Source organism: Ranitomeya imitator, chromosome 4 (assembly GCF_032444005.1).
Source record: "Ranitomeya imitator isolate aRanImi1 chromosome 4, aRanImi1.pri, whole genome shotgun sequence".
NCBI classification, from domain to species: Eukaryota; Metazoa; Chordata; class Amphibia; order Anura; family Dendrobatidae; genus Ranitomeya; species Ranitomeya imitator.
In genome coordinates this window covers 223,861,598-223,933,686 of record NC_091285.1, presented here as the reverse complement: position 1 = coordinate 223,933,686, position 72,089 = coordinate 223,861,598, and the positions used below count along the sequence as shown (strand labels likewise).

The 72,089-nt window shown below is 47.6% G+C and overlaps 1 long non-coding RNA gene across 1 annotated transcript; it reads left to right on the top strand.

The window, feature by feature from the left end:
* The first annotated feature begins 33,722 nt into the window (after positions 1 to 33,722).
* On the top strand, positions 33,723 to 35,228 carry LOC138675829 (uncharacterized). Its single transcript, XR_011320720.1, has 3 exons — positions 33,723 to 34,280; positions 34,627 to 34,707; positions 34,915 to 35,228. It is a non-coding gene; the product is annotated as an uncharacterized lncRNA (long non-coding RNA).
* The last annotated feature ends 36,861 nt before the right edge of the window (positions 35,229 to 72,089 follow it).

The window sequence follows — 72,089 nt, the reverse complement described above, 5'->3', positions numbered from 1 at the left end:
TCTGTTAACACAGCTATTAACCCTGTGTGACCAACTTTTTACTATTGATGCTGCGTATGCAGCATCAATAGTAAAACGATCTAATGTTACAAATAATAATAATAATAATAATAAAAAAAAGGTTATTCTCACCCTCCGATGTCGCGTTGTCCTCGGCAGTGCAAGCGGCAGGTTCCGGTGCCAAGGATGCTGTGCGAGAAGGACCTGTGGTGACATCACGGTCATGTGACTGCGACGTCATCACAGGTCCTGCGCTCATACCAACCCTGGGACAGGAAGCTGCCGTGTGCAACGCACACAGGCGCCAGGACTTCAAGGGGCCTTCGGAGGGTGAGTATATGTTTATTTTTTATTTTATGTCTTTTTTAACCACGCATATAGTGCCCACATTGCTATACTGTATACTACGTGGGCTGTGTTACATACTGCATGGGCTCTATTATATGCTACATCTCTGCTATATACTATGTAGCTGGGCAATATACAGCATGACTGTGCAATATACAATGTGGCTGTGCAATATACTATGTGCTCTGTGTTATATACTTTGTAGCTGTGCAATATATTATGTGGCTGTGTCAGTTCTGTTATATACTACGTTGACTGTGCAATATACTACGTGGCTCTGTTATATACTACGTGGCTGTGCAATATACTACGTAGCTATGCAATATGCTACGTGCCTCTACAATATACTATGTGGCTATGTTATATACTACATGGCTCTGCTATATACTATGTCGCTGACCAATATACTACATAGCTGTGCAATACACTATGTAGCTGTGCAATACACTACGTGACTGTGTTATATGCTACGTGGCTGTGCAATATACTACATGCCTGTGCAATATACTATGTGACTCTGCAATATACTACGTGGCTATGTTATATACTACGTGGCTCTGCTATATACTACGTGGCTGACCAATATACTACATACCTGTGCAATACACTATGTGTCTATGTTATATACTACGTGACTGTTACATACTACGTAGCTCTGTTATATACTACGTAGCTATGTTAGATACTACGTCAGTTGTGTTATATACTACGTCACTGTGCAATATAGTACGTAGCCTGTGCTGTATACTACCTACATATTCTAGAATACTCAATTCCTGTGGGAAGGTATAACTGCCATAACATCACCCCAGCGGACCCCTAAGCAGTGTCGGTCATCCTGACCAAATACCACAGATGGCGTCACGAACATTTCCACTTTAAAGACCTTTCCCTTTTACAACGGACCTCCCGAGGGCCACGGACCGGGTCAGCCACCGTGACATCCCCCTTGAGAACCAAAGGACCCGGTACCGAGTACCCCACTGCCCTACAGGGGTGATCCATATCTTTGTACTCTTTTGTTAATCACTGTGTGGAGCATCTCAATGCTAACCTTGGCATTGTTACTGTTTTTAATTATTACCAATAAGAGTTTATAATTTTTATCTACAACCTTCTTACTTTGGTCATTCACATCTTTCCTATATGATCTAAATTAAAACATTAACGTTTTCCAACCAATCAGTGTTAACACCATATGGTCTGGTCCACCTGCCATTCAACTTGTACATCTAAGTATCAGCAGGCATGGAGGGAATACCTGTGTAATCAAAGTTCCAAAAAAAGAAAAAATTCCGCACCGCTGCTATACTGACCCTGTTGTACCTCTGTCTCTATTACCATCCACCGGTGCTGGTGCTTATATGCTTCCAAAAATACGGGATATAGGGTGCAACACCTGCAGTAACATGCAAAGTTCAAACAATAGAAAAAATGGTGTGCACTCACCTTCCCAATAAAAAATTCCTTTATTGAAACATTAGCAGTTCAGACAGGGAGAACGTGAAGTGAAGTAGGATGACAGCTGTTTCGCGCAAGCAGCGCTTCCACAGATCCTGATCAAATCAAAGGAATTTTTTATCGGAAGGTGAGTGCACACCATTTTTTCTATTGTTTGAACATACCTGTGTAATGACTGTTCCTCATGGCATGATGCCTTTCCACAGGAAACAAACATTTCACTGGTATTCCTTGCCTTATACTACGTGACTATTATTTCCATAGTTGCACTTATTTTTTATTTGGTATCTTTTTAAATGTAAATATGTTTTATTTGTTTGCCTTAAAGAGAGTCTGTAAGTAGAATTTTTCCTCCTATGTGTCACACTGTGACAGAACTTAGTAAGGGTGAAGGCCTCTAACTGTCCCTGGAACTGGGAACCTAATGTGAAAAAAGTGGTTAATTTATATTCTGAATAAAATAAAAGAAAATAGTATTATGCAATAATGGCTTATGTTCCAGTTATTATCTGTCTACATGCCGACATTCTTATGGCCAATAGTCAGTTCCTACAAGTCCCAGAAATTGTCAAAGACATGTTGTTGTTTTCAATATGGTCTGTAACCACCCAGAAAATCTATTTGTTCAGCCAAATTTTCTTGAGAACTTTAACTTTTTAACCAGAACACATTGACATGCTGGAAGTACCCCCACATTTTCTCATGTAATTTATCTCATATCCCAGGATGTGTTGGAAAACCCATTGTATAACTCATATTTCTGCCAGATTATTGTGTAATGCCTCATTTTCCTTTGATCTTGTACTATAAGAGAACACCCTAACCCCCCCCCCCCCCCCCCCAATAAACAGAGACTATTTGGAAAGACACCACGAGCAGTGTGTCTCTTTGATTAATGCTTCATCGCTTAGGTACCTAAGACAGAGCGTTAGGACTGGCGGAAAGCACCAAATAATAATTAGAGCGGATATGAGATGCATTAGCAGTCCGGGGTCCACCGTGCAGAAAGGACACCTGCTGCTCGGTAATGGCGGACTAGATGGCAGTATAAGGTGAATACACACACGGGTTAGCTTCACCCAGTATGAAGAAATCGAACCCTGTTGTGTCACAGGGCCGTGATACTGCACAGAGAGTGCAAGTAAAGAGTCACAGAACTCTGTCCCAAGACACGGGGAAAGAGTTCCTCTAGACCTCTTACGCTCGACACAGCTTCTGTGGTGTCAGGGATAGAACTGAACTAATAATTTATAGCACAAAAGTGCATACAACACCGCTCTGGCGGACGCCACTAACCACCCTAACCAGGGCCAGGAAAGCGCAGTAAGCGCCTGGCGCCGCACTGGTGGTTGCTGCTGAGAGACGCTGACTTGTATGCTGGATGTGCAGAGTAGCACTGTCTGGCACTAGGTAGCTTCCACCATTCACGAGCAGGCAACAACACTAGGGATGGGAATGATTCAGAGCTTTCATCCATCGACAGGCATACATCCACACACACATTAGCAAGTTTACACTAGTGCATGGCCGAGCGGCCATGCAAACCTTTTATAGCAGTAGCGCTCCGGGACCTTACTGATGGTCCAGTAGGAGCCGCAACAGGACCTGAGCATGTGAACCCTGACCTCCAAAGGGAGGTTGTCCCTTGGGCATGCTCGGAATGGGAAAAGCAGGACTTAGTCCCAGAAAAGCCTGCTCGCTGCTCATCAGTGCTGGCTACAAAGGAAGAGCCTGAAAAGGCAGCAGTAACTATTATGATCTGGTGGTTTAGGAGCAACATGGGACGAGCTCTGAAGGAAGTGGTACCTGTACTGACCGCAGTCCCTAAGCTCAACACAACACTAGAAGTAGCCGTGGGATGCTCCTGACACTCCCTAGGCACCTCGTCACAGCCTGATAACTAACTACCCTTAAAGATAGAAACAGGAAAACTATCTTGCCTCAGAGAAAATCCCCAAAGGATAGATAGCCCCCCACAAGTAATGACTGTGAGTGGAGAGGGAAAAGACATACACAGAATGAAACCAGGATGAGCACAGGAGGCCAGTCTAGCTAGATAGATAGGACAGGATTAGTGTTGAGCGATACCGTCCGATACTTGAAAGTATCGGTATCGGATAGTATCGGCCGATACCCGAAAAATATCGGATATCGCCGATACCGATATCCGATACCAATACAAGTCAATGGGACATCAAGTATCGGAAGGTATTCTCATGGTTCCCAGGGTCTGAAGGAGAGGAAACTCTCCTTCAGGCCCTGGGATCCATAGGGATGTGTAAAATAAAGAATTAAAATAAAAAATATTGATATGCTCACCTCTCCGGCGGCCCCTGGACATCACGCTGCTAACCGGGAGGCTTCTTTGTTTAAAATGCGCGCCTTTAGGACCTGCGAATGACGTTGCGGCTTCTGATTGGTCGCGTGCCGCCCATGTGACCGGCACGCGACCAATCAGAAGCCGCAACGTCATTCGCAGGTCCTTAATTCCTAGAATTAGGAGTTTTTGTGAATGAGAATGACGTCGCGGCTTCTGATTGGTCGCGTGTCGGTCACATGGGCGGCACGCGACCAATCAGAAGCCGCGACGTCATTCTCATTCACTAAACTCCTAATTCTAGGAATTGAGGACCTGCGAATGACGTCACGGCTTCTGATTGGTCGCGTGCCGGTCACATGGGCGGCACGCGACCAATCAGAAGCCGGGACGTCATTCGCAGGTCCTAAAGGCACGCATTTTAAACAAAGAAGCCTCCCGGTTAGCAGCGTGATGTCCAGGGGCCGCCGGTGAGGTGAGCATATCAATATTTTTTATTTTAATTCTTTATTTTACACATCCCTATTGATCCGATACCGATACCCGATATCACAAAAGTATCGGATCTTGGTATCGGAATTCCGATACCGCCAGTATCGGCCGATACCCGATACTTGCGGTATCGGAATGCTCAACACTAGACAGGATGGAATACTGTGCGGTCAGTATAAAACACTACAAAAAATCCACACAGAGTTTACAAAAATCTCCACACCTGACTAAAGGTGTGGAGGGTAAATCTGCTTCCCAGAGATTCCAGCTACACAGAATTAATTCATACTGACAAGCTGGACAAACATAGAAAGCACAGAACGGATAAGTCCACAACCTGTGGACAGAAAAGAGCAAGCAAGGACTTAGCTTTGCTGAACTGGTCAGGATAACAGGGAAATCCAAAGAGATGTAAATCCAACCAGGAACCATTGAACAGTGGAACAAGCAGAAGGAAAGAGCCAGGCTAAATAGCCGAGCAGAATAGACAATCAGTGGAAGCAGCTGCTGACTGCTAAATCCAAGGAGCAGCCATTCCACTTAAAACCACCGGAGGGAGCCCAAGAGCAGAACTCACAAAAGTGCCACTTACAACCACCGGAGGGAGCCCAAGAGCGGAATTCACAACAAGTAACCGTTCACACAGTATCAGCTTGAGCCAGACGCTGGGACCGACATCTCTGCTGAGCAGGTTTCACTGCGGCTGGAGGAGAATGGGAGACCGCAGTGGACATGGTTCAAGATCCCCCCTGTGCATCGGTAGGAACTCGACACCTAACACAGAGAACACCTGAGCAGGTTAGAAATCCCTCCTCTAGCACGAACTATCCCTGTCACTGGGGACTGGGGTACTCTTGAAGTTAATGAGGCTCGGGTACCCAACCTTATTGTACTCCTGCTAAACCCTGATCTGTCCTCTCCCACACCACCACGAGGAATGAAACAGAAATGTAAGATAAACAAGACACAAAGACAAAACAGGGATAACAGAAAACCACTATCATGCAAAAGCACTCACCAACAATAGGAACGAGGAAAGGGATAAGAAGGAATAAACTAAATAGGAATATGGACCAGGAGATAAACTCTCAGTACAACAGCAAACAAGAGATCGCTGCTACTACAAATCCACTCCAACTACTCTGCTTTAGCACTTAGCTCAGGAAGACAAATCTTTCACCAGCAAGGACTAAATGCCCAGTGCCAGTATATATATAGGGAGTAAATGATAAGCAGCCGCAGCTGGGAACAACCAGGCTATATTGTCTCAGCCAGCATGTAAAGATGCCATTTGTCCCCTTCTGTAATAATGTTCCCATCCCAGTCCCCATCTTAAAGTAATGTCACCATCCTGGTTGCCATCACATAGTAATGTCCCCATCCTGGTTGCCATCAAATAGTAATGTTCCTATCCTTGTCACCTTCTTGTTGTAATGTTCTCATCCTGGTCCATCTTATTGTAATGTCCCCATCCTGGTTGTCATCACATGGTAAAGTCTCCATCCTTGTCCCCTTCTTGTACTAATGTTCCCATCTTGTACTTTTAATAAGGCCATACATTCTGTCACTCTTTACACACACAAAAAAATCTTTCTCACCTGACCTATCTCCCTAAGCAAAAAGTATCTTCTTACTCCTCCACTGCTGGGGCGGTGCATGGTGGTGACATCATGCGCGGCCACGACAAAGATTCTGATGTCAGTTGCGGGCCTCTAATTGGCCGGTGGCTGGTACTGGTATTGCAGTGCAGAGAGCCAGTCTCTGCACCACAATGCATTTCAATTGAATGGGAGTCCATGGATGCACGTTCGCTTGAAAAGAATTGCTGTCATTGGCGCCCCAAGATTGTCTCATGGGCCCCAGGGACCCACAATGGAGCCTTGGGGCCGCATGTGGCCCATGGGCCGCTTGTTTGAGACCTTTGTCCTAGTTTATATGAAAACAATATGAATAAATCTATTTGGCTATATATATAAAAAGTTTTCACAATTGTTTTGGGAAGAAAAGTAACGTGGAAGTTTGTGGAAAAAACTTAATAGATACATCATTTACTCCATATAAATTATTTTATGAATTGTGATACTTGTCATGTGATTTATTGTTTTGATTTCACTACTTGAAAACTGAAGGATGTCAGCTGCACCAGTAGAAAAGTGAAAAAAGTATAGCGGAATATCTTTATAATATTAATATTAGGAAAAGAAGTGTGTTAGGTGCCAGGATTCTCCCACTGCAAGGGGTAGACCCCAAGCCTTGTCTGCCTCTGCAGTCTCCCATTCTGCATTGGCCACAGTGGGAGCTGATCAGCAAAGATATCGGTCTCAGTGTCTTGCCCAGACTCGTGCTTTTCGATTGGTTACTGCAAGCTCTCCAGCCAAAGCTATAGTAACTAGCAATAGGCAGTGGCAAACAGGCGTTCCTGAGCCTAAGTCCAGAAATCACCCTACTGAGCATGCTCGTGAGGTGGTGACCTCTCATTGGTGGTCGGTCATCAGTTGCTCGGGTGATGTGGTAGTTCCTGATTGGTCCACGAGCAAGGTCCTGTCTGACTGGACTTGAACATGAACACATAAAAGGTTTCCTGGAGCACGCTAAGATCATTTATATTATATGGGTGTGGAACATAACCGTAGTGTGGACTTGTCTGTGTGTGCTCAGGGCAGGCATATAGCCTTTAGAATTCCAGCACCTCCAGAGAGGAGTTTGGGTGAATTCAGGGCAGGAGTATAGCCTTTAGAATTCCGGCACCTCTGGAGAGGAGTTCATGTGCGTGCACACACTGTGTATGTGTCCACTACTTGTTCCCTTGCCCCTGTGAGGGTTGCATTTTCCTGTGAGGTTAGCAGGGATCGTGTTTAGCGCCATACCTGCTTTGTTACTGTGTGCGAGTGACACAGCTCTACTGCAGAGCTTTTTTTCCGATGCTGAGTGTGCTGTGTGTTCCTCCATTGTTCACATTAGCTGCAGTTTTCCATCTCTGCACGGTGGACCCTGGTTTGCGATCGCACTTAATCTTAATTTATATTTAGTGCAATTCGCCAACCCTAACACAGTGATTCTGGAGCTGCTAAACATTTTTTAGAAATACACAATGATGATACTATTAATCTAGTCTTTTTTGGAATGGAGAGGATTATTTCGCCAGACCGTGGAGGTAGTTGGCAGAAAAAACTTCTAATGAGAGAGGCTTTCTGGATCGTTAAATAAGATACAAAATTAACTAATTGTATGAACAACAGAAATGGTACATTGTGTATTTATTGATAGTTTGAATCAAATTTTCATATTTGCTTCCCCCATTTTTTTTCCTAATTGTGATAGTTTTTGTATGTCTGATTGCATATTTGAATAAATCTGTTTCTGCTATTTTCATAGTTAAGTAGTGGGTTTCACATCTTCGGGCAATGTTTTGTTTTATAAAGTTGTGTCCACATTCTACTAGCTCAACTCTGTGACTAAGGTGGCATGGTGATCCAGAAATGCATCAAACTGATCATGTCATCACCAGTTTGTTGTTTTTATACTATGAAATCTTGAAGATTTTTTTACTTACAATTGTATGTGATATCCTTTTCATTTTTCCTTTGAAGCATCTGTGTAAGCCAGCAGATGGCCCTGAGCAATTTAATATGGATGTTACTTATCTGACAGTTCGGTGTGTGATACAACCTTCCTTTTTTGATAGGCTCTAACTAATTCACTATCAGGAAGTTGTCTTCTGACTTCCCACATAGCCCCTCCCATTCTGTCAACTCTATCTATTCCCCAACTTAGATTATGCAAACTACTAAACAGACAAAAACACCTTTAAGGCCGGTTTCACACGTCAGTGGCTCCGGTACGTGAGGTGACAGTTTCCTCATGTACCGGAGACACTGACTCACGTAGACACGTTAAAATCAATGTGTATCTGCACATGTCAGCGTGTTTTCATGGACCGTGTGTTCATTTGAAAAACACGGAGACATGTCAGTGTTCGTGGGAGCACACATATTACACGGACCCATTAAAGTCAATGGGTCCGTGTAAAACACGTACCGCACACGGATGTTGTCCGTGTGCAGTCTGTGTGCCGTGCAGGAGACAGCGCTACAGTAAGTGCTGTCCCCCCAGCGTGGTGCTGAAGCCGCCATTCATTTCTTCTCTCCAGCAGCGTTCGCTGGAGAGAAGATATGAAAAATCTTTTTTTTTTTTTGGTGTTTAAAAAAAAGATCCTTGTCCCCAACCCCCTCCTACCCCCTGTGCACCCCTCCCCCCCCCCCCCCCGCTGTTAATAAAATACTTACCCGGCTTCCTCGCTGCTTCCTCTCCTGGCCGCAGCTTCTCCTGTATGAGCGGTCACGTGGTGCCGCCCATTACAGTGATGAATATGCGGCTCCACCTCCCATAGGATGTTCATTTCATGCAGTAAATCAACAGGAAGGTAAGATTATTGTGAATTATCTTTGCCATTTCAATGCTGTGGCATAGGGGACTATGGGGCAGAACAGAGGTGTCATTGATGGATTTAAAAGTATATAAAATAAAAGAATAGCTTTTACTGAGAAGGACAATTGTGCAGAAGAATGACTCAATCTAACTGTGTCATTGTTGAAAAGGGCTTACAGTGCTCTGGATAAACGTGTGCATATGTAACAAGGTGGCATGGGGTGGTAGTCATGAGCAAGTCTACTAAGTCACAGTCAGTGAGCACCCGTCCCCTTGCGCATGTAATGACAGGTGAAGTCCTTGTCCTGAGGTACATTCATTTACCTTCATCAAACTCTCACTTCAGCCACTGGGAATGCTCCCTCTGGATGCACCACAAGCCACAACTCTGTTCCAACGTTTGAACTTTTAATGAACATGAGGTAACAGGAGGAAAATGAAGAAATGCTTCCTACACTTTCCCTGCATCTTCAACTAGTTATACAGCATTAATGGCTCCAATCCTGGTTTGGGAACCACAACAGTCCTTCTAGAGACTTTCCCACAGTGCCAGGGCCCGTCCACACTGCCCGACAGTCCATGGCAGCTTGTATCTCCCCTGACCGGGGTACCCTCTGTTCCTGGACGTGGAGAGTGTCTTGCCCTGGGCAAAGTGCCCAGGCGTCTGCTGCAGGAACAGAAAATGCCTTCTCTGTCAGCCTATTGGACCGACCCCCTTTTTAACTCCTTCTATCCCTGAACTAACTTTGTACATTAACAAAGAGTATATAAGGCTACGTTCACATTAGCGTTGCGCCGCCGTGCGTCGGCGACGCAACGCGCGACGCACGCTAAAACGCGCGCAAACGCGCGCAAAAACGCGCGCGTTTTGCGACGCGTGCGTCGTTTTCCGACGAAAATCGGACGCACAGAGAATGCTACATGTAGCGTTTTCTTGCGTCCGATGCTAGCGTCGGAAACGACGCACGTGGCGAAAAACGCCACCAAAACGACGCACGCGTCCCCTATGTTAAACATAGGGGCGCGTCGCCGCTGCGTCGCCGCTGCGTCGCCGGCGCAACAGCGACGCACATTGGCGGAACGCCAATGTGAACGTAGCCTAACACATTACAATTAGGGTTGAGCGAAACGGGTCGTTCATTTTCATAAGTCGCCGACTTTTGGCAAAGTCGGGTTTCATGAAACCCGACCCGATCCCTGTGTGGGGTCGGCCATGCGGTACGCGACTTTCGCGCCAAGCGCCATTTCTCAGCCAATGACGCAGAGTGTGGGCAGCGTGATGACATAGGTCTCAGACCCCACCATCTTAGAAAAGGGTATTGCAGTGATTGACTTGCTTTCTGCGGCGTCACAGGGGCCATAAAGGGGCGTTCCTGCCGACCGCCATCTTACTGCTGCTGATCTGAGCATAGGGAGAGGTTGCTGCCGCTTCGTCAGAAGCAGGGATAGCGTTAGGCAGGGTCCATTAACCCCCAACTGCTTGTGCTGTAGCGATTTCCACTGTCCAACACCACCTTTTGTTTGCAGGGACAGAGGAGGCTACATTTTTTATTTCCTCAGCGCTGTAGCTCATTGGGCTGCCCTAGAAGGCTCCATGATAGCTGCATTGCTGTTTGTACACCGCTGTGCAAACCAACTGCTTTTTTCAAAGCACAAGTCCTGTTGCTCCTTCCTTTCTGCACAGCTTCCTTGTTTGTTTGTCCACACTGTTGACTTTTTTTGTGCAGCAGTCCACTCCTTGTTATTGCTGCCTGCCATACATTGCTGAGATTACTGCAGGGAGATAGTAATTGTAGGACAGTCCCTTTTTTTTTTTTGTTTCGTTATATCTCTTCAAGCCACTTTCTGCCACAGAAAATATACTCTAATACAGTGGCCCAGATTTATTCACTAGTCTCCCTGAAGAAGAAAAGAGTGCAGATTAAAATTGGCAAATCTGTATCAGTGGCAGTCCTGTGTGTGGCACCTGTCTCAAATTGTGTGCCACATTAAACCTAGTGTGTAATACTGGGTCAGATTTCTTTTAAATTCTCCCTGAAAAAAAAATAGTCGGAGATTAAGATTGGCATTTCTGCTTCAGTGCCACTCCTGTGTGTGCCACCTGTCTCAAATTGTGTGCCACATTAAACCTAGTGTGTAATACTGGGCCAGATTTCTTTTAAATTCTCCCTGAAAAAAAAAATAGTGGGAGATTAAGATTGGCATTTCTGCTTCAGAGCCACTCCTGTGTGTGCCACCTGTCTCAAATTGTGTGCCACATTAAACCTAGTGTGTAATACTGGGTCAGATTTCTTTTAAATTCTCCCTGAAAAAAAAAATAGTGGGAGATTAAGATTGGCATTTCTGCTTCAGAGCCACTCCTGTGTGTGCCACCTGTCTCAAATTGTGTGCCACATTAAACCTAGTGTGTAATACTGGGTCAGATTTCTTTTAAATTCTCCCTGACAAAAAAAATAGTGGGAGATTAAGATTGGCATTTCTACTTCAGTCCCATTCCTGTGTGTGCCACCTGTCTCAAATTGTGTGCCACATTAAACCTAGTGTGTAATACTGGGCCAGATTTCTTTTAAATTCTCCCTGAAAAAAAAAAAATAGTGGGAGATTAAGATTGGCATTTCTGCTTCAGAGCCACTCCTGTGTGTGCCACCTGTCTCAAATTGTGTGCCACATTAAACCTAGTGTGTAATACTGGGTCAGATATCTTTTAAATTCTCCCTGAAAAAAAATAGTGGGAGATTAAGATTGGCATTTCTGCTTCAGTGCCACTCCTGTGTGTGCCACCTGTCTCAAATTGTGTGCCACATTAAACCTAGTGTGTAATACTGGGTCAGATTTCTTTTATATTCTCCCTGAAAAAAAAATTGTGGGAGATTAAGATTGGCATTTCTGCTTCAGTCCCATTCCTGTGTGTGCCACCTGTCTCAAACTGTGTGCCACATTAAACCTAGTGTGTAATACTGGGTCAGATTTCTTTTAAATTCTCCCTGAAAAAAAAAATTGTGGGAGATTAAGATTGGCATTTCTGCTTCACTGCCACTCCTGTGTGTGCCACCTGTCTCAAATTGTGTGCCACATTAAACCTAGTGTGTAATACTGGGCCAGATTTCTTTTAAATTCTCCCTGAAAAAAAAATAGTGGGAGATTAAGATTGGCATTTCTGCTTCAGTGCCACTCCTGTGTGTGCCACCTGTCTCAAATTGTGTGCCACATTAAACCTAGTGTGTAATACCGGGTCAGAGTTCTTTTAAATTCTCCCTGAAAAAAAAAATAGTGGGAGATTAAGATTGGCATTTCTGCTTCAGTGCCACTCCTGTGTGTGCCACCTGTCTCAAATTTTGTGCCACAGAACATATACTGTATGAGAGTGGGCCACATTTCTTCAATATTCTCCCAGAAAAAATAAAAAGGGGGAAATTTGAATTGTTAGTGTCTGCATCAGCGTCATTCCTGTTAGTGGCCTATCTGTCTGCCACTGAATCTGTGTACCGTTATACATTGGGCATGATTTTCCCTGCAGTCTGACCCACCTATAAAGGGATATATAAATCCAACAGAAGTTTGAGCTCACCTTGTAACTGGTTTTACAGTAGCAAATACCGTTAGTTTGGTTACGTTTTTCAAACAATGAGGAAGTCTGGTGGAAGAGGTCGTGGCCGTGGGCGGTCATTGCCAGCTGGTAATGATGGTAGTGGTGGTGGAGCATCAGGTGGTCGTGGGAAAAGCAATATAGCACCTAAGTATCAAGTTGTTGAGCCAGGTTCGTCGTCTGGCTACATAAGGCCTCAAACGCTCCCTTTTCTGGGAGTAGGAAAACCACTTTTAAAGCCGGAGCAGCAAGAACAAGTTTTGGCTTTCCTTGCTGACTCAGCCTCTAGCTCTTTCGCCTCCTCTTCTGAAACTGCTAAATGTAAAAGCAGCGCGTCGTTAGTGGATATTCACGGTCAGGGACAAGTCGCTTCCTTGTCTTCTTCACCAAGAACAACAGAGAAGGATGCGTCAGGCGACACAATGGGTTACTCCATGGAGCTCTTTACACATACCATTCCTGGGTTTGAAAGTGAAACAGTTAATAGCCCATGCCCATTACAAGTTGAATCGGACATGGAGTGCACAGATGCACAGCCACAGCCAGATTACTATGCTGTTCCTTTGACTCAGACCAGAACATTGCCCTCGCAGTGTACTGATCCAGAATCAGACCCTGATGAGACTATGGTGCCCCGTCACGAACGCTATACCACCGGCTTACACGGTGACACAGACGAAGTTGCACACGAGATAGAAGAGGAGGTCATAGATGACCCAGTTGTTGACCCCGATTGGCAGCCACTGGGGGAACAGGGTGCAGGCGGCAGTAGCTCTGAAGCGGAGGAGGAGGAGCCGCAGAAGGCATAAACATCGCAACAGGTTCCATCTGCCAGGCCCATATCTGGCCAAAAACGTGTGGCAAAAACAGTTGTAGGACAGTGTGGACATCCGGTTAAAGAAGCTCAGTCTGCAATGCCCGAAAAGGTATCCGATATTAGAAAGAGTGCAGTCTGGCATATTTTTAAACAACATCCAAATAATCAGCGCAAAGTCATCTGTCAAAAATGTTCAACTACCTTAAGCAGAGGTCAGAATCTTAAAAGTCTAAATACAAGTTGCATGCGTAGACATTTAACAACCATGCATTTGCAAGCCTGGACTCACTACCAAATGTCCCTTAAGGTTGTAGCACCCTCGGCCAATGAAGCTAGTCAGCAACGCTACATCCCTTCCCTCACTGTAAGCCCACCATTTCCCACACCACCTGCAGCAAATGTGCAGATTTCGTCGCCAGGCCAAAGCAGTAAAGGAATCACCAGTTTCGTAGTAGGAAACACTGCATGTAGGGCACCAGCAAGAATACCATCTCCAACCCTCTCTCAGTCTGCCATGTCCACCGGCACCCCCGCTAGTTACACGATCTGCAGCTCTCTCGTCCAGCTCACCCTACATGAGTCTCTCGTTAGGAAAAGGAAGTACTCATCCTCGCATCCGCGTACACAGGGTTTGAACGCCCACATTGCTAGACTAATCTCATTAGAGATGATGCCCTACCGGTTAGTTGAAAGCAAAGCTTACAAAGCCCTGATGGACTACGTGGAACCACGCTACGAGCTACCCAGTCGACACTTCTTTTCGAGAAAAGCCATCCCAGCCCTCCACCAGCATGTAAAAGACCGCATCGTCCATGCACTCAGGCAATCTGTGAGTACAAATGTGCACCTGACAACAGATGCATGGACCAGTAGGCATGGCCAGGGACGTTACGTGTCCATCACGGCTCACTGGGTTAATGTGGTGGATGCAGGGTCCACAGGGGACAGCAATATTGGGACAGTTCTGCCTAGCCCACGGTCTAGGAAACAGTTGGCTGTAGGCATTCGCCCCCCCTCCTCCTCCTCCTGCAGAAGCAAGAGCTTGTCCACAGACCGCAGTCGCACGAGCACTCCATCCGCAGCTGCCACTGTTGCACACGAGGTGTCCCATTATGGGACACCTAGTGGCAAGCGTCAGCAGGCGGTATTGGCAATGAAGTGTTTGGGCAACAACAGACACACCGTGGAAGTTCTGTCCAAGTTCTTGCAGAAAGAAACTCAGTCATGGCTGGGCACTGTACATCTTGAGGCAGGCAAGGTAGTGAGTGATAACGGAAGGAATTTTATGGCTGCCACAGCCCTTTCACAACTGAAACACATTCCTTGCCTGGCTCACACCTTAAACCTGGTGGTGCAGTGCTTCCTGAAAAGTTATCCGGGGTTACCCGACCTGCTCCTCCAAGTGCGCAGACTTTGCTCGCATATCCGCCGTTCGCCCGTGCACTCCAGCCGTATGCAGAACCATCAGCAGTCTTTGAACCTTCCCCAGCATCGCCTAATCATCGACGTTGCAACAAGGTGGAACTCCACATTGCACATGCTTCAGAGACTGTGCGAACAGAGGCATGCTGTTATGTATTTGTGGGAGGATACACATACACGGGCAGGCAGTTGGATGGCAGACATGGAGTTGTCAGGTGTGCAGTGGTCGAAGGTACAAGACCTGTGTCAAGTCCTTCAGTGTTTTGAGGAATGCACACGGCTGGTTAGTGCAGACAACGCCATAATAAGCATGAGCATCCCCCTAATGCATCTGCTGATGCAAAGTTTGATGCACATAAAGGAGCAGGCGTCTGCAGCCGAGGAAGATGGAAGCCTTGATGACAGTCAGCCATTGTCTGGTCAGGGCAGTCTACAGGACAGTAGCGGGCGAAGAGGAGGAGGACAAGGGGGATGATGGGGATGAGTATTTTTTGTATGAGGAAGCTTCTCCGGGGTCAATAGCAACTGGTGGCGTTGCAAGGCCGGGTTCAGGGTTTTTTAGGGAGACAAGTGACGTAGATTTGCCTGAAACTGCCCCTCAACCCAGCACAACCGCAGATTTGACAACTGGAACTTTGGCACACATGGCGGATTATGCCTTACGTATCCTCAAAAGGGACCCAAGCATTATTAAAATGATGACCGATGACGATTACTGGTTGGCCTGCCTCCTTGATCCTCGCTATAAAGGCAAATTGCAAAATATCATGCCACATGAGAACCTCGAACAAATATTAGCAACCAAACAAGCAACTCTTGTAGACCGTTTGATTCAGGCATTCCCAGCACACAGCGCCGGTGATGGTTCTCACACGAGCTGCAGGGGGCAACAGGGCAGAGGTGTTAGAGTTGCACAAATCAGAAGTGGCGTTGGACAGAGGGGTTTTCTGACCAGGTTGTGGAGTGATTTCGCAATGACCGCAGACAGGACAGGTACTGCAGCAACAATTCAAAGTGACAGGAGACAACATTTGTCCAGTATGGTTCCTAACTATTTTTCATCCCTTATCGATGTTCTCCCTCAACCGTCATTCCCATTTGATTACTGGGCATCCAAAATAGACACCTGGCCTGAATTGGCAGAATATGCATTGCAGGAGCTTGCTTGCTCAGCAGCTAGTGTGCTATCAGAAAGAGTATTCAGTGCTGCTGGTTCAATATTGACCGAAAAAAGGACTCGTCTGGCTACCCAAAATGTTGATGATCTAACCATCATTAAAATGAACCACTCATGGATTTCAAATTATTTTGCCCCACCTTTCCCGGCTGACACCTAGCTTTCCTATAAAAAGGTCTTGCTTGTGGACTCGTCTTACTGACTGTTCCAATCTCTTAATTTGCAGCAGCTGTTTGTCCAGCATACAACATGTTTACACCTCCCGTGAGAGTGCTGTTTGTCTGAAGAGGTGGGTGTGCCCGCTTTTGGTCGACAGCACTGCAACTGGGTCCCTCATAGTACAATAAAGTGTCTCTGGAGGTGGTGGTGCGCACCCATTGTCAGACACACCGTTGTAACATGAGGGGCCCTGGGCCTGTACTGCTGGCCACAAGAGAGTTCCCCCCCAGCTCAAACAGTGCTCTACCACTTGCAAAATTATCTCTCACAGCTCCACCAATGTTTAGTCTATGCACTGACATCCTTCAATGCCTGGCACTGACAATACCAATTTGTTGACATGTATGATGCTAGTTAAAATAGTCAGGGTCAGTGTCCTATATTGACACCAGTAAATACTTAGCGCCAAATTACTATGTTTGAAACTCAGCAGAGGAGCCTACTCCTGTACCTAAGTATGCCACCTGTTATGGCTGGCAATCAGGCAACACAGCGTGCAGTAATCAGCGCACATACAGAGATCAGGCAATAACCAAAAACAATAGGACGAGCTCTGAGACGTGGAATCTCTGTAGACTGCAGTACCTGATCTATCCTCACACAACTATAAGCAGCAGTGGATTGCGCCTATCACTACCTATGCAACTCGGCACTGCCTGAGGAGCTGACTAGCCTGAAGATAGAAATACAAGCCTGACTTACCTCAGAGAAATACCCCAAAGGAATAGGCAGCCCCCCACATATAATGACTGTTAGCAAGATGAAAAGACAAACGTAGGAATGAAATAGATTCAGCAAAGTGAGGCCCGATATTCTAGACAGAGCGAGGATAGCAAAGAGAACTATGCAGTCTACAAAAAACCCTAAAACGAAAACCACGCAAAGGGGCAAAAAGACCCACCGTGCCGAACTAACAGCACGGCGGTGCACCCCTTTGCTTCTCAGAGCTTCCAGCAAAAGTTAATAGCAAGTTGGACAGAAAAAAACAGAAAACAAACTAGAAGCACTTATCTAGCAGAGCAGCAGGCCCAAGGAAAGATGCAGTAGCTCAGATCCAACACTGGAACATAGACAAGGAGCAAGGAAGACAGACTCAGGTGGAGCTAAATAGCAAGGCAGCCAACGAGCTCACCAAAACACCTGAGGGAGGAAGCCCAGAGACTGCAATACCACTTGTGACCACAGAAGTGAACTCAGCCACAGAATTCACAACAGTACCCCCCCCCTTGAGGAGGGGTCACCGAACCCTCACCAGAACCCCCAGGCCGACCAGGATGAGCCACATGAAAGGCACGAACAAGATCTGGGGCATGGACATCAGAGGCAAAAACCCAGGAATTATCTTCCTGAGCATAACCCTTCCATTTGACCAGATACTGGAGTTTCCGTCTAGAGACACGAGAATCCAAAATCTTCTCCACAATATACTCCAATTCCCCCTCCACCAAAACAGGGGCAGGAGGCTCCACAGATGGAACCATAGGTGCCACGTATCTCCTCAACAACGACCTATGGAATACATTATGTATGGAAAAGGAGTCTGGGAGGGTCAGACGAAAAGACACCGGATTGAGAATCTCAGAAATCCTATACGGACCAATAAAACGAGGTTTAAATTTAGGAGAGGAAACCTTCATAGGAATATGACGAGAAGATAACCAAACCAGATCCCCAACACGAAGTCGGGGTCCCACACGGCGTCTGCGATTAGCGAAAAGCTGAGCCTTCTCCTGGGACAAGGTCAAATTGTCCACTACCTGAGTCCAGATCTGCTGCAACCTGTCCACCACAGAATCCATACCAGGACAGTCCGAAGACTCAACCTGTCCTGAAGAGAAACGAGGATGGAACCCAGAATTGCAGAAAAATGGAGAGACCAAGGTAGCCGAGCTGGCCCGATTATTAAGGGCGAACTCAGCCAACGGCAAAAATGACACCCAATCATCCTGGTCAGCGGAAACAAAACATCTCAGATATGTTTCCAAGGTCTGATTGGTTCGTTCGGTCTGGCCATTAGTCTGAGGATGGAAGGCCGAGGAGAAAGATAGGTCAATGCCCATCCTACCACAAAAGGCTCGCCAGAACCTCGAGACAAACTGGGAACCTCTGTCAGAAACAATATTCTCAGGAATGCCATGTAAACGAACCACATGCTGGAAGAACAAAGGCACCAAATCAGAGGAGGAAGGCAATTTAACCAAGGGCACCAGATGGACCATTTTAGAAAAGCGATCACAGACCACCCAAATGACCGACATTTTTTGAGAAACGGGAAGGTCAGAAATGAAATCCATCGAAATATGTGTCCAAGGCCTCTTCGGGACCGGCAAGGGCAAAAGCAACCCACTGGCACGTGAACAGCAGGGCTTAGCCCTAGCACAAATTCCACAGGACTGCACAAAAGCACGCACATCCCGTGACAGAGATGGCCACCAGAAGGATCTAGCAACCAACTCCCTGGTACCAAAGATTCCTGGATGACCGGCCAGCACCGAACAATGAAGTTCAGAGATAACTTTACTAGTCCACCTATCAGGGACGAACAGTTTCTCGGCCGGACAACAATCAGGTTTATTAGCCTGAAATTTCTGCAACACTCTCCGCAAATCAGGGGAGATGGCAGACACAATGACTCCTTCCTTGAGGATACTCGCCGGCTCAGATAACCCCGGAGAGTCGGGCACAAAACTCCTAGACAGAGCATCCGCCTTCACATTTTTAGAGCCCGGAAGGTATGAAATCACAAAATCAAAACGAGCAAAAAATAACGACCAACGGGCCTGTCTAGGATTCAAGCGCTTGGCAGACTCAAGATAAGTAAGGTTCTTATGATCAGTCAAAACCACCACGCGATGCTTAGCACCCTCAAGCCAATGACGCCACTCCTCGAATGCCCACTTCATGGCCAGCAACTCTCGGTTGCCCACATCATAATTACGCTCAGCAGCAGAAAATTTCCTGGAAAAGAAAGCACATGGTTTGAACACTGAGCAACCAGAACCTCTCTGTGACAAAACCGCCCCTGCACCAATCTCAGAAGCATCAACCTCGACCTGGAACGGAAGAGAAACATCAGGTTGACACAACACAGGGGCACAGCAAAAACGACGCTTCAACTCCTGAAAAGCTTCCACGGCAGCAGAAGACCAATTAACCAAATCAGCACCCTTCTTGGTCAAATCGGTCAATGGTCTGGCAATGCTAGAAAAATTACAGATGAAGCGACGATAAAAATTAGCAAAGCCCAGGAATTTCTGCAGACTTTTTAGAGATGTCGGTTGAGTCCAATCCTGGATGGCCTGAACCTTAACCGGATCCATCTCGATAGTAGAAGGGGAAAAGATGAACCCCAAAAATGAAACTTTCTGCACACCGAAAAGACACTTTGATCCCTTCACGAACAAGGAATTAGCACGCAGTACCTGGAAAACCATTCTGACTTGCTTCACATGAGACTCCCAATCATCTGAGAAGATCAAAATGTCATCCAAGTAAACAATCAAGAATTTATCCAGATACTCACGGAAAATGTCATGCATAAAAGACTGAAAAACAGATGGAGCATTGGCAAGTCCGAACGGCATCACCAGATACTCAAAATGACCCTCGGGCGTATTAAATGCCGTTTTCCATTCATCTCCCTGCCTGATTCTCACCAGATTATACGCACCACGAAGATCAATCTTAGTAAACCAACTAGCCCCCTTAATCCGAGCAAACAAGTCAGAAATCAATGGCAAGGGATACTGAAACTTAACAGTGATCTTATTAAGAAGGCGGTAATCAATACACGGTCTTAGCGAACCATCCTTCTTGGCTACAAAAAAGAACCCTGCTCCCAATGGTGACGACGATGGGCGAATATGTCCCTTCTCCAGGGACTCCTTCACATAACTGCGCATAGCGGTGTGTTCAGGTACGGACAAATTAAATAAACGACCCTTAGGGAATTTACTACCAGGAATCAAATCGATAGCACAATCACAATTCCTATGCGGAGGTAGGGCATCAGACTTGGACTCTTCAAATACATCCTGAAAGTCCGACAAGAACTCTGGGATGTCAGAAGGAATGGATGACGAAATAGACAAAAATGGAACATCACCATGTACTCCCTGACAACCCCAGCTGGTTACCGACATAGAGTTCCAATCCAATACTGGATTATGGGTTTGTAGCCATGGCAACCCCAACACGACCACATCATGCAAATTATGCAGTACCAGAAAGCGAATAACTTCCTGATGTGCAGGAGCCATGCACATGGTCAGCTGGGCCCAGTACTGAGGCTTATTCTTGGCCAAAGGTGTAGCATCAATTCCTCTCAACGGAATAGGACACCGCAAAGGCTCCAAGAAAAATCCACAACGTTTAGCATAATCCAAATCCATCAGATTCAGGGCAGCGCCTGAATCCACAAACGCCATGACAGAATACGATGACAAAGAGCACATTAAGGTAATGGACAAAAGGAATTTGGACTGTACAGTACCAATAACGGCAGAGCTATCGAACCGCCTAGTGCGTTTAGGACAATTAGAAATAGCATGAGTAGAATCACCACAATAGAAACACAGTCTGTTCAGACGTCTGTGTTCTTGCCGTTCTACTTTAGTCATAGTCCTGTCGCACTGCATAGGCTCAGGTTTACTCTCAGACAATACCGCCAGATGGTGCACAGATTTACGCTCGCGCAAGCGACGACCGATCTGAATGGCCAAGGACATAGACTCATTCAAACCAGCAGGCATAGGAAATCCCACCATTACATCCTTAAGAGCTTCAGAGAGACCCTTTCTGAACAAAGCCGCTAGTGCAGATTCATTCCACAGAGTGAGTACTGACCACTTCCTAAATTTCTGACAATATACTTCTACATCATCCTGACCCTGGCATAAAGCCAGCAGATTTTTCTCAGCCTGATCCACTGAATTAGGCTCATCGTAAAGCAATCCCAGCGCCTGGAAAAATGCATCAACATTACTCAATGCAGGGTCTCCTGGTGCAAGAGAAAATGCCCAGTCCTGAGGGTCGCTGCGCAAAAAAGAAATAATAATCAAAACCTGTTGAATAGGATTACCAGAAGAATGAGGTTTCAAGGCCAAAAATAGCTTACAATTATTTCTGAAGCTCAGGAACTTAGTTCTGTCACCAAAAAACAAATCAGGAATCGGAATTCTTGGTTCTAGCATCGATTTCTGATCAATAGTATCTTGAATCTTTTGTACATTTACAACGAGATTATCCATTGAGAAGCACAGAGCCTGAATATCCATGTCCACAGCTGTGTCCTGAAGCACTCTAATGTCTAGGGGAAAAAAAAGACTGAAGACAGAGCTAAGAAAAAAAAATGATGTCAGGATTTCTTTTTTCCCTCTATTGGGAATCATTGGTTGGCTCCTTGTACTGTTATGGCTGGCAATCAGGCAACACAGCGTGCAGTAATCAGCGCACATACAGAGATCAGGCAATAACCAAAAACAATAGGACGAGCTCTGAGACGTGGAATCTCTGTAGACTGCAGTACCTGATCTATCCTCACACAACTATAAGCAGCAGTGGATTGCGCCTATCACTACCTATGCAACTCGGCACTGCCTGAGGAGCTGACTAGCCTGAAGATAGAAATACAAGCCTGACTTACCTCAGAGAAATACCCCAAAGGAATAGGCAGCCCCCCACATATAATGACTGTTAGCAAGATGAAAAGACAAACGTAGGAATGAAATAGATTCAGCAAAGTGAGGCCCGATATTCTAGACAGAGCGAGGATAGCAAAGAGAACTATGCAGTCTACAAAAAACCCTAAAACGAAAACCACGCAAAGGGGCAAAAAGACCCACCGTGCCGAACTAACAGCACGGCGGTGCACCCCTTTGCTTCTCACAGCTTCCAGCAAAAGTTAATAGCAAGCTGGACAGAAAAAACAGAAAACAAACTAGAAGCACTTATCTAGCAGAGCAGCAGGCCCAAGGAAAGATGCAGTAGCTCAGATCCAACACTGGAACATAGACAAGGAGCAAGGAAGACAGACTCAGGTGGAGCTAAATAGCAAGGCAGCCAACGAGCTCACCAAAACACCTGAGGGAGGAAGCCCAGAGACTGCAATACCACTTGTGACCACAGAAGTGAACTCAGCCACAGAATTCACAACAGTACCCCCCCCTTGAGGAGGGGTCACCGAACCCTCACCAGAACCCCCAGGCCGACCAGGATGAGCCACATGAAAGGCACGAACAAGATCTGGGGCATGGACATCAGAGGCAAAAACCCAGGAATTATCTTCCTGAGCATAACCCTTCCATTTGACCAGATACTGGAGTTTCCGTCTAGAGACACGAGAATCCAAAATCTTCTCCACAATATACTCCAATTCCCCCTCCACCAAAACAGGGGCAGGAGGCTCCACAGATGGAACCATAGGTGCCACGTATCTCCTCAACAACGACCTATGGAATACATTATGTATGGAAAAGGAGTCTGGGAGGGTCAGACGAAAAGACACCGGATTGAGAATCTCAGAAATCCTATACGGACCAATAAAACGAGGTTTAAATTTAGGAGAGGAAACCTTCATAGGAATATGACGAGAAGATAACCAAACCAGATCCCCAACACGAAGTCGGGGTACCACACGGCGTCTGCGATTAGCGAAAAGCTGAGCCTTCTCCTGGGACAAGGTCAAATTGTCCACTACCTGAGTCCAGATCTGCTGCAACCTGTCCACCACAGAATCCATACCAGGACAGTCCGAAGACTCAACCTGTCCTGAAGAGAAACGAGGATGGAACCCAGAATTGCAGAAAAATGGAGAGACCAAGGTAGCCGAGCTGGCCCGATTATTAAGGGCGAACTCAGCCAACGGCAAAAATGACACCCAATCATCCTGGTCAGCGGAAACAAAACATCTCAGATATGTTTCCAAGGTCTGATTGGTTCGTTCGGTCTGGCCATTAGTCTGAGGATGGAAGGCCGAGGAGAAAGATAGGTCAATGCCCATCCTACCACAAAAGGCTCGCCAGAACCTCGAGACAAACTGGGAACCTCTGTCAGAAACAATATTCTCAGGAATGCCATGTAAACGAACCACATGCTGGAAGAACAAAGGCACCAAATCAGAGGAGGAAGGCAATTTAACCAAGGGCACCAGATGGACCATTTTAGAAAAGCGATCACAGACCACCCAAATGACCGACATTTTTTGAGAAACGGGAAGGTCGGAAATGAAATCCATCGAAATATGTGTCCAAGGCCTCTTCGGGACCGGCAAGGGCAAAAGCAACCCACTGGCACGTGAACAGCAGGGCTTAGCCCTGGCACAAATTCCACAGGACTGCACAAAAGCATGCACATCCCGTGACAGAGATGGCCACCAGAAGGATCTAGCAACCAACTCCCTGGTACCAAAGATTCCTGGATGACCGGCCAGCACCGAACAATGAAGTTCAGAGATAACTTTACTAGTCCACCTATCAGGGACGAACAGTTTCTCGGCCGGACAACAATCAGGTTTATTAGCCTGAAATTTCTGCAACACTCTCCGCAAATCAGGGGAGATGGCAGACACAATGACTCCTTCCTTGAGGATACTCGCCGGCTCAGATAACCCCGGAGAGTCGGGCACAAAACTCCTAGACAGAGCATCCGCCTTCACATTTTTAGAGCCCGGAAGGTATGAAATCACAAAATCAAAACGAGCAAAAAATAACGACCAACGGGCCTGTCTAGGATTCAAGCGCTTGGCAGACTCAAGATAAGTAAGGTTCTTATGATCAGTCAAAACCACCACGCGATGCTTAGCACCCTCAAGCCAATGACGCCACTCCTCGAATGCCCACTTCATGGCCAGCAACTCTCGGTTGCCCACATCATAATTACGCTCAGCAGCAGAAAATTTCCTGGAAAAGAAAGCACATGGTTTGAACACTGAGCAACCAGAACCTCTCTGTGACAAAACCGCCCCTGCACCAATCTCAGAAGCATCAACCTCGACCTGGAACGGAAGAGAAACATCAGGTTGACACAACACAGGGGCACAGCAAAAACGACGCTTCAACTCCTGAAAAGCTTCCACGGCAGCAGAAGACCAATTAACCAAATCAGCACCCTTCTTGGTCAAATCGGTCAATGGTCTGGCAATGCTAGAAAAATTACAGATGAAGCGACGATAAAAATTAGCAAAGCCCAGGAATTTCTGCAGACTTTTTAGAGATGTCGGCTGAGTCCAATCCTGGATGGCCTGAACCTTAACCGGATCCATCTCGATAGTAGAAGGGGAAAAGATGAACCCCAAAAATGAAACTTTCTGCACACCGAAGAGACACTTTGATCCCTTCACGAACAAGGAATTAGCACGCAGTACCTGGAAAACCATTCTGACTTGCTTCACATGAGACTCCCAATCATCTGAGAAGATCAAAATGTCATCCAAGTAAACAATCAAGAATTTATCCAGATACTCACGGAAAATGTCATGCATAAAAGACTGAAAAACAGATGGAGCATTGGCAAGTCCGAACGGCATCACCAGATACTCAAAATGACCCTCGGGCGTATTAAATGCCGTTTTCCATTCATCTCCCTGCCTGATTCTCACCAGATTATACGCACCACGAAGATCAATCTTAGTAAACCAACTAGCCCCCTTAATCCGAGCAAACAAGTCAGAAATCAATGGCAAGGGATACTGAAACTTAACAGTGATCTTATTAAGAAGGCGGTAATCAATACACGGTCTTAGCGAACCATCCTTCTTGGCTACAAAAAAGAACCCTGCTCCCAATGGTGACGACGATGGGCGAATATGTCCCTTCTCCAGGGACTCCTTCACATAACTGCGCATAGCGGTGTGTTCAGGTACGGACAAATTAAATAAACGACCCTTAGGGAATTTACTACCAGGAATCAAATCGATAGCACAATCACAATTCCTATGCGGAGGTAGGGCATCAGACTTGGACTCTTCAAATACATCCTGAAAGTCCGACAAGAACTCTGGGATGTCAGAAGGAATGGATGACGAAATAGACAAAAATGGAACATCACCATGTACTCCCTGACAACCCCAGCTGGTTACCGACATAGAGTTCCAATCCAATACTGGATTATGGGTTTGTAGCCATGGCAACCCCAACACGACCACATCATGCAAATTATGCAGTACCAGAAAGCGAATAACTTCCTGATGTGCAGGAGCCATGCACATGGTCAGCTGGGCCCAGTACTGAGGCTTATTCTTGGCCAAAGGTGTAGCATCAATTCCTCTCAACGGAATAGGACACCGCAAAGGCTCCAAGAAAAATCCACAACGTTTAGCATAATCCAAATCCATCAGATTCAGGGCAGCGCCTGAATCCACAAACGCCATGACAGAATACGATGACAAAGAGCACATTAAGGTAATGGACAAAAGGAATTTGGACTGTACAGTACCAATAACGGCAGAGCTATCGAACCGCCTAGTGCGTTTAGGACAATTAGAAATAGCATGAGTAGAATCACCACAATAGAAACACAGTCTGTTCAGACGTCTGTGTTCTTGCCGTTCTACTTTAGTCATAGTCCTGTCGCACTGCATAGGCTCAGGTTTACTCTCAGACAATACCGCCAGATGGTGCACAGATTTACGCTCGCGCAAGCGACGACCGATCTGAATGGCCAAGGACATAGACTCATTCAAACCAGCAGGCATAGGAAATCCCACCATTACATCCTTAAGAGCTTCAGAGAGACCCTTTCTGAACAAAGCCGCTAGTGCAGATTCATTCCACAGAGTGAGTACTGACCACTTCCTAAATTTCTGACAATATACTTCTACATCATCCTGACCCTGGCATAAAGCCAGCAGATTTTTCTCAGCCTGATCCACTGAATTAGGCTCATCGTAAAGCAATCCCAGCGCCTGGAAAAATGCATCAACATTACTCAATGCAGGGTCTCCTGGTGCAAGAGAAAATGCCCAGTCCTGAGGGTCGCTGCGCAAAAAAGAAATAATAATCAAAACCTGTTGAATAGGATTACCAGAAGAATGAGGTTTCAAGGCCAAAAATAGCTTACAATTATTTCTGAAGCTCAGGAACTTAGTTCTGTCACCAAAAAACAAATCAGGAATCGGAATTCTTGGTTCTAGCATCGATTTCTGATCAATAGTATCTTGAATCTTTTGTACATTTACAACGAGATTATCCATTGAGAAGCACAGAGCCTGAATATCCATGTCCACAGCTGTGTCCTGAAGCACTCTAATGTCTAGGGGAAAAAAAAGACTGAAGACAGAGCTAAGAAAAAAAAATGATGTCAGGATTTCTTTTTTCCCTCTATTGGGAATCATTGGTTGGCTCCTTGTACTGTTATGGCTGGCAATCAGGCAACACAGCGTGCAGTAATCAGCGCACATACAGAGATCAGGCAATAACCAAAAACAATAGGACGAGCTCTGAGACGTGGAATCTCTGTAGACTGCAGTACCTGATCTATCCTCACACAACTATAAGCAGCAGTGGATTGCGCCTATCACTACCTATGCAACTCGGCACTGCCTGAGGAGCTGACTAGCCTGAAGATAGAAATACAAGCCTGACTTACCTCAGAGAAATACCCCAAAGGAATAGGCAGCCCCCCACATATAATGACTGTTAGCAAGATGAAAAGACAAACGTAGGAATGAAATAGATTCAGCAAAGTGAGGCCCGATATTCTAGACAGAGCGAGGATAGCAAAGAGAACTATGCAGTCTACAAAAAACCCTAAAACGAAAACCACGCAAAGGGGCAAAAAGACCCACCGTGCCGAACTAACAGCACGGCGGTGCACCCCTTTGCTTCTCACAGCTTCCAGCAAAAGTTAATAGCAAGCTGGACAGAAAAAACAGAAAACAAACTAGAAGCACTTATCTAGCAGAGCAGCAGGCCCAAGGAAAGATGCAGTAGCTCAGATCCAACACTGGAACATAGACAAGGAGCAAGGAAGACAGACTCAGGTGGAGCTAAATAGCAAGGCAGCCAACGAGCTCACCAAAACACCTGAGGGAGGAAGCCCAGAGACTGCAATACCACTTGTGACCACAGAAGTGAACTCAGCCACAGAATTCACAACAGTACCCCCCCCTTGAGGAGGGGTCACCGAACCCTCACCAGAACCCCCAGGCCGACCAGGATGAGCCACATGAAAGGCACGAACAAGATCTGGGGCATGGACATCAGAGGCAAAAACCCAGGAATTATCTTCCTGAGCATAACCCTTCCATTTGACCAGATACTGGAGTTTCCGTCTAGAGACACGAGAATCCAAAATCTTCTCCACAATATACTCCAATTCCCCCTCCACCAAAACAGGGGCAGGAGGCTCCACAGATGGAACCATAGGTGCCACGTATCTCCTCAACAACGACCTATGGAATACATTATGTATGGAAAAGGAGTCTGGGAGGGTCAGACGAAAAGACACCGGATTGAGAATCTCAGAAATCCTATACGGACCAATAAAACGAGGTTTAAATTTAGGAGAGGAAACCTTCATAGGAATATGACGAGAAGATAACCAAACCAGATCCCCAACACGAAGTCGGGGTACCACACGGCGTCTGCGATTAGCGAAAAGCTGAGCCTTCTCCTGGGACAAGGTCAAATTGTCCACTACCTGAGTCCAGATCTGCTGCAACCTGTCCACCACAGAATCCATACCAGGACAGTCCGAAGACTCAACCTGTCCTGAAGAGAAACGAGGATGGAACCCAGAATTGCAGAAAAATGGAGAGACCAAGGTAGCCGAGCTGGCCCGATTATTAAGGGCGAACTCAGCCAACGGCAAAAATGACACCCAATCATCCTGGTCAGCGGAAACAAAACATCTCAGATATGTTTCCAAGGTCTGATTGGTTCGTTCGGTCTGGCCATTAGTCTGAGGATGGAAGGCCGAGGAGAAAGATAGGTCAATGCCCATCCTACCACAAAAGGCTCGCCAGAACCTCGAGACAAACTGGGAACCTCTGTCAGAAACAATATTCTCAGGAATGCCATGTAAACGAACCACATGCTGGAAGAACAAAGGCACCAAATCAGAGGAGGAAGGCAATTTAACCAAGGGCACCAGATGGACCATTTTAGAAAAGCGATCACAGACCACCCAAATGACCGACATTTTTTGAGAAACGGGAAGGTCGGAAATGAAATCCATCGAAATATGTGTCCAAGGCCTCTTCGGGACCGGCAAGGGCAAAAGCAACCCACTGGCACGTGAACAGCAGGGCTTAGCCCTGGCACAAATTCCACAGGACTGCACAAAAGCATGCACATCCCGTGACAGAGATGGCCACCAGAAGGATCTAGCAACCAACTCCCTGGTACCAAAGATTCCTGGATGACCGGCCAGCACCGAACAATGAAGTTCAGAGATAACTTTACTAGTCCACCTATCAGGGACGAACAGTTTCTCGGCCGGACAACAATCAGGTTTATTAGCCTGAAATTTCTGCAACACTCTCCGCAAATCAGGGGAGATGGCAGACACAATGACTCCTTCCTTGAGGATACTCGCCGGCTCAGATAACCCCGGAGAGTCGGGCACAAAACTCCTAGACAGAGCATCCGCCTTCACATTTTTAGAGCCCGGAAGGTATGAAATCACAAAATCAAAACGAGCAAAAAATAACGACCAACGGGCCTGTCTAGGATTCAAGCGCTTGGCAGACTCAAGATAAGTAAGGTTCTTATGATCAGTCAAAACCACCACGCGATGCTTAGCACCCTCAAGCCAATGACGCCACTCCTCGAATGCCCACTTCATGGCCAGCAACTCTCGGTTGCCCACATCATAATTACGCTCAGCAGCAGAAAATTTCCTGGAAAAGAAAGCACATGGTTTGAACACTGAGCAACCAGAACCTCTCTGTGACAAAACCGCCCCTGCACCAATCTCAGAAGCATCAACCTCGACCTGGAACGGAAGAGAAACATCAGGTTGACACAACACAGGGGCACAGCAAAAACGACGCTTCAACTCCTGAAAAGCTTCCACGGCAGCAGAAGACCAATTAACCAAATCAGCACCCTTCTTGGTCAAATCGGTCAATGGTCTGGCAATGCTAGAAAAATTACAGATGAAGCGACGATAAAAATTAGCAAAGCCCAGGAATTTCTGCAGACTTTTTAGAGATGTCGGCTGAGTCCAATCCTGGATGGCCTGAACCTTAACCGGATCCATCTCGATAGTAGAAGGGGAAAAGATGAACCCCAAAAATGAAACTTTCTGCACACCGAAGAGACACTTTGATCCCTTCACGAACAAGGAATTAGCACGCAGTACCTGGAAAACCATTCTGACTTGCTTCACATGAGACTCCCAATCATCTGAGAAGATCAAAATGTCATCCAAGTAAACAATCAAGAATTTATCCAGATACTCACGGAAAATGTCATGCATAAAAGACTGAAAAACAGATGGAGCATTGGCAAGTCCGAACGGCATCACCAGATACTCAAAATGACCCTCGGGCGTATTAAATGCCGTTTTCCATTCATCTCCCTGCCTGATTCTCACCAGATTATACGCACCACGAAGATCAATCTTAGTAAACCAACTAGCCCCCTTAATCCGAGCAAACAAGTCAGAAATCAATGGCAAGGGATACTGAAACTTAACAGTGATCTTATTAAGAAGGCGGTAATCAATACACGGTCTTAGCGAACCATCCTTCTTGGCTACAAAAAAGAACCCTGCTCCCAATGGTGACGACGATGGGCGAATATGTCCCTTCTCCAGGGACTCCTTCACATAACTGCGCATAGCGGTGTGTTCAGGTACGGACAAATTAAATAAACGACCCTTAGGGAATTTACTACCAGGAATCAAATCGATAGCACAATCACAATTCCTATGCGGAGGTAGGGCATCAGACTTGGACTCTTCAAATACATCCTGAAAGTCCGACAAGAACTCTGGGATGTCAGAAGGAATGGATGACGAAATAGACAAAAATGGAACATCACCATGTACTCCCTGACAACCCCAGCTGGTTACCGACATAGAGTTCCAATCCAATACTGGATTATGGGTTTGTAGCCATGGCAACCCCAACACGACCACATCATGCAAATTATGCAGTACCAGAAAGCGAATAACTTCCTGATGTGCAGGAGCCATGCACATGGTCAGCTGGGCCCAGTACTGAGGCTTATTCTTGGCCAAAGGTGTAGCATCAATTCCTCTCAACGGAATAGGACACCGCAAAGGCTCCAAGAAAAATCCACAACGTTTAGCATAATCCAAATCCATCAGATTCAGGGCAGCGCCTGAATCCACAAACGCCATGACAGAATACGATGACAAAGAGCACATTAAGGTAATGGACAAAAGGAATTTGGACTGTACAGTACCAATAACGGCAGAGCTATCGAACCGCCTAGTGCGTTTAGGACAATTAGAAATAGCATGAGTAGAATCACCACAATAGAAACACAGTCTGTTCAGACGTCTGTGTTCTTGCCGTTCTACTTTAGTCATAGTCCTGTCACACTGCATAGGCTCAGGTTTACTCTCAGACAATACCGCCAGATGGTGCACAGATTTACGCTCGCGCAAGCGACGACCGATCTGAATGGCCAAGGACATAGACTCATTCAAACCAGCAGGCATAGGAAATCCCACCATTACATCCTTAAGAGCTTCAGAGAGACCCTTTCTGAACAAAGCTGCTAGTGCAGATTCATTCCACAGAGTGAGTACTGACCACTTCCTAAATTTCTGACAATATACTTCTACATCATCCTGACCCTGGCATAAAGCCAGCAGATTTTTCTCAGCCTGATCCACTGAATTAGGCTCATCGTAAAGCAATCCCAGCGCCTGGAAAAATGCATCAACATTACTCAATGCAGGGTCTCCTGGTGCAAGAGAAAATGCCCAGTCCTGAGGGTCTCCGCGCAAAAAAGAAATAATAATCAAAACCTGTTGAATAGGATTACCAGAAGAATGAGGTTTCAAGGCCAAAAATAGCTTACAATTATTTCTGAAGCTCAGGAACTTAGTTCTGTCACCAAAAAACAAATCAGGAATCGGAATTCTTGGTTCTAGCATCGATTTCTGATCAATAGTATCTTGAATCTTTTGTACATTTACAACGAGATTATCCATTGAGGAGCACAGAGCCTGAATATCCATGTCCACAGCTGTGTCCTGAAGCACTCTAATGTCTAGGGGAAAAAAAAGACTGAAGACAGAGCTAAGAAAAAAAAATGATGTCAGGATTTCTTTTTTCCCTCTATTGGGAATCATTGGTTGGCTCCTTGTACTGTTATGGCTGGCAATCAGGCAACACAGCGTGCAGTAATCAGCGCACATACAGAGATCAGGCAATAACCAAAAACAATAGGACGAGCTCTGAGACGTGGAATCTCTGTAGACTGCAGTACCTGATCTATCCTCACACAACTATAAGCAGCAGTGGATTGCGCCTATCACTACCTATGCAACTCGGCACTGCCTGAGGAGCTGACTAGCCTGAAGATAGAAATACAAGCCTGACTTACCTCAGAGAAATACCCCAAAGGAATAGGCAGCCCCCCACATATAATGACTGTTAGCAAGATGAAAAGACAAACGTAGGAATGAAATAGATTCAGCAAAGTGAGGCCCGATATTCTAGACAGAGCGAGGATAGCAAAGAGAACTATGCAGTCTACAAAAAACCCTAAAACGAAAACCACGCAAAGGGGCAAAAAGACCCACCGTGCCGAACTAACAGCACGGCGGTGCACCCCTTTGCTTCTCACAGCTTCCAGCAAAAGTTAATAGCAAGCTGGACAGAAAAAACAGAAAACAAACTAGAAGCACTTATCTAGCAGAGCAGCAGGCCCAAGGAAAGATGCAGTAGCTCAGATCCAACACTGGAACATAGACAAGGAGCAAGGAAGACAGACTCAGGTGGAGCTAAATAGCAAGGCAGCCAACGAGCTCACCAAAACACCTGAGGGAGGAAGCCCAGAGACTGCAATACCACTTGTGACCACAGAAGTGAACTCAGCCACAGAATTCACAACAGCCACCCTTTTGTTTTTTGGTTTTGTTGTTTTGCAAGACATTAACATCTATTTATTTTTTGGGAGTACTAACTGTGTCAGACACTCCTTCCAATCGTCCTCCGCTGACCACACCAATGCTGCCTGTGTACCCCTGCAAGATAATTGAAACTGCTTTGAGCCTAATTTTTTTTATTTTAGGCCTACTAAGTCTGTCTGCGGTCCCTCCTTCCAATTGTCCTCCGCTGAACACACCAATGCTGCCTGTGTACCCCTGCAAGATAATTGAAACTGCTTTGAGGCTAATTTTTTTATTTTAGGCCTACTAAGTCTGTCTGCGGTCCCTCCTTCCATTTGTCCTCCGCTGAGCACACCAATGCCGACCGTGTACCCATGTAACTTTTTGTCATCCTGCAGTGAGCCTACTTTGTGGTGTAAGGCCTACTAGCAGTGTCTGTCTGCGCCACTTAATACAGCTGTCCTCCTCTAAAAAAAAAATGGCGGATTTTCAGCTTGTCAGAATTATAAAACTTCATTGGGGCCACAAGTTTCGTTGTGGTCTACATACTGAGTCTTCCGCTCCAAGGTGTTCTCTCTGTTGCCTCTCCTTCGCTTCTATCTTGAAGCTCTTGTTAAGTAGTTGTTGAAATAACACTGCATTAGGCCTAAAAGTTGGGTCTGGGTTGTAGAGACGATGTCTGCCGCTCCAAGGTGTTCTCCAGGTTGCCTCTCCATAGCTTCAATCTTCATGCTCTTGTTAAGTAGTTGTTGAAACAACACTGCATTAGGCCTACAAGTTGGGTCTGGGTTGTAGAAACGGTGTCTGCCACTCCAAGGTGTTCTCCAGAGTGCCTCTCCCTAGCTTCAATCTTCATGCTCTTGTTAAGTAGTTGTTGAAACAACACTGCATTAGGCCTACAAGTTGGGTCTGGGTTGTAGAGACGGTGTCTGCCGCTCCAAGGTGTTCTCCAGGTTGCCTCTCCATAGCTTCAATCTTCATGCTCTTGTTAAGTAGTTGTTGAAACAACACTGCATTAGGCCTACAAGTTGGGTCTGGGATGTAGTGACGGTGTCTCCCTCTCCAAGGTGTTTTCCAGGTTGCCTCTCCATAGCTTCAATCTTCATGCTCTTGTTAAGTAGTTGTTGAAACAACACTGCATTAGGCCTACAAGTTGGGTCTGGGTTCTAGAGACGGTGTCTCCCGCTGCAAGGTGTTCTCCAGGGTGCCTCTCCATAGCTTCAATCTTCATGCTCTTGTTAAGTAGTTGTTGAAACAACACTGCATTAGGCCTACAAGTTGGGTCTGGGTTGTAGAGACGGTGTCTGCCGCTCCAAGGTGTTCTCCAGGTTGCCTCTCCATAGCTTCAATCTTCATGCTCTTGTTAAGTAGTTGTTGAAACAACACTGCATTAGGCTGCGCCCCAGCTTTTGCAAACCTTTTTTTAGGGTGGTGGGAGCACACTGTCGTCTATGTCTCTAATTTCTTCATCAATAAGGTACGGCATTGGTCGCGATTCATAGACGACATTTTCTTTATTTGGTCAGGCTCTATTGAGGAATGTCTGGAATTTCTGGACGTCCTCAACCATAATCCTTTTAATATTTTTTTGACTCACCAGTTTTCTTCTGTTGCAGTGCAATTTCTGGATCTTGAGGTTAAATGTCAGAATGGCAAATTATCTACTTGTCTCTATCGCAAGCCCACAGCGGTTAATAGTCTGTTGGAGTATCGTAGCTTCCATCCAAAACATACGAGGGATGGCATTCCGAGGGGACAATTCCTCAGGGCACGACGAAATTGTACCGATGACGAGGATTTTCGTAGGGAAGCCCATGATCTTACGGAGAGATTTAGGAGGAGGAATTACCCCAAGAAATGTATCTCTCGGGCCTATCAGAGAGCAAAAATACAGACACAGGACACCTTACTGGTCCCTACAAAGAAGGAAACGGACAAATTTGTGCGCTTCATTACCGGATACCATACTCAGTGGAACCAGGTAAGGGACATCCTGAACAATCACTGGAGAATCCTGACTGCTGACACGCAAACAGCGCAGGTGATCAGCCCACGACCCTTAGTGACCGCAAAAAGGGCTCCCAATTTTAGGGACATACTTACGAGGAGCCATTATTCTAGGCCCACTCATAAATTGAATCGTGGTATTGTCCTGAAAGGTTCTTTTCCGTGCGGGAATTGCACGGTATGTACATATATGCACCCCACGCGAGATTCCTTTATTAACCCAACAGATCAGACGCCACATAGATTAAAGTCCTACATTAATTGCAAAACATCTAATGTTATCTATGCCATCATATGTACTTGCCCTCGTGTCTATGTAGGCCAGACCACACAGGAGCTGCGCCGGAGGATTCAGGGACATTTTTCCACGATCAATACAGCGGTGGCTGATAGACGCAAAGGTAAGACCCTTACTACGGTGGCGGCTCATTACTTGACTCATCATGCTGGGAGTTATACCAATACTAGAGTCATTGGTTTGGAACATCTGAGGACCTCCGATAGGGGTGGCACATTGCATAAGAAATTGCTACAGGTAGAATCCCGTTGGATCTACCAGCTCCACTCTATGGCGCCCCATGGAATTAACGAGGACCTCCTTTTTACAGGTTTTTTGGGATAACTCGGCTATTCTTCTTCAGGATTTCGTGGTGGACGTGGTGAACGTGGTGGACGTTTGGAATAGAGTTATGCATTTCCCGAACAGCATATTGAGTGGCATCGACTCCCTCTGGTTGTGATATGGAGGTCTGGAGAAGAATTTATGTTTTTTCATTTACAAAACTTCGGAGAAGAGGAAAAGACTCTGGACCTAAATGGAACATTATATGGGGGGAGGGGAGAGGGATCTAATTCTTCTCCTTCCCCATTGGACCATATACTACATAACAGGACAATTGAAGTATCCGCCTGTAATCCTGTGTAATATCATATCATGGAAGTTTTATATATATGTACATAATCATTAAAAAAAAAAAAAAAAAAAAAATTTCAGGATTTAATCTTCTGGTTCTATATTAATCTTATAGGATTGGTTCTGCTTTTTCTTCCTTGCTGTGTACTTGCTGCCTCTCTCTATGGACTGTACAAGTATGCTTCCTCTCTTGTGCCCATAGATGTGCTGACAGTCATGCATTGCAGGACTGTCACCACATCTGCTCCCGGGAGCTGCGCTGTCATAAACACTTACGTTTCTTCAGGCTTTTTGCCTGTATCCATTCTGCTGTTTTGACCTTCCATTTGCACATGCTCAGTGTGTTATTCAGGACACTTTCATTTTCCCTTCTTCCTGGTGAGTCACTTCCGGTTTTCCGGCCCCCATGCTCTGCCAGCCACACCTGACCTGACCACACAATTGATTATAAGGTATTTAAGCGCTATTGGGGGTATTTGCACTACTTCCCCTGACGAAGCTGTCCTAGAACAGCGACACGCGTTGGGCTTCTCCTCCGGTCGCATTTGCCCTGTGACTATTCAGCCTCACAGCCTCCTGCAGCAGGATTTATCCTATGGTGCTTTCTCCAGCACTATTTTCACCTTTTGACCACTCCTAGGATCAGACTATGCAGGGTGTTTCAGGGTATATATTTGGACATCCTCCCCTGTCCCTTTCTCTGGATATCTAGGGCAGTTTATTTTATCTGCTCCTCTGGGTCCATAGGGGTTTTTTGCTGGAAGCTGCATATTGTGGTGGGGTGTTGCATGCTATTTGCATGCTGTGTGGCTTGTATTATACTTGACTGTGTGCATAATTGTTGTTATATGGTTGTATACAGCGTGTTCATTCCAAATTTTGACTATATATAGTTACATTAATAATATTAAGTGCAGAGGGCAGGGACACGTCTGTAAGATTTCATACGTTTATATATCTATGTATATTTTGGCATACAGTGTTCACAGGGGCATCTGCACGGAGGTTATGTGTGATTTTAGATGTTTTTAATTATGTTCCCAATAAAGCTTATATTATTTTTATCATAACTTTGGTGGTGTGCAGATATTTTGATGGCTCTTGTTTCTTGTGCTTTTGTCAACACTGCATTAGGCCTACAAGTTGGGTCTGGGTTGTAGAGACGGTGTCTCCCGCTGCAAGGTGTTCTCCAGGGTGCCTCTCCATAGCTTCAATCTTCATGCTCTTGTTAAGTAGTTGTTGAAACAACACTGCATTAGGCCTACAAGTTGGGTCTGGGTTGTAGAGACGGTGTCTGCCGCTCCAAGGTGTTCTCCAGGTTGCCTCTCCATAGCTTCAATCTTCATGCTCTTGTTAAGTAGTTGTTGAAACAACACTGCATTAGGCCTACAAGTTGGGTCTGGGTTGTAGAGACGGTGTCTCCCGCTGCAAGGTGTTCTCCAGGGTGCCTCTCCATAGCTTCAATCTTCATGCTCTTGTTAAGTAGTTGTTGAAACAACACTGCATTAGGCCTACAAGTTGGGTCTGGGTTGTAGAGACGGTGTCTGCCGCTCCAAGGTGTTCTCCAGGTTGCCTCTCCATAGCTTCAATCTTCATGCTCTTGTTAAGTAGTTGTTGAAACAACACTGCACTAGGACTACAAGTTGGGTCTGGGTTGTAGCGACGGTGTCTCCCGCTGCAAGGTGTTCTCCAGGGTGCCTCTCCATAGCTTCAATCTTCATGCTCTTGTTAAGTAGTTGTTGAAACAACACTGCATTAGGCCTACAAGTTGGGTCTGGGTTGTAGAGACGGTGTCTGCCGCTCCAAGGTGTTCTCCAGGTTGCCTCTCCATGGTGTTCTCCAGGTTGCCTTTCCATAGCTTCTATCTTCTAGCTCTCGTTAAGTAGTTGTTGAAACATCACTGCATTAGGCCTACAAGTTGGGTCTGGCTGGTAGAGACGGTGTCTCCCGCTCCAAGGTGTTCTCCAGGTTGCCACATAATCGAAGCTGCATAGAGGATATTTTGTTATTTTAGGCCTACTAAGTCTTTCTGCGGTCCCTCCTTCCAATTGTCCTCCACTGAGCACACCAATGAAGATCGTGTACCAATGTAACCTTTTTTAAATCTGCGTCGAGCCAACTTTGTGGTGTAAGGCCTAATTGCAGTGTCTGGCTGCGCCACTCAATACAGCTGTCCTCTTTAAAAAAAATGACCTGCAATTATCAGGTTTTCAGCCTATCGGAATTTTAAAACTGCAGTGGGGCTATTAGTTTGGTTGGGGCCTAATAACAGAGTCTGCCGCTCCAAGGTGTTCTCCTGGTTGCCTTTCCTGAGCTTCTATCTTCAGGCTCTTGTTAAATAGTTGTTAAATGGAGCAACTGCATTTGGCCTACTAGTTGGGTTGGGGCCTACTATCGGTGTCTGCCGCTCCTTGATGTTCTCCTCCACTGAACAAACCAGTGCCGCCTGTTTACGTCTGTTACCAATTTTGAACTGCATTTAGACTACTTACTGATTTGGGCCTACTCACTGTGTCAGCCTTTCATTACAGTTGTACTCCTCTGAACAAAGCAATGCCCCCGGTTAGTCCTGTTACCAATTTTGAACTGCATTTAGCCCACTTTATTCTTTGGGCCTATATCTGTGTTTCCTCCTCATCCTGCCCATTGCCCAGCCAGTGATAGATGAGTCTGCTGGTACATTGACCCATAACGCAACATTCCCCGTGCACGCTACACAGCAAGATTGTGACCCTGCTGAAAGTCAGGTTCCCCTTCCCGCATACCATACCACCTTACACGGGGACAAAGAGGAAGGTGCAGATGAAAGTGCAGGTTCCTTCATCAGGTGGGGGGAGGAATACTCGTTGGTGACGTCACTGGCACAGGGCCCCTCATAGTACGCAAAAGTGTCGCTGCAGGTGGGAGGCGCCCCCGCCGTGCAAACACACCGCCGTACTTTGAGGGGCCCTGTGCCAGTGCCAATGTCAACGAGTGGGCCCCCCCTGCTTGCTCAGGATCACAGCACTTGCAAAGTTGAAATACTTACCTCTCCCTTCTCCACTGCCGTGACGTGGTCCAGATTTCCTGGGCCCACTAAATACTTGAACCAGCCCTAACCCCCACAACTTTAGCCAAATGACCCCCAATTTCCAATGCCTTACTATTATTATAAGGTAAATTAAGATTGACAAGCTTCAGTAACAGGAATGTATGTTTTTGCCATTAAAATGAGCACTGTACATGTTTTCCTGGCCTCCACTCACTGCCGACTATGCTCCCCCATTGACTTGAATTGGGTTTCGTGTTTCGGTCGATCCCCAACTTTTCGCGATAATCGGCCGATTCCACTCGACTTGACTTTTGAGATAGTAAAAACCCTAAAAAACTAAAAGTTGCTCAACCCTAATTACAATAGTAAAACAGCAATAAACACCAGAGTGCCCATGGAACAATGTTCAGGAGAGAGGAAGTTCGTGATGGTCCCCGCCACCTCCTTACACATACTCTTTGAAAAGTAAGATATTAACCAATATTTCACTAAACACAAGAACAATTTCCGAGAACATTTTTAAGCCCATGACATGAAAGTAAGGTTAACAATATAACTTTCATTAGAAAATGTTTAGTTTTACTCAAATTAATTGAGGCAAAAATGAAAACCCCCATATCACCAACAACTATTTCTATTATTTTGGATGACATTGTCGTCGCCACATAATGTGGGACGTTCTGAGACATTGTGCCAGTTCCAAATTAAATAGTAAATTTCAAATACAAACAAGGATGAGCCACTCTAATACATTAAGAAATAAAGCAGATCTCTCTTTTATTACCCCATAACATCATATTATATAGGTTATTAATATTCACGCATTGTAACAAAATAATTGGCTCATCTTATCTCTAGCTATGTGCTGGTATTAGCATACATACATGCTGTGTTTTTTTCTAGGTCCGCTACACAAAGACATTCCTTAGCCCCCTTTTCTGATCATGGACTCCATCTTGGAAGGAAAAAAGTACATTTAGAAAGAAACATTCTAGACATGGAATGAACTAAGTGGTGATATATTGCAACATCTAACATTTTCCATTGTTCAAGAATAACTTCTTTTAGAGCTGGATGTAGAATTATGCTCAACTTGCATCTTCAGAATTCCCCATAGTTGTTTGATTGGCCACTGAATCACTTTCACCCTTTTATTTTTCAGAAATACAACAGTGGCCTTAAATGTGTGTTTTGAATCATTGTTATGTTGAAAAAGTGCATGTTAACCAAGGGCATGTAGTGATGTTAGCATCTTCTAATTTCAATATAAAGCAATGCATCTGTAAATTCATGATATGATCAATTAAATAAAGCTCATCGACACCAGCAGCACTCTTACAGATCCAAATAAGAACATTGCCACAACTATATTTCACTCTACGCATTTTGAACTTTCTTTCTATTCCTCCTCTTTGCAACACCATACAATATTGATATATCTTGGACTCATTAGTCCAGAGTAGGAGTATAGAGTCCCGTTAGTCTCCATATTTTTCTGCATGGGCCTTGGCAAATTGTATGAAGGCTTTTTTTGTGCATGAGCTTTAGTAGTGGCGTCCTTCGTGGATCACACCAATGCATGCTATTCTTTTGTAGTGTATGCCGTATTGTATCATGGTAAACCCTTACCCGCATTGACTTTCTACTTCATTAGCTAAGTGCAGTGAACTTACGAGGGGCGATCCAAAAGTAATGATAATCAATACTAAACACAATGAATATAGTCAAAAAATTTTTTTATTTTTTTACATAGTCCCCTATCAAGTCTATACATTTAGTCCATCTCTTTTCTAAACTTAGAATTCCCTTAGAAAAAAATTATTGATCTTGACCCTCAAAAAAATCCCCAACAGCGGTTATCACGTCGCTATTGTCATCAAATTTCTTGCCCCGGAGGTGTTCCTTGAGTCGAGGAAAGAGAAAGAAGTCACTGGGGGCTAGATCTGGCCAATAGGGGGGGTGTTCCACCAGTTCAAAGCCCGCTTCTTGAATGTAGCCATGGCAACTGCAGCTTTGTGAGCCGGCGCGTTATCTTGGTGAAACAGCACTCCAGCCCGCAGTTTGCCGCGCCTTTTCTCCTTGATAGCCTCCCACAATCTTCTTATTTGTTCTGCGTAGTAGGAGCCCCTAATAGTGGCTCCCTTCTCCAAATAGTCCACCATAATAATTCCTTCATCATCCCAAAAAACGGACGCCATAACCTTCCCTGCTGAGCTTGACACTTTGAATTTCTTCGGCGTTGGTTCGTCGGCTCGTTTCCACGTCATCGATTGTTGTTTAGTTTCGGGATCAAAGTGGTGGATCCAGGTCTTGTCCATGGTCAAAAAACGTGACAAAAATTTTCCTTGTCTGCTTGGAACTTTTCGAGATTTGCTATTGAAATGTCAACTCGTTTCTTCTTTTGCTCGTCGGTTAACATTTTTGACACCCAACGCGCGGAGACCTTTCTCATATGCAATTCTTTTGCAAGGATTCTTTGAATACTGCCATATGAGATCCCTGGGACCTCAGCTACATGCCTGATAGTCACTCTTCGATCTGCCAATACAACTTCTTCAACTTTTTTCACGTTTTCTTCATTGAGGGACGTGGATGGGCGTCCTTGACGATGTTCATCTTCCGTCGATGTTCTTCCCAGCTTAAATTCCTTGGCCCAGCATGCAACTGTGGAATATGGAGGAGAAGAGTCCCCCAATGTTTCCACCAAGTTGCTGTGTATGTCTTTGGTAGTCATTTTTTTCAAGCAGAAGTATTTGATGACAGCTCTGAGCTCGTTTTTTTCCATTTTGATGTTCACTCCTCGGCAGTTCATATTCAAATTAATGTAGCTCCCGGGAATCGTGGACTATTTAAGTGTTTTTTTTTTCCTGGACTAGTGGGTACCTAAGAGAGAAGAAAACATTTTATTTTAATTTCTGTGTGCAATAGAAATAACCAATTATCATTACTTTTGGATCGCCCCTCGTACATGTCGATTTTCTACAACCCTTCTCATCAAAAGATGTTCAATTTCCATGGAATGCTTGAATGACTCTGTGAGATGGTTGCAGTTCCATCTTTGTTTAAATTTGTATCATTTTTCAACAGTATTCTGACTGAGGAGATTAGTTTTGCTGATCTTCTTGCAGCTTTGATATTTCTTGTGCATAGAAGTTATTTTCTTTTTCTGGTCTTGTGACATTTCTCTTCCATGTGGTGCCATTGCTGATTGCATGAAATGCACAGGGTTTTTTCTTGTTAAGTAACTATCTTCTATAGTAAACTGTTTTCTGAACACCTGTTTAATGAATAATTAGGTTAGTCTGTGGTTAAATTCTCGTTGATTAAAGTTTACTGTGCTCCTAAGATTTTCTTTGTGATGTAATAATATTTGCATTACAGTCTTGAATGATTTCGTTAGGAAAATTACTTTTTGTAGTATGGCATCCCATAGAAAATTTTGCTTTTGTAAGGAAACTAAAGGTTTTCTGACAAATCTGTTGTGATGTTCTCATTCATGCTTAGTACAGTAAAAGGTGCTAGGTAGGTTCACATAGAAAAAGCAAAATGCATCAGCAAGCAACACTATAGGTGTGGCATGTACAGTTGTCAAATTGGACTGGTAAAACTGGTATACAAACAGACATGCATGGCTTAAAATCTAGATGAAAAAAAATTATATTTTTTTAACAATATTCAACGGTTTTCCCAGAAAAGGATGTAACAACAAATGCTCAATAGGCATACATCCAATAAAACAGCACCCAGAACAGGGTGTTACACTTTTGTAGCATGTATGGCTGTAAAATGTGACTCGTTAGACAGATGCGCAAAAAAAACTATGTTATGTACACTTTGTCATGTAGACAAATATATGAATTTTGGGAAATATTTTTTCTATTTAAAAAGTAAATTTTTATCCATTCACAAAAAGGATTGCTGACATTTTTTTCAAAACTCAGAAAAGTTGCTTGTGAGAATCAAGTATACCTTATCTGACACTGATTTCAGATGTTTTTAAATGTTGTGCTTATAGAAGGTTGTTCTATCACAATGTATAATAATAAGCCTTATTTAAATATTGATGACGTTGTACTATTTGAAGAATCACCACTTTATTGGTACCTTCACACATAACGATATCGTTAACGATATCGTTGCTTTTTGTGACGTAGCAACGATATCGTTAAGGATATCGTTCTGTGTGACAGCGACCAACGATCAGGCCCCTGCTGGGAGATCGTTGGTCGCTGAACAAAGTCCAGAACTTTATTTCGTCGCTGGATCTCCCGTGGACATCGCTGGATCGGCGTGTGTGACACCGATCCAGCGATGTCTTCACTGGTAACCAGGGTAAACATCGGGTAACTAAGCGCAGGGCCGCACTTAGTAACCCGATGTTTACCCTGGTTACCAGCGTAAAAGTAAAAAAAAACAAACACTACATACTTACCTACCTCTGTCTGTCCCCGGCGCTGTGCTTTGCACTCCTCCTGCACTGGCTGTGAGCGTCGGTCAGCCGGAAAGCAGAGCGGCCGCTGTGCTCACAGCCAGTACAGGAGGAGTGCAGAGAAGCAGAGCGCCGGGGACAGACAGCAGTAGGTAAGTATGTAGTGTTTGTTTTTTTTTACTTTTACTCTGGTAACCAGGGTAAACATCGGGTTACTAAGCGCGGCCCTGCGCTTAGTTACCCGATGTTTAACCTGGTTACCCGGGGACTTCGGGATCGTTGGTCGCTGGAGAGCTGTCTGTGTGACAGCTCTCCAGCGACCAAACAGCGACGCTGCAGCGATCCGGATCGTTGTCGGTATCGCTGCAGCATCGCTTAATGTGAAGGGGCCTTAAGCAGCTATAAAATGTATTATATATTTAATGGACTTTAAAGCTTACCATTGGAATCGACTCCCTGGCCTTTATCTTGGGTACATAAAATTGTTTTTAAGATAACTGCTAGTTCCTGTTATACAATTTAGGAGATCTATTTCCTTTCAAACAGATAAATACCTTTGTCTGTCTTTGTAAACTTTTATCAAGGATTTCACACAAGCTAGTACAAGGAATATAAATAGTCTATACAAATGTGCAGAGAAGTGATAAATAGAAATGCCTGGGGATATCTTTACAAAACAAGGGCCACCTGGTAATATAGCCAGTTACAAAAAAACTATTCCGATATCAAAAATTGGTGTATAATATATCAGTAAAGCAGAAATATAGCACTTATAATTTTTTCAATTGAGTCTGCTGAATTTGGGATTTTACTGAATTCATCAATATATCAAGAGTTACCAAACTCACAATCTGTTTAGGAGTCGAGTTCCCGCCACTGCACAGGGGGAATCTCGAACCTTGTCTGCTGTGGTTTCTCATTCTGCATCAGCTGCAGTGGAGCCTGCTCAGCGGAGATGTCGGTCCCAGCATCTCGCTCAGTCTGGTTATGTGCAAAGGGTTACTGCTGCCTTTCCTGGCTCTGCCATTATAGCCTGTACTGATCAGCAGCGAGCAGACGTATCTGGGACTAAGTCCTACTTTTCCCCTTCTGAGCATGCCCAAAGTAAGACCTCTCAGTGGAGGTCTGGGGTCACATGCTCACGTACTGCAGTAGCTCCTATTGTTCCTCCAGGAAGGTCCTGAAGTTGCTCAGTTACTGTGGCAGTTCTCATTGGTCCTCTAGGAAGGTCCTGAACTTGCTGCAGCTATAAAAGGTTCGCATGGTGGCACGGCCATGCGCTAGTATACACTTGTTTATGTGTGTGTGTTGTGAGTGAAAGTCGCTATTTAATCATCACCTCCCTTGTGTTTGAATGCTCACATAAGGAGGATGATTGTAATCTAGTGCTTGACTTAACCAACTTAGTACACAAACAGCGTCTATTGCTGCAACTGCCAGTGCGGCGCCGTGCGCTATCACCGTGCTTTCCAAACCCAAGTCTGGGTGGTTAGTGGCATCCATCAGTGCGGCACCGCATGCACTCTCGTGCTACTTTATTATTATTTCCGTTACATACGGTACTGCGGCCCTGTGACGCAACAGGGTTTGCTTCTTTCACACAGGGTGAAGCTAACCCGTGTGTGTATTCTCATTGTACTGCCATATAGTCCGTCATTGCTTAGCAGCAGGTGTCATCTCAGCACGGTGGACCCCGGGCTGCGAACGCACCTTATTCCTTTTCTCTAATTATTTGGTGCGTTCCGCTAGCCCTAACACAACCTTCATAGGAATTGTCCTCTACTTGACAACCCTTTATTAATGGCCTAAAGGTGCTGCACAATTATATATATATATACATATATACATACACTGCTCAAAAATATAAAGGGAACACTAGAATCCCACATCTTAGATATCACTGAATGAAATGTTCCAGTTGTAAATCTTTATTCATTACATAGTGGAATGTGTTGAGAACAATAAAACCTAAAAATGATCAACATAAATCACAACTAATATCCCACGGACGTGCAGTTGGAATGATGCTCAAAATCAAAGTGGAAAATGAAGTTCCAGGCTGATTCAACTTCAGTGGAAATGCCTCAAGACTAGTGTTGAGCATTCCGATACCGCAAGTATCGGGTATCGGCCGATACTTGCGGTATCGGAATTCCGATACCGAATTCCGATACTTCCCGCGTATCGGATACCGGATTCGGAAGTTCCCAGAATTCAAACTGAACGCAGCAGCCAATGAGGAATGAATGGAAGTGTGGGCACATCCTGTTTAGCATGGTGGGCATGTAAGTACTGGCAAGGCTGTGATTGGCTGCTGAAATGATGTCACTCTGCACTATAAAAAACGCTGCCGCCATTTTGCGCTCACTCTGCTGTGATTTCAGTTAGGGACAGGATGCTGTGTTCTAACTGAGGGCCAGTTGAGATAGCTAATTGCTTTATTTTGCTTTTCCAAGGCTAATTTAGCAAACGCTGTGTTCACTGTTCAGTTCACCTTGCTCTTGCCTTGCAGCGCTGTTTTAACAGCGTTCTGCAAGGTCTCAGTGTGTGTGTGTGTGTGCAGCTCACTCTGTAGTCTGTGTGCAGCCATATACCAGGTTGTATTCAGCTCAGGGGGGGTTCACAGTGCCTCACACAGTTCTATCCATTGTCCTTTTTTGCTCATAGTGCAGCCTGCTGCACATTTTTTCTAAAATTTCCTATTAGTGTCTTTCCACCCGTCTCCAGCCAAATAGTGGAAAAACACTAGATAGGATAACCTAGAGGGGTTTTTTGGGCCTTGCAGCGCCGTTTACGGCTGTCTGCACGGTCTCCGTGTGAGCGCAGCTCGCCCTGTAGTCTGTGTGCAGCCACAGCCGGTTGTATTCAGCTCAGGGTTTTGTCACTGCCTCATACTGTAAAATAACTTGTCCTTTTTTCAAATAGTGCAGCCTGTTGAAAAATGTTTTTAAAATTTCCTATTAGTGTCTTTCCACCCGTCTCCAGCAAAATAGTGGAAAAACACTAGATAGGATAACCTAGAGGAGGGTTTTTGGACCTTGCAGCGCTGTTTACGGCTGTCAGCACGGTCTCCGTGTGAGCGCAGCTCGCCCTGTAGTCTGTGTGCAGCCACAGCCCGTTGTATTCAGCTCAGGGTTTGTCACTGCCTCATACCATTAAAAAACTTTTCCTTTTTTTCAACTAGTGCAGCCTGTTTAAAAATTATTTAAAAAATTCCTATTAGTGTCTTTCCACCCGTCTCCAGCAAAATAGTGGAAAAACACTAGATAGGATAACCTAGAGGAGGGTTTTTGGGCCTTGCAGCACCGTTTACGGCTGTCTGCACGGTCTCCGTGTGAGTTAAACTCGCTCTGTAGCCCGATCTGCACAAAAAAAAAAGTAAAGTTCACCAAACACCACTTAACACTTGTGTAGGCCACATTTTATCAATAATAAAGTCTAGTCCACACTTTACAACATTAGTGTTTCTTACACCTGTTAGGAGGAGCATTTCAGGAATAAGCACACTAAGGCCTTAGTACTTTTCTGCTTATCTTTATCTGTCAACCAAGATGAAGAGGGCAGGGAGTAAGGGTCGTGGGCGTGGGCGTGGAGCAGGGAGAGGAGCAGGGAGAGGACGTGGTGATTCTGTGCCTGCTGCGGGCACTGGTGACTCACCATCACCCAGTTTCAGCAGGGAACAGTCCTTCATGCGCAGCTTTGTCGGAGAGCGCCGTGCACCGCTGCTGCATGAAGATCAAATTGAAGCCGTTGTCGGATGGATGGCAGCTAATGCATCGACTTCAATTAGTGCCACATCCTCTCAGGCACAGACCACTGGAGAGCAGCCATCTGTCTCTTCACCACCTGCCAAATTGGCCAGGCAGTCAGAGAGCCCAGGACAGGAGCAGTCTCTACTTCTGTTCTCTGAATCTCTTGGCTTGGAAACAGGGGGCCAGCCAAGCAGTATTGGAGAAATGGAAGAAGAGGCAGTGTGCAGTGATGCCCAACAGCTTTGTCTCTCTGACTCTGAAGAGGCGGGTGGGTCAGTGCCTGCGGTGACCACAGCGCAGTACGCATCTGATGATGAAACTCAGGTGCCGCTTTCTGGTGCGTACTGTGCTGCCGAGACTACCCAGGAGGAGCAGTTGGTGGCAGAGGGTAGTGGAGATGATGAGGTCCTTGACCCATCGTGGCGTGAGGAACAGGAAGGTGGTGGGAGCAGCTCAGAGGAAGAGATTCCCCTAACGGGCCAAAGAGGGAGAGGGAGGGGGAAGACTGCGGAGCCTGTAGCCTCCACTTTGGCACCAGTTAGGAGCCTGTCTCTTTCAAAAGCCAAAAAGGGCGCTCCCAAGACTTGCAGTGCCTGGTCCTTTTTTGACACAGTTGCAGATGACATTTGTTTTGTCAAATGCAAGCTGTGTCATCAGAAAGTAAAAAGAGGTAAAAGTGTCAGCAACCTCAATACCACAAATATGTGGAAACATGTGCGGACCAAGCACGCGGTGGAGTACCAAAAACACACTGAAGACCTAGGCCAACCAACAGCGGCAGCTACCACCTCTTCAGCTCGTGTTGCTTCTTCCTCCAGCTCACGCACAGCTGGTTCGGCTTCCTCCTTGGATCGCCATGGAAGAACCTCTGGCACTGTTGTCCAGAGACCTAGTGTAATTCCACCCACAGCACCACGTTCCCAGTCATTCTCACACTCCCAGCCTAGTCTACAGCCATCGGTAGTACAGGCATGGGAGAAAAGGCGGGCATTCTCGGCAAACCACCCCCGAGCACAGGCTCTGAATGCAGGCATTGCCAAACTTCTGTCCCTGGAAATGCTCTCATTCAGGCTGGTGGAGACTGACAGCTTCCGTGACTTGATGGCATTGGCAGTCCCACAGTACCAGGTGCCCAGCCGCTTTTACTTCAGCAGGCAAGCTGTCCCTGCCCTGCACAAGCATGTGGAGGGACAAATAAAACATGCGCTACTGAATGCCGTCAGTAGCAAGGTCCACCTCACCACCCATGCGTGGACCAGTCAACATGGACAGGGGCGATACCTTTCCGTCACTGCCCATTGGGTTAATGTTGTTGAGCCGGGTACAGATCGTGCGAGTGGCGCAGGACGTGTCCTGCCCACTCCAAGGATTGCAGGAATCCAGTCTGTACGCATTGACTCCTCCTCTTACACCAGTTCCTCAGATTCCTCGCTGCAGGATCCGTCACAGTCCACCTCCAGATGGACCCGTGAACGTTTACCTGTTACGACTGACATGAGCACAGCCGTGGCCAAACGTCAGCAGGCCGTCTTGAAATTAGTTTCTTTGGGGAATCGAAGCCACACAGCGCAGGAGCTCTGGAATGCCCTAAAGCAGGAGAGCGATGTGTGGTTTGTGCCAGCGAATCTCCAGCCAGGCATGGTAGTGTGTGACAATGGCCGAAATCTGGTGGCAGCTTTAGGCCCTGGCAACCTCACTCACATCCCATGTCTGGCACATGTGCTCAATTTGGTTGTGCAGAGTTTTCTGAGGGACTATCCGGATCTTGATGCACTTCTGCACAAGGCCCGCCTAGAGTGTGCTCACTTGCGGCGTTCCAGCTTTGCAAGATCCCGCATTGCTGCTCTGCAGCGTCGGTTACGCCTTCCTGAACATCGCATCATATGTGACCTACCTACCAGGTGGAATTCCACGTTACATATGTTGGAGCGGTTGTGTGAGCAGCAGCAAGCAGTAATGGAGTACCAGCTGCATCAGGCGCAAAAAAGTCGCAGTCAGCGCCGCTCAGACTTCACAACCACAGAGTGGGCCACTATGAAGGACGTCTGCCAGGTTTTGCGTCCTTTTGATTATTCCACGCGGATGGCAAGTGCAGATGATGCACTAGTCAGCATGACTGTCCCCCTTATCTGCTTTCTTCAAGAAACCCTGCAAGGGATAAGGGATGATGTGGAAGAGGTGGAGGATGAGGAGTCACCTTTTCCATCAGGTTCTGGACAGTCAGCGCCACGTGGTTCCTCACAAAGGGGTCGGCAGGGGACCCTTTGTGAGGAGGATGAGGAGGAGTCAATGGACGAGGAAGAGCTACGTCCAGAGGAGGGAGTTCCACCATTGTCCAGTGGTCAGTGTGTACAGCGAGGGTGGGGTGATGAAGAGCGGGCAGAGATCATGTCACAAGCAGGGGACAGCGTTTCTGGACCAGTTGGCAGTCTGCAGCACATGGTTGAGTTCATGTTGCAGTGCCTGAGAGACGACCGCCGCATCGACCACATTCTCAACATGCCTGATTATTGGGTGTACGCCCTCCTCGATCCTCGCTACCGTGACAATGTCCAAAACCTCATCCCGGCTTTGACACGGGAGCGTAAAATGCGGGAGTACCACGACACACTGGTGAATTCCATCATCTTCTCCAGTCCAACTGAGAGGAGTGCTGCTAGTGCTTTACAAAGCAGCTCAGTGCGTCGAGGCAGTGGAGGAGGAGGCTCTGCACAAAGAGGGAGCAGAAGCAGTGCCTCTGCCCAAGGCAAGCCAAGTATGGCACAACTGTGGCAAACTTTTGTGTGCCCGCCCCAAATGTCTACACCATCACCGGCGGCTCCAGTCAGCAGGAGGCAACGGTTCCGTCAGATGGTGACAGACTACATGGCTTGCCCTCTTAGTGTACTCCCAGACGGCTCTTCCCCATTCAAGTTTTGGGTCTCTAAGCTGGATACATGGCCAGAGCTAAGCCAGTATGCATTGGAGGTGCTGGCTTGCCCTGCGGCTAGTGTCTTATCGGAACGTGTCTTTAGTGCCGCAGGTGGTGTACTAACAGACCGTCGCATGCGACTATCCTCCGATAATGTTGACCGGCTTACTTTCCTGAAAATGAACCAGGCCTGGATCTCGCAGGAATTTGCCACTCCTCTGCCTGATTAAGTAATTGGGTGTCATCCAGGTCTCCTAATGTGTTCATCTTTCTACCACCTGAACTGCTATTCCTGGGCTCCAACACCGCCAGTTGCGCCTCAGAAGTGCAGGCTGCACAGTCTAAACATACGACCCAGTGTTATTGGGTTTCAGTAACGTCAGCTGATCCCCAGCTGTGTAGCCGGCAATGTGTCCTGCGACCGCCACGCTGGCACAACAACCTAAATGTAAGGGAACCTGTCCCCCCCCCCCTCGGCGTTTGTTACTGAAAGAGCCATCTTGTGCAGCAGTAATGTTGCACAAGGAAAAGGTAGCTCTTTTATTTTAGCTCCTTGCACACGCAGAACTTAACACTTATAAAATGTGTTCACTGATACCGTTATACTGTCCCGGAGCTGGGACTTTCCTTCATAATGTGACGCAGTACAGCCGTCATTCCTACCCCCTTGGTGCCGTGCGCTGCCTCCTCAGCGTTGTTTTAAGCTGTCACGGAGCCTGCGCTGTTCTGTTATCCCTTGGCCATGGCCAGTTTGCGCTGCCTGTCTTCTGACATAATTTGGTGTCAGGATGGCTGCGCCTGTGCGCCCGCTCTGCCCGAGAACCCGCCTCGCAGTGTCTTCTGATTGAATCACACTGCGAGCCTGGGATCCATGGGCGTGCGCTGACCCTGGGCTCAAACACCGCTAGTTTTTGCCCGGAAGTGCTAGCTGCACAGAGAAAAACACCAGCCAATGTGTTAGTGGGGTTCAGCTTCCGCCTACACTCTGCTCCTCCTGCAGACCCTGGGCTCTAACTACGCCAGTTGGGGCCCGGAAGTGCTGGCTGCACAGAGAAAAACATCCGGGCCTACACTCTGCTCCTCTCCTCCTCCTGCTGACCCTGGGCTCAAACACCGCTAGTTTTTGCCCGGAAGTGCTAGCTGCACAGAGAAAAACACCAGCCAATGTGTTAGTGGGGTTCAGCACCGCCAGCTGTTCCCCTGCTGTGTAGCCGGCATCGTGTCCAGCACAAGGCACGCTGGCACAACCGACCAAAAGCTGCCACCAGTGGAGGCTTTGGCCTACACTCTGCTCCTCTCCTCCTCCTGCTGACCCTGGGCTCAAACACCGCTAGTTTTTGCCCGGAAGTGCTAGCTGCACAGAGAAAAACACCAGCCAATGTGTTAGTGGGGTTCAGCTTCCGCCTACACTCTGCTCCTCCTGCAGACCCTGGGCTCTAACTACGCCAGTTGGGGCCCGGAAGTGCTGGCTGCACAGAGAAAAACACCCACCATTGTGTCAGTGGGGTTCAGCACCGCCAGCTGTTCCCCTGCTGTGTAGCCGGCATCGTGTCCAGCACAAGCCACGCTGGCACAACCGACCAAAAGCTGCCACCAGTGCAGGCTTCGGCCTACACTCTGCTCCTCTCCTCCTCCTGCTGACCCTGGGCTCAAACACCGCTAGTTTTTGCCCGGAAGTGCTAGCTGCACAGAGAAAAACACCAGCCAATGTGTTAGTGGGGTTCAGCACCGCCAGCTGTTCCCCTGCTGTGTAGCCGGCATCGTGTCCAGCACAAGGCACGCTGGCACAACCGACCAAAAGCTGCCACCAGTGGAGGCTTTGGCCTACACTCTGCTCCTCTCCTCCTCCTGCTGACCCTGGGCTCAAACACCGCTAGTTTTTGCCCGGAAGTGCTAGCTGCACAGAGAAAAACACCAGCCAATGTGTTAGTGGGGTTCAGCACCGCCAGCTGTTCCCCTGCTGTGTAGCCAGCAACGTGACCTGCAAACGCCACGCAGGCACATGAACTGAAATTAAAGGGAACCTGGCCCCACCCCCCCAGGTGTTTCTATGTATAACAGCCACCTAGTACAGCAGTACTGCTGCATTTGTACAAGGTGGCTGATTTTTTCTCCTTGCCCACGTTGAATTAAACGCGTAAAATATGTGTCTCATTACAGACCATTACAATGTCCCTGAGGTGTGACTTTCCTTTTTAATGACACGCACCACCCCCCTTGGTAGCGCTGCCCGTCTTCTGACATCATTGGTTGGCTGCCTGTGCCTGTGCGTCCGCCCTGCCCGACACAACCCCCCTTGTTGTCTCATATATTTTGGCTGCGAGGGTGTGATTGATGGGCATGTGCAGTGCATATGTTTGCCTGTCTTAACTCATCTCCTTCCGCCTTCTTCAGACTGTGCGGCCTCATGGCCGTGGTAGGCGATAAGGGATCAGCTGAGGCCGCCCAGTCTGAAGCAGGCATAAGCACATGTGTGAGCGGCAAACATATTTACTGCACAAGGCGACGAATCCAAGCCACGCAGTGTGATTTTTTGAAAACACACTGCGGGCCTTGGATTCATGTCCATTGCTAACCGCACCGGCCAACATGAAATGAGATGAGAAGACAGGCAGCGCTCACAGCGCATGGCCAAGGGATCACAATAGCGCAGACTCCTGTACAACAAATAACAACACTCAGAAATCTGCGCCCAGCACCTAGGTGTAAATTTTGACACCTGTGCTGCGTCTCCTTAAAAAGACAAGTCACGCTTCCACTACTGTTTGACAGTATAATGGGCTAAATAGTGTACGTGTTTTATTCAGCGTGTGCAATGAGCAAAATTAATAGAGCAACCTTTGACTTGTGCAGCATTAATGCTGCACAAGGTGTGGCTCTTGTACCTTGCAACACCTGAGGGGGGGGTTAAAGGTAACTTTTGAAATTGGTTCAACTAGGCTTCGGCCTACACTCTGCTCCTCTCCTCCTCCTGCTGCCCCTGGGCTCAAACACCGCTAGTTTTTGCCCGGAAGTGCTAGCTGCACAGAGAAAAACACCAGCCAATGTGTTAGTGGGGTTCAGCACCGCCAGCTGTTCCCCTGCTGTGTAGCCGGCATCGTGTCCAGCACAAGCCACGCTGGCACAACAGACCAAAAGCTGCCACCAGTGCAGGCTTCGGCCTACACTCTGCTCCTCTCCTACTCCTGCTGACCCTGGGCTCTAACACCGCCAGTTTTTGCCCGGACGTGCTAGCTGTACAGAGAAAAACACCAGTCAATGTGTCAGTGGGGATCAGCACCGCCAGCTGTTCCCCTGCTGTGTAGCTGGCAACGTGTCCTGCAAACGCCATGCAGGCACCTGAACTGAAATTAAAGGGAACCAGCCCCCACCCCCAGGTGTTTCTGTGTATAATTGCCACCTTGTACAGCAGTACTGCTGCATTTGTACAAGGTGGCTGACTTTTTCTCCTTGCCCACGTTTAATTAAACATGTACTAAATGTGTCTCATTGAGACCATTCCACTGTCCCTGAGGTGTGACTTTCCTTTCTAATGACACGCAGCACCACCCTTGGTAGCGCTGCCAGTCTTTTGACATCATTGGTTAGCTGGCTGCGCCTGTGCGTCTGCCCTGCTCGAAACAACGCCCCTCGGTGTCTTATTTTTTTGGACAGCGAGGGTGTGATTGATGGGCATTTGCAGTGCATATGCTTGCCTGTGTTCACTCATCTCCTTCCACCTTCTTCAGACTGGGTGGCCTCATGGCCGCGGCATGCGATAAGGGATCAGATGAGGCCGCCCAGTCTGAAGCAGGTGTAAGGACATGTGTGAGCGGCAAACATATTTACTGCACAAGGCCACGAATCCCAGCCACGCAGTGTGATTTTTTGAAAACACACTGTGGGTCTGGGATTCATGTCCATCGCTAACCGTAACGGCCGACATGAAATGAGGTCAGAAGACAGGAAGCGCTCACAGCGCATGGCCAAGGGATAACAAGAGCGCAGACTCCTGTACAGCAAATAACAACGCTCAGGAAGCTGCGCCCATGCACCAAGGTGTTATTTTGGACACCTGTGCTGCTTTTCTTTAAAAAGACAAGTCATGCGGCTCCTCCAATACTGTTTGACAGTATAATGGGCTAAATAGTGTACGTGTTTTATTCAGCGTGTGCAAGGAGCAAAATTAATAGAGCAACCTTTTACTTGTGCAGCATTAATGCTGCACAAGGTGTGGCTCTTGTACCTTGCAACACCTGAGGGGGGGTTAAAGGTTACCTTTGAAATTGGTTCAACTAGGCTTCGGCCTACACTCTGCTCCTCTCCTCCTCCTGCTGACCCTGGGCTATAACACCGCCAGTTGTAGCCTGGAAGTGCTAGCTGCACAGAGAAAAACACCCGCAAATGTGTTACTGGGGTTCAGCACCGCCAGCTGTTCCCCTGCTGTGTAGCCGGCAACGTGACCTGCAAACGCCACACAGGCACATGAACTAAAATTGAAGGGAGCCTGCCCCCCACCCTCAGGTGTTTCTATGTATAACAGCCACCTTGTACAGCAGTAATGCTGCATTTGTACAAGGTGGCTGACTTTTTCTACTTGCCCACGTGGAACTCAACACGTACAAAATGTGTCTCATTGAGACCATTCCACTGTCCCTGAGGTGTGAATTTCCTTTCTAATGATACGCAGCACCCCCCTTGGTAGCGCTTCCCGTCTTCTGACATCATTGGTTGGCTGGCTGCGCCTGTGCGTCCGCCCTGCCTGAAACAATGCTCCTCGTTGTCTTACTTATTTTGACTGCGAGGGTGTGATTGATGGGCACGAGCAGAGCATATCTTCGCCTTTCTTAACTCATCTCCTTCCGCCTTCTTCAGACTGTGCGGCCTCATGGCCGCGGCATGCGAGAAGGGATCAGCTGAGGCCGCCCAGTCTGATGCAGGTGTAAGGACATGAGCAACAGGCGAAAAAATTTACTGCGCAAGGTCACGAATCCCAGCCCCGTAGTGTGACTTAAAGAAAAGACACTGCGGGTCTGGGTGTCATGGCCATCGCTAACCGCACCGGCCAACATGAAATGAGGTCAGAAGACAGGCAGCGCTCACAGCGCATGGCCAAGGGATAACAAGAGCGCAGACTCCTGTACAGCAAATAACAATGCTCAGGAAGCTGCGCCCATGCACCAAGGTGTTATTTTGGACACCTGTGCTGCGTCTCCTTAAAAAGACAAGTCACGCCTCCACTACTGTTTGACAGTATAATGGGCTAAATAGTGTACGTGTTTTATTCAGCGTGTGCAAGGAGCAAAATAAATAGAGCAACCTTTTACTTGTGCAGCATTAATGCTGCACAAGGTGTGGCTCTTGTACCTTGCAACACCTGAGGGGGGGTTAAAGGTTACCTTTGAAATTGGTTCAACTAGGCTTCGGCCTACACTCTGCTCCTCTCCTCCTCCTGCTGACCCTGGGCTCTAACACCGCTAGTTTTTGCCCGGAAATGCGCGCTGCACAGAGAAAAACACCAGCAAATGTGTTAGTGGGGTTCAGCACCGCCAGCTGTTCCCCTGCTGTGTAACCGGCATCGTGTCGAGCACAAGCCACGCTGGCACAACAGACCAAAAGCTGCCACCAGTGCAGGCCTTGGCCTACACTCTGCTCCTCTCCTACTCCTGCTGCCCCTGGGCTCAAACACCGCTAGTTTTTGCCCGGAAGTGCTAGCTGCACAGAGAAAAACACCAGCCAATGTGTTAGTGGGGTTCAGCACCGCCAGCTGTTCCCCTGCTGTGTAGCCGGCATCGTGTCCAGCACAAGCCACGCTGGCACAACAGACCAAAAGCTGCCACCAGTGCAGGCTTCGGCCTACACTTTGCTCCTCTCCTCCTCCTGCTGACCCTGGGCTCAAACACCACTAGTTTTTGCCCGGAAGTGCTAGCTGCACAGAGAAAAACACCAGCCAATGTGTTAGTGGGGTTCAGCACCGCCAGCTCGTCCCCTGCTGTGTAGCCGGCAACGTGTCCTGCAAACGCCACGCAGGCACATGAACTGAAATTGAAGGGAGCCTGCCCCCCACCCCCAGGTGTTTCTATGTATAATAGCCACCTTGAACAGCAGTACTGCTGCATTTGTACAAGGTGGCTGACTTTTTCTCCTTGCCCACGTGGAACTCAACACGTACAAAATGTGTCTCATTAGAGACCATTACAATGTCCCTGAGGTGTGACTTTCCTTTTTAATGACACGCAGCACCCCCATTGTTAGCGCTGCCCGTCTACTGACATCATTGGTTGGCTGGCTGTGCCTGTGCATCCGCCCTGCCCGACACAACGCCCCTCGTTGTCTCATATATTTTGACTGCGAGGGTGTGATTGATGGGCACGAGCAGTGCATATCTTCGCCTGTCTTCACTCCCCTCCTTCCGCCTTCTTCAGACTGTGCGGCCTCATGGCCGTGGCAGGCAATAAGGGATCAGCTGAGGCCGCCCAGTCTGAAGCAGGTGTAAGGACATGTGTGAGCGGCAAACATATTTACTGCACAAGGCCACGAATCCCAGCCACGCAGTGTGATTTTTTGAAAACACACTGTGGGTCTGGGATTCATGTCCATCGCTAACCGCAACGGCCGACATGAAATGAGGTCAGAAGACAGGAAGCGCTCACAGCGCATGGCCAAGTGATAACAAGAGCGCAGACTCCTGTACAGCAAATAACAACGCTCAGGAAGCTGCGCCCATGCACCAAGGTGTTATTTTGGACACCTGTGCTGCTTTTCTTTAAAAAGACAAGTCACGCGGTGCCTCCAGTACTGTTTGACAGTATAATGGGCTAAATAGTGTACGTGTTTTATTCAGCGTGTGCAAGGAGCAAAATTAATAGAGCAACCTTTTACTTGTGCAGCATTAATGCTATAACATCGCCAGTTGTAGCCTGGAAGTGCTAGCTGCACAGAGAAAAACACCCGCAAATGTGTTAGTGGGGTTCAGCACCGCCAGCTGTTCCCCTGCTGTGTAGCCGGCAACGTGACCTGCAAACGCCACGCAGGCACATGAACTAAAATTGAAGGGAGCCTGCCCCCCATCCCCAGGTGTTTCTATATATAACAGCCACCTTGTACAGCAGTAATGCTGCATTTGCACAAGGTGGCTGACTTTTTCTACTTGCCCACGTGGAACTCAACACGTACAAAATGTGTCTCATTGAGACCATTCCACTGTCCCTGAGGTGTGAATTTCCTTTCTAATGATACGCAGCACCCCCCTTGGTAGCGCTTCCCGTCTTCTGACATCATTGGTTGGCTGGCTGCGCCTGTGCGTCCGCCCTGCCTGAAACAATGCTCCTCGTTGTCTTACTTATTTTGACTGCGAGGGTGTGATTGATGGGCACGAGCAGTGCATATCTTCGCCTGTCTTAACTCATCTCCTTCCGCCTTCTTCAGACTGTGCGGCCTCATGGCCGCGGCATGCGAGAAGGGATCAGCTGAGGCCGCCCAGTCTGATGCACGTGTAAGGACATGAGTGACAGGCGAAAAAATTTACTGCGCAAGGTCACGAATCCCAGCCCCATAGTGTGACTTAAAGAAAAGACACTGTGGGTCTGGGTTTCATGGCCATCGCTAACCGCACCGGCCAACATGAAATGAGGTCAGAAGACAGGCAGCGCTCACAGCGCATGGCCAAGGGATAACAAGAGCGCAGACTCCTGTACAGCAAATAATAACGCTCAGGAAGCTGCGCCCATGCACCAAGGTGTTATTTTGGACACCTGTGCTGCGTCTCCTTAAAAAGACAAGTCACGCTTCCACTACTGTTTGACAGTATAATGGGCTGAATAGTGTACGTGTTTTATTCAGCGTGTGCAAGGAGCAAAATAAATAGAGTAACCTTTTACTTGTGCAGCATTAATGCTGCACAAGGTGTGGCTCTTGTACCTTGCAACCCCTGGGGGGGTTAAAGGTTACCTTTGAAATTGATTCAACTAGGCTTCGGCCTACACTCTGCTCCTCTCCTCCTCCTGCTGACCCTGGGCTCTAACACCGCTAGTTTTTGCCCGGAAATGCGCGCTGCACAGAGAAAAACACCAGCCAATGTGTTAGTGGGGTTCAGCACCGCCAGCTGTTCCCCTGCTGTGTAGCCGGCATCGTGTCCAGCACAAGCCACGCTGGCACAACAGACCAAAAGCTGCCACCAGTGCAGGCTTCGGCCTACACTTTGCTCCTCTCCTCCTCCTGCTGACCCTGGGCTCAAACACCGCTAGTTTTTGCCCGGAAGTGCTAGCTGCACAGAGAAAAACACCCACCATTGTGTCAGTGGGGTTCAGCACCGCCAGCTGTTCCCCTGCTGTGTAGCCGGCATCGTGTCCAGCACAAGCCACGCTGGCACAACAGACCAAAAGCTGCCACCAGTGCAGGCTTCGGCCTACACTTTGCTCCTCTCCTCCTCCTGCTGACCCTGGGCTCAAACACCGCTAGTTTTTGCCCGGAAGTGCTAGCTGCACAGAGAAAAACACCAGCCAATGTGTTAGTGGGGTTCAGCACCGCCAGCTCGTCCCCTGCTGTGTAGCCGGCAATGTGTCCTGCAAACGCCACGCAGGCACATGAACTGAAATTGAAGGGAGCCTGCCCCCCACCCCCAGGTGTTTCTATGTATAATAGCCACCTTGAACAGCAGTACTGCTGCATTTGTACAAGGTGGCTGACTTTTTCTCCTTGCCCACGTGGAACTCAACACGTACAAAATGTGTCTCATTAGAGACCATTACAATGTCCCTGAGGTGTGACTTTCCTTTTTAATGACACGCAGCACCCCCATTGTTAGCGCTGCCCGTCTTCTGACATCATTGGTTGGCTGGCTGTGCCTGTGCGTCCGCCCTGCCCGACACAACGCCCCTCGTTGTCTCATATATTTTGACTGCGAGGGTGTGATTGATGGGCACGAGCAGTGCATATCTTCGCCTGTCTTCACTCCCCTCCTTCCGCCTTCTTCAGACTGTGCGGCCTCATGGCCGTGGCAGGCGATAAGGGATCAGCTGAGGCCGCCCAGTCTGAAGCAGGTGTAAGGACATGTGTGAGCGAACATATTTACTGGACAAGGCCACGAATCCCAGCACCGCAGTGTGACTTTATGAAAAGGCACTGTGGGTCTGGGATTTATGGCCATCGTTAACTGCACCGGCCAACATGAAATGAGGTCATAAGACGGGCTGCACTAACAGGGTATTGCCAAGGGATAACACAAGAGCGCAGACTACTGTACTGCAAATAACAACGCTCAGGAATCTGCGCCCAGCACCTAGGTGTAAATTTTGACACCTGTGCTGCATCTTCTTAAAAAGACAAGTCACGCCTCCACTACTGTTTGACAGTATAATGGGATAAATAGTGTACGTGTTTTATTCAGCGTGTGCAAGGAGCAAAATTAATAGAGCAACCTTTTACTTGTGCAGCATTAATGCTGCACAAGGTGTGGCTCTTGTACCTTGCAACACCTGAGGGGGGGTTAAAGGTTACCTTTGAAATTGGTTCAACTAGGCTTCGGCCTACACTCTGCTCCTCTCCTCCTCCTGCTGACCCTGGGCTATAACACCGCTAGATTTTGCCCGGAAATGCGAGCTGCACAGAGAAAAACACCAGCCAATGTGTTAGTGGGGTTCAGCACCGCCAGCTGTTCCCCTGCTGTTTAGCCGGCATCGTGTCCAGCACAAGCCACGCTGGCACAACAGACCAAAAGCTGCCACCAGTGGAGGCTTCGGCCTACACTCTGCTCCTCTCCTCCTCCTGCTGACCCTGGGCTCAAACACCGCTAGTTTTTGCCCAGAAGTGCTAGCTGCAAAGAGAAAAACACCAGCCAATGTGTTAGTGGGGTTCAGCACCGCCAGCTGTTCCCCTGCTGTGTAGCCGGCAACGTGACCTGCAAACGCCACGCAGGCACATGAACTGAAATTGAAGGAAGCCTGCCCCCACCCCCAGGTGTTTCTATGTATAACAGCCACCATGTACAGCAGTACTGCTGCATTTGTACAAGGTGGCTGACTTTTTCTCCTTGCCCACGTTGAACTCAACACTGAGAAAATGTGTCTCATTGAGACCATTCCACTGTCCCTGAGGTGTGACTTTCCTTTCTAATGATACGCAGCACCACCCTTGGTAGCGCTTCCCGTCTTTTGACATCATTGGTTAGCTGGCTGCGCCTGTGCTGTTGTGAATTCTGTGGCAGAGCTCCCTCCTGTGGTCACAAGTGGTACTTCGGCTGATTCTCTCTGTAAGCTTCCGTTGGTGGAGGGAAGTGGTACTGCGGCTTCTGAGTTTCCTCCCTCAGGTGATGTGGTGAGGTCGTTAGGTGCTGCTCTACTTAACTCCACCTAGTGCTTTGATCCTGGCTTCCTGTCAATGTTCCAGTATTGGACTTGTTTTCCTCCTGAATCGTTCCTGTGGCCTGCTGCTCTGCATAGCTAAGTTTTCCTTTGCTATTTTGTTTGCTTTTCTTCTGTCCAGCTTATCTATTTGTTTGCTGGAAGCTCTGGGACGCAGAGGGTGTACCTCCGTGCCGTTAGTTCGCTACGGAGGGTCTTTTTGCCCCCTTTGCGTGGTTTTTAGGGTTTTGTGTTGACCGCAAAGTTACCTTTCCTATCCTCGCTCTGTTCAGAAAGTCGGGCCTCACTTTGCTAAATCTATTTCATCTCTACGTTTGTCTTTTCATCTTACTCACAGTCATTATATGTGGGGGGCTGCCTTTTCCTTTGGGGTATTTCTCTGAGGCAAGGTAGGCTTATTTTCTATCTTCAGGCTAGCTAGTTTCTCAGGCTGTGCCGAGTTGCATAGGTAGCGTTAGGCGCAATCCACGGCTGCCTCTAGTGTTGTTGGATAGGATTAGGGATTGCGGTCAACAGAGTTCCCACGTCTCAGAGCTCGTTCTATGTTTTTGGATTATTGTCAGATCACTGTATGTGCTCTGACCTCTATGTTCACTGTGGTACTGAGTTGCCTAATCATAACAGTACAGGAAGCCAAAGTACTAATGATTCTCAATAGAGGGAAAAAAGAACTTCTGAGACCATTTTTTTTTCTCTGCACTGTGTTTTGCCTTTTTTTTCCCCTAGACATTTGGGTGGTTCAGGACACAGGTGTAGCAATGGACATTAGAAGTCTGTCTTCATGTGTGGATCAGCTCTTGGCAAGAGTACAAAAGATTCAAGACACTATTGATCAGAAATCTATGTTAGAACCAAGAATTCCTATTCCTGATTTGTTTTTTGGTGATAGAACTAAGTTTCTGAGTTTCAAAAATAATTGTAAACTATTTCTGGCCTTGAAACCTCGCTCCTCTGGTGATCCAGTTCAACAGGTTTTGATCATTATTTCTTTTTTGCGTGGCGACCCTCAGGACTGGGCATTTTCTCTTGCGCCAAGGGATCCTGCATTAAGTAATATCGATGCGTTTTTCCTGGCGCTCGGATTGCTGTACGATGAGCCTAATTCTGTGGATCAGGCAGAAAAAAATTTGCTGGCTCTTTGTCAGGGTCAGGATGAGATAGAGTTATATTGTCAGAAATTTAGAAAGTGGTCCGTGCTCACTCAATGGAATGAATCTGCGCTGGCAGCTATGTTCAGAAAGGGTCTCTCTGAAGCCCTTAAGGATGTCATGGTGGAATTTCCTATGCCTGCTGGTTTGAATGAGTCTATGTCTTTGGCCATTCAGATTGGTCGACGCTTGCGTGAGCGTAAATCTGTGCACCATTTGGCGGTATTACCTGAGCTTAAACCTGAGCCTATGCAGTGCGATAGGACTTTGACCAGAGTTGAACGGCAAGAACACAGACGTCTGAATGGGCTGTGTTTCTACTGTGGTGATTACACTCATGCTATCTCTGATTGTCCTAAGCGCACTAAGCGGTTCGCTAGGTCTGCCACCATTGGTACAGTACAGTCAAAATTTCTTCTGTCCGTTACCTTGATCTGCTCTTTGTCATCGTATTCTGTCATGGCGTTTGTGGATTCAGGCGCTGCCCTGAATTTGATGGACTTGGAGTATGCTAAGCATTGTGGGTTTTTCTTGGAGCCCTTGCAGTGTCCTATTCCATTGAGAGGAATTGATGCTACGCCTTTGGCCAAGAATAAGCCTCAGTACTGGACCCAGCTGACCATGTGCATGGCTCCTGCACATCAGGAGGTTATTCGCTTTTTGGTGTTGCATAATCTGCATGATGTGGTCGTGTTGGGGTTGCCATGGCTACAAGTCCATAATCCAGTATTAGATTGGAAATCCATGTCGGTGTCCAGCTGGGGTTGTCAGAGGGTACATGGTGATGTTCCATTTCTGTCAATTTCGTCATCCACCCCTTCTGAGGTTCCAGAGTTCTTGTCTGATTACCGGGATGTATTTGATGAGCCCAAGTCCGATGCCCTACCTCCGCATAGGGATTGTGATTGTGCTATCAATTTGATTCCTGGTAGTAAGTTCCCAAAAGGCCGATTGTTTAATTTATCTCTGCCTGAGCATGCCGCTATGCGCAGTTATGTGAAGGAGTCCCTGGAGAAGGGGCATATTCGCCCGTCATCGTCACCATTAGGAGCAGGGTTCTTTTTTGCAGCCAAGAAGGATGGTTCGCTGAGACCTTGTATAGATTACCGCCTTCTAAATAAGATCACGGTTAAATTTCAGTACCCCTTGCCGTTGCTATCTGATTTGTTTGCTCGGATTAAGGGGGCTAGTTGGTTCACCAAGATAGATCTTTGTGGTGCGTATAATCTTGTGCGAATTAAGCGAGGCGATGAATGGAAAACTGCATTTAATACGCCCGAGGGTCATTTTGAGTATCTAGTAATGCCATTCGGACTTGCCCATGCTCCATCAGTGTTTCAGTCCTTTATGCATGACATCTTCCGAGAGTACCTGGATAAATTCCTGATTGTGTACTTGGATGACATTTTGATCTTCTCGGATGATTGGGAGTCTCATGTGAAGCAGGTCAGAACGGTTTTTCAGGTCCTGCGTGCTAATTCTTTGTTTGTGAAGGGATCAAAGTGTCTCTTTGGTGTGCAGAAGGTTTCATTTTTAGGGTTCATCTTTTCCCCTTCTACTATCGAGATGGATCCTCTTAAGGTCCAAGCCATCCATGATTGGACTCAGCCAACATCTCTGAAAAGTCTGCAAAAGTTCCTGGGCTTTGCTAATTTTTATCGTCGCTTCATCTGCAATTTTTCTAGTATTGCTAAACCATTGACCGATTTGACCAAGAAGGGTGCTGATGTGGTCAATTGGTCTTCTGCTGCTGTGGAAGCTTTTCAAGAGTTGAAGCGTCGTTTTTCTTCTGCCCCTGTGTTGTGTCAACCAGATGTTTCGCTTCCGTTCCAGGTCGAGGTTGATGCTTCTGAGATTGGAGCAGGGGCTGTTTTGTCGCAGAGAGGTTCTGATTGCTCAGTGATGAAACCGTGCGCCTTCTTTTCCAGGAAGTTTTCGCCTGCTGAGCGAAATTATGATGTGGGCAACCGAGAGTTGCTGGCCATGAAGTGGGCATTCGAGGAGTGGCGTCATTGGCTTGATGGAGCTAAGCATCGCGTGGTGGTCTTGACTGATCATAAGAACTTGACTTATCTCGAATCCGCCAAGCGGTTGAATCCTAGACAAGCTCGTTGGTCATTGTTTTTTGCCCGTTTTGACTTTGTGATCTCATACCTTCCGGGCTCTAAAAATGTGAAGGCGGATGCTCTGTCTAGGAGTTTTGTGCCCGACTCTCCGGGTGTATCTGAGCCGGCGGGTATCCTCAAAGAGGGAGTAATTGTGTCTGCCATCTCCCCTGATTTGCGGCGAGTGCTGCAAAAATTTCAGGCTAATAAACCTGATCGTTGTCCAGCGGAGAAACTGTTTGTCTCTGATAGGTGGACGAATAAAGTTATCTCTGAGGTTCATTGTTCGGTCTTGGCTGGTCATCCTGGAATCTTTGGTACCAGAGAGTTAGTGGCTAGATCCTTTTGCTGGCCGTCTCTGTCGCGGGATGTGCGTACTTTTGTGCAGTCCTGTGGGATTTGTGCTCGGGCTAAGCCCTGCTGTTCTCGTGCCAGTGGTTTGCTTTTGCCCTTGCCAGTCCCGAAGAGGCCTTGGACACATATCTCTATGGATTGTATTTCAGATCTTCCCGTTTCTCAAAAGATGTCAGTCATTTGGGTGGTCTGTGATCGCTTTTCTAAGATGGTCCATTTGGTACCCTTGTCTAAATTGCCTTCCTCCTCTGATTTGGTGCCATTGTTCTTCCAGCATGTGGTTCGTTTACATGGCATTCCAGAGAATATCGTTTCTGACAGAGGTTCCCAGTTTGTTTCGAGGTTTTCGCGAGCCTTTTGTGGCAGGATGGGCATTGACTTGTCTTTTTCCTCGGCTTTCCATCCTCAGACTAATGGCCAGACCGAACGAACCAATCAGACCTTGGAAACATATCTGAGATGTTTTGTTTCTGCTGATCAGGATGACTGGGTGTCCTTTTTGCCTTTGGCTGAGTTCGCCCTTAATAATCGGGCTAGCTCGGCTACCTTGGTTTCGCCATTTTTCTGCAACTCTGGGTTCCATCCTCGTTTCTCGTCAGGACAGGTTGAGTCTTCGGACTGTCCTGGTGTGGATACTGTGGTGGACAGGTTGCAGCAGATTTGGACTCAGGTAGTGGACAATTTGACCTTGTCCCAGGAGAAGGCTCAACGTTTTGCTAATCGCAGACGCTGTGTAGGATTTCTGAGGTTCTTAATCCTGTGTCTTTTCGTCTGACCCTTCCAGATTCTTTTTCCATACATGACGTATTCCATAGGTCATTGTTGCGGAGATACGTGGCACCTATGGTTCCTTCTGTTGACCCTCCTGCCCCGGTTTTGGTGGAGGGGGAGTTGGAGTATATTGTGGAGAAGATTTTGGATTCTCGTGTTTCAAGACGGAAACTCCAGTATCTGGTTAAGTGGAAGGGTTATGCTCAGGAAGATAATTCCTGGGTCTTTGCCTCTGATGTCCATGCTCCCGATCTTCTTCGTGCCTTTCATGTGGCTCATCCTGGTCGGCCTGGGGGCTCTGGTGAGGGTTCGGTGACCCCTCCTCAAGGGGGGGGTACTGTTGTGAATTCTGTGGCAGAGCTCCCTCCTGTGGTCACAAGTGGTACTTCAGCTGATTCTCTCTTTAAGCTTCCGTTGGTGGAGGGAAGTGGTACTGCGGCTTCTGAGTTTCCTCCCTCAGGTGATGTGGTGAGGTCGTTAGGTGCTGCTCTACTTAACTCCACCTAGTGCTTTGATCCTGGCTTCCTGTCAATGTTCCAGTATTGGACTTGTTTTCCTCCTGGATCGTTCCTGTGGCCTGCTGCTCTGCATAGCTAAGTTTTCCTTTGCTATTTTGTTTGCTTTTCTTCTGTCCAGCTTATCTATTTGTTTGCTGGAAGCTCTGGGACGCAGAGGGTGTACCTCCGTACCGTTAGTTCGGTACGGAGGGTCTTTTTGCCCCCTTTGCGTGGTTTTTAGGGTTTTGTGTTGACCGCAAAGTTACCTTTCCTATCCTCGCTCTGTTCAGAAAGTCGGGCCTCACGTTGCTAAATCTATTTCATCTCTACGTTTGTCTTTTCATCTTACTCACAGTCATTATATGTGGGGGGCTGCCTTTTCCTTTGGGGTATTTCTCTGAGGCAAGGTAGGCTTATTTTCTACCTTCAGGCTAGCTAGTTTCTCAGGCTGTGCCGAGTTGCATTAGCGTTAGGCGCAATCCACGGCTGCCTCTAGTGTTGTTGGATAGGATTAGGGATTGCAGTCAACAGAGTTCCCACGTCTCAGAGCTCGTTCTATGTTTTTGGATTATTGCCAGATCACTGTATGTGCTCTGACCTCTATGTTCACTGTGGTACTGAGTTGCCTAATCATAACACTGTGCGTCCGCCCTGCTCGAAACAACGCCCCTCGGTTTCTTATTTATTTTGTCAGCGAGGGTGTGGTTTATGGGCACGAGCAGTGCATATGTTCGCCTGTCGTCACTCATCTCCTTCCGCCTTCTTCAGACTGTGCAGCCTCATGGCTGTGGCATGCGAGAAGGGATCAGCAGAGGCCGCCCAGTCTGAAGCAGGTGTAAGGACGTGTGTGAGCGGCAAAAATATTTACTGCTCAAGGCCACAAATCCCAGCACCGCAGTGTGACTTTATGAAAAGGCACTGTGGCTCTGGGATTTATGGCCATCGTTAACCGCACCGGCTAACATGAAATGAGGTCATAAGACGGGCAGCGCTAACAGGGCATTGCCAAGGGATAACACAAGAGCGCAGACTCCTGTACAGCAAATAACAACGCTCAGGAAGCTGCGCCAAGCACCAAGGCGTTATTTGGGACACCTGTGCTGCGTCTCCTTAAAAAGACAAGTCACGCCTCCACTACAGTTTGACTGTAAAATGGGCTAAATTGTGTACGTCTTTCATTCAGCGTGTGCAAGTAGACAAATTAATAGAGCAACCTTTGACTTGTGCAGCATTAATACTGCACAAGGTGTGTCTCTTGTACTTTGTAACACCTGAGGGGGGGTTAAAGGTTTCCTTTGAAATTGGTTCAACTAGGCTTCCGCCTACACTCTGCTCCTCTCCTCCTCCTGCAGACCCTGGGCTCTAACACCGCTAGTTTTTGCCCGGAAGTGTTAGCTGCACAGAGAAATACACCCGCCATTGTGTCAGTGGGGTTCAGCAACGCCAGCTGTTCCCCCACTGTGTAGCCGGCAAAGTGTCCTGCAAACGCAACGCAGACACAAAGCTGCCTCCAGTGCAGGCTTCGGCCTACACTCTGCTCCCCCTGCTTACCCTTTGCTCCAACACCGCTAGTTGGGGCTCTAAGAAGACAATCTTTAATAGGCAACGCATCCGGGTTCCTGCACCGCCAGCTGGTTCTCGGCAGTGTTTTTGTCACGGGTACTCCCTCGTTCCCAGCCTGGTTCCAGCACTGTCAGCTGTTTCCGGGTACTGTCAAACTCACTGAGACACCTATGTGTTGCCCCGTCGTGTTGCGGTCGAGTTAGCCAACTCCAGGGTGCCTCCAGTTTAGGAGCTTCCTATGTGGGCTGCTTGAATTGGTAGTCAAGGCTGGTTCTGTAGTGCCAGTAGGCCAAGCTCCCCCTGTAGGACTGTTGGGGTTCGGTAACTGCGGCTGCCTCGCGGCCTAGCTGTTCTCTCCTCTCCTGTGGACCTTCGGGTCCACCACCTGGTTCCAGCACCGTCAGCTGGTTCCGGGCCGAGCCTTTGGCTTAGGTGCCTCCTCCTGGGTATCCAAGTTCCGCCAACGTCAGGCGGTCCTTGGTAGTGCTTTTAAGCGCAGGCACCTACAGCTTAGTAACCGGGTACCAGCACCATCAGCTGGTCCTCGGTCGTGCCATTGGCTCTTGCACACTGGGGCGACGCATCCGGGTTCCAGCACCGCCAGCTGGTTCTCGGCAGTGTTTTTGTCACGGGTACTCCCTCGTGCCCAGCCTGGCTCCAGCACCGTCAGCTGTTTCCGGGTAGTGTCAAGCTCACTGAGACACCTTTGTGTTGCCCCGTCGTGTTGCGGTCGAGTTAGCCAACTCCAGGGTGCCTCCAGTTTAGGAGCTTCCTATGTGGGCTGCATGAATTGGTAGTCAAGGCTGGTTCTGTAGTGCCAGTAGGCCAAGCTCCCCCTGTAGGACTGTTGGGGTTCGGTAACTGCAGCTGCCTTGCGGCCTAGCTGTTCTCTGCTCTCCTGTGGACCTTCGGGTCCACCACCTGGTTCCAGCACCGTCAGCTGGTTCCGGGCCGAGCCTTTGGCTTAGGTGCCTCCTCCTGGGTATCCAAGTTCCGCCAACGTCAGGCAGTCCTTGGTAGTGCTTTTAAGCGCAGGCACCTACAGCTTAGTAACCGGGTACCAGCACCATCAGCTGGTCCTCGGTCGTGCCATTGGCTCTTGCATACTGGTTCGACGCATCCGGGTTCCAGCACCGCCAGCTGGTTCTCGGCAGTGTTTTTGTCATGGGTACTCCCTCGTGCCCAGCCTGGTTCCAGCACCGTCAGCTGTTTCCAGGTACTGTCAAACTCACTGAGACACCTATGTGTTGCCCCGTCGTGTTGCGGTCGAGTTAGCCAACTCCAGGGTGCCTCCAGTTTAGGAGCTTCCTATGTGGGCTGCATGAATTGGTAGTCAAGGCTGGTTCTGTAGTGCCAGTAGGCCAAGCTCCCCCTGTAGGACTGTTGGGGTTCGGTAACTGCGGCTGCCTCGCGGCCTAGCTGTTCTCCCCTCTCCTGTGGACCTTGTTGTCCACCACCTGGTTCCAGCACCGTCAGCTGGTTCCGGGCTGAGCCTTTGGCTTAGGTGCCTCTTCCTGGGTATCCGAGTTCCGCCAACGCCAGGCGGTCCTTTGTAGTGCTTTTAAGCGCAGGCACCTACAGCTTAGTAACCGGGTTCCAGCACCGTCAGCTGGTCCTCGGTCGTGCCATTGGCTCTTGCACACTGGTTCGACGCATCCGGGTTCCAGCACCGCCAGCTGGTTCTCGGCAGTGTTTTAGTCATGGGTACTCCCTCGTGCCCAGCCTGGTTCCAGCACCGTCAGCTGTTTCCGGGTAATGTCAAACTCACTGAGACACCTATGCGTTGCCCCGTCGTGTTGCGGTCGAGTTAGCCAACTCCAGGGTGCCTCCAGTTTAGGAGCTTCCTATGTGGGCTGCGTGAATTGGTAGTCAAGGCTGGTTCTGTAGGGCCAGTAGGCCAAGCTCCGCCTGTAGGACTGTTGGGGTTCGGTAACTGCGGCTGCCTCGCGGCCTAGCTTTTCTCCCCTCTCCTGTGGACCTTGTGGTCCACCACCTGGTTCCAGCACCGTCAGCTGGTTCCGGGCTGAGCCTTTGGCTTAGGTGCCTCTTCCTGGGTATCCGAGTTCCGCCAACGCCAGGCGGTCCTTTGTAGTGCTTTTAAGCGCAGGCACCTACAGCTTAGTAACCGGGTTCCTGCACCGTCAGCTGGTCCTCGGTCGTGCCATTGGCTCTTGCACACTGGTTCGACGCATCCGGGTTCCAGCACCGCCAGCTGGTTCTCGGCAGTGTTTTAGTCATGGGTACTCCCTCGTGCCCAGCCTGGTTCCAGCACCGTCAGCTGTTTCCGGGTAATGTCAAACTCACTGAGACACCTATGCGTTGCCCCGTCGTGTTGCGGTCGAGTTAGCCAACTCCAGGGTGCCTCCAGTTTAGGAGCTTCCTATGTGGGCTGCGTGAATTGGTAGTCAAGGCTGGTTCTGTAGGGCCAGTAGGCCAAGCTCCCCCTGTAGGACTGTTGGCGTTCGGTAACTGCGGCTGCCTCGCGGCCTAGCTTTTCTCCCCTCTCCTGTGGACCTTGTGGTCCACCACCTGGTTCCAGCACCGTCAGCTGGTTCCGGGCCGAGCCTTTGGCTTAGGTGCCTCCTCCTGGGTATCCGAGTTCCGCCAATGCCAGGCGGTCCTTGGTAGTGCTTTTAAGCGCAGGCACCTACAGCTTAGTAACCGGGTTCCAGCACCGTCAGCTGGTCCTCGGTCGTGCCATTGGCTCTTGCACACTGAGGCGACGCATCCGGGTTCCAGCACCGCCAGCTGGTTCTCGGCAGTGTTTTTGTCACGGGTACTACCTCGTGCCCAGCCTGGTTCCAGCACCGTCAGCTGTTTCCGGGTAGTGTCAAGCTCACTGAGACACCTATGTGTTGCCCCGTCGTGTTGCGGTCGAGTTAGCCAACTCCAGGGTGCCTCCAGTTTAGGAGCTTCCTATGTGGGCTGCATGAATTGGTAGTCAAGGCTGGTTCTGTAGTGCCAGTAGGCCAAGCTCCCCCTGTAGGACTGTTGGGGTTCGGTAACTGCGGCTGCCTCGCGGCCTAGCTGTTCTCCCCTCTCCTGTGGACCTTGTGGTCCACCACCTGGTTCCAGCACCGTCAGCTGGTTCTCGGCAGTGTCTTTTGCTCTTGTACCTTCTGCTCCCCATCCTGGTTCCAGTACCGTCAGCTGGTTCCGGGCAGAGCCTTTGGCTTAGGTGCCTCCTTCTGGGTATCCAAGTTCCACCAACGTCAGGTGGTCCTTGGTAGTGCTTTCAGGCACGGGTACCTCCTGCTTAGTAACCGGGTTCCAGTAACGTCAGCTGGTCCTCGGTAGTTCCATTGGCTCTTGGACCTTCGGCTACCCATCCGGGTTCCAGTACCGTCAGCTGGTTCTCGGCAGTGTCTTTTGCTCTTGTACCTTCTGCTCCCCATCCTGGTTCCAGTACCGTCAGCTGGTTCCGGGCAGAGCCTTTGGCTTAGTTGCCTCCTTCTGGGTATCCGAGTTCCGCCAACGTCAGGCGGTCCTTGGTAGTGCTTTTTAGCACGGGTACCTCCTGCTTAGTAACCGGGTTCCAGTAACGTCAGCTGGTCCTCGGTAGTTCCATAGGCTCTTGAACCTTCGGGTAGCCATCCGAGTTCCAGTTCCATCAGCTGGTTCTTGGCATTTTCTCAGCCTTCTTGTACCTTCTGCTACATTTCCAAGTTGAAGACCCTAAAGTCGACGACCCGGAAGACCACCCCGATGACGACGACGACGGAGACGACGAAGGCGGAGACGACGACGGCGTAGACGACGACCCTGGAGACGACGACCCTGGAGACGACGACATGGAAGACCGAGAAGCAGAAAAACAAGAGGCCGCAGAACAAAGAGCAGAAGAACATTAAGCATAACACTTAATATCAGAGCAAAAGATATTATCTAAATTATATGCAGAAGAAGACTAAGCAGTGTATGGGGGTGAGTCCGTTCCTCCTCGTGGTGCCCCTGGATAGAGCCTGATGCTGCAGGCCAAACTGAACGCGGACAAATGTAACTTTTGTGACTGGCAGAACGGAAGGTGTAATCTTCAAACTTTTATAGATAACAACTACGGGAATGCCTGTCACAAATGAGAATATGATGAAGAAGTAGAATAGGAAGAATAATAATAGTTGAAGAAAATGAATATGTAGAATAGGAAGAATAATAATAGTTGAATAAAATGAATATGAAGAATGTAATTAAAAAAAAATAGGTACAAGATGAAGAAGAAGATGAATAAGGTGAAGAAAGTTGATGTCAAAGATGATGATGATGAAGATGAAAGTGTGGGAAAAGTAAAAAAAAAAAAGGGGAAGGGCGTGGAATAGTGAAACATCAATATCTGACAAAATTTTAAAAAAATTACATAGTCAATATCTTTGTCACTACGAACGTCTTTAAAAAAAAAAAAAAAAAGGCTATTCTATTTGATTGCGCTAAACCTCTATGACTTTAATGTCTCCGCCACCTCCCCAAATACATCCTGCATTATTCTTTGTTGTTTTCCTTCATGTAGAATGAACCTACAAGGAAAGAAAGGGTTTATTTTAATTCCGATATTTTGGTCCCATTGACTTGCATTGGGATCGGGTATCGGTATCGGCGATATCCGATATTTTTTGAATATCGGCCGATCCAATCCGATACCGATACTTTCCGATATCGGAAGGTATCGCTCAACACTACTCAAGACAAGGAAATGATGCTCAGTACTGTGTGTGGACTCCATGTGCCTGTATGATCTCCCTACAATGCCTGGGCATGCTCCTGATGAGGCGGTGGATGGTCTTCTGAGGGATCTCCTCCCAGACCTGGACTAAAGCATCCACCAACTCCTGGACAGTCTGTGGTGCACCATGACATTGGTGGACATGAAGTCCGAGATGTGTTCCATCGGATTCAGGTCTGGGGCACAGGCGGGCCAGTCCATAGCTTCAATGCCTTCATCTTGCAGGAACTGCTGGCACACTCCAGCCACATGAGGTCTGGCATTGTCCTGCATTGGGAGGAACCCAGGGCCAACCAGACCAGCATATGGTCTCACAAGCGGTCTGAGGATCTCATCTCGGTACCTAATGGCAGTCAGGCTACCTCTGGCGAGCACATGGAGGGCTGTGCGGCCTTCCAAAGAAATGCAACCCCACACCATTACTGACCCACTGCCAAACCAGTCATGCTGAAGGATGCTGCAGGCAGCAGATTGCTCTCCACAGCGTCTCCAGAATCTGTCACGTCTGTCACATGTTCATAGTGTGAACCTGCTTTCATCTGTGAAGAGCACAGGGCGCCAGTGGCGAATTTGCCAATCCTGGTGTTCTGTGGCAAATGCCAAGTGTCCTGCCTGGTGTTGGGCTGTGAGCACAACCCCTATCTGTGGACGTCGGGCACTCAGACCATCCTCATGGAGTCAGTTTCTAATCATTTGTGCAGACATATGCACATTTCTGGTCTGCTGTAGGTCATTTTGCAGGGCTCTGGCAGTGCTCCTCCTGTTCCTCCTTGAACAAAGGCTGAGGTAGCGGTCCTGCTGCTGGGTTGTTGCCCTCCTATGGCCCCCTCCATGTCTCTTGGTGTACAGGCCTGTCTCCTGGTAGCGCCTCCAGCCTCTGGACACTACGCTGACAGACACAGCAAACCTTTTTGCAACAGAAAACCTTCTTGCCACAGCTCACATTGATGTGCCTTTCCGGATGAGCTGCACTACCTGAGCCACTTGTGTGGGTTGTAGAGTCCGTCTCATGCTACCACGAGTATGAAAGCACAACCAACATTCAAAAGGGACCAAAACATCAGCCAGAAAGTATTGGTACTGAGATGTGGTCTGTTGTCCCCACCTGCAGAACCACTCCTTTATTGAGTGTGTCTTGATAATTGCCAATAATTTCCATCTGTTGTCTTTTCCATTTGCACAACAGCATGTGAAATTGATTGTCAAACAGTATTGCTTCCTAAGTGGACAGTTTAATTTCACAGAAGTTTGA